The sequence below is a fragment of the Staurois parvus genome, unplaced genomic scaffold (assembly GCF_062004578.1).
Source record: "Staurois parvus isolate SC_StPar_1 unplaced genomic scaffold, SC_StPar_1.0 ptg001810l, whole genome shotgun sequence".
Classification (NCBI taxonomy): domain Eukaryota; kingdom Metazoa; phylum Chordata; class Amphibia; order Anura; family Ranidae; genus Staurois; species Staurois parvus.
The window spans coordinates 163,102-235,190 of NW_028319606.1; the positions used below are offsets into that span (position 1 = coordinate 163,102).

The following is a 72,089-nucleotide window of genomic DNA, read 5'->3' on the forward strand; positions in this document are numbered from 1 at the left end:
GATAGAACCTTGGGGGACCCCGACAGTAACAGGAGGAGGAAGTAGAGTTGTAAGTGACACTGAAGGTGCAGTGAGATAGGTAAGATTTGAACCAACGGAGACCAAGTAAATCGTTTTTTTGAGGAGAAGGGGGTGGTCAACTGTGTCAAAAGCAGCGGAGAGGTCCAAGAGTAAGAGTACAGAATAGTGACTATTGGTTTTAGCGGTTAGTAAGTCATTATAAAGTGCATTAGTTGCATTTAAAATATACGTTTGATCAGAGTTAAAAAAAAAAAAAAAAAAAAAGCAAGCTAGATTGCAGTGCTTGCCCCTTCTCTACCTATGCTGGCCATTTCAATAAAGCAACCTGCACTGCTATCCATTATTGGAGCAACTCAAACTAAAATTTTTTGTTTTGTTTTGTTTTTTTTTGTCTGTGAGGTCTCCTATTTTATCCAGGCCATAGCCATGCAGATAACTCTGTCACCTTAACCTAATCGCCAAGAAAAGTATGTGCAGTCTACTGCACTGAGGAATGTAAAGACCTACACTGGGTAGATGAAACGCCCTCTCAAAATATGGATAGTCGAATCATAGGAGGGCAAACTCTCTCAGTAGTCGTCTTACACTTTCAAGTGATTGTAAAGTCCAAAATGTGTTTTGGTTTTTTTTTTTTTTTTTTTTTTTAAATGTTCTTCAAAGAGAACACTATGACAATACTTGAACGAAAATGCGCTTCATGGTCGAGTTGCCATAAAGAAGCCTTTACTGCGCCAATGCCACAAAAAAGCCCGGTGACAACACTTTGGGTGGCTGTGCCAGTGAGGCATGTCAAAGCAGTGTGCTTACCGGACAGAGTGAAACAGTACACCATTAACCCTTTGATCACCCCTCATGTTAACCCCTTCCTGCCCAGAGCCATTAGTATGGTGTCAGTGTATAAAATGTGGTGCTGTGCTAATAAACTATACGTAAATCACAATGTGAATAAGTGGTGAGCAGTATAAATATGATAGTGAACAATACCCCCCTATAAATCAATACTATAATGCCTCAGTGACTATATCAACAACATAAGTGACATAGACCCTAAACTAAACCTCTACAATGCCTCTTCTATATGGGGTAAATAAACATAAAAAATATATAAATGCAATAATTTAATAAACATACATATAATGAATACTGTGATACTGAATATGCACCTATTACACAACACCAGTAAATAATAATGTAGTCATAAAATGTGTACATGCAGCGCTAATGATAGATAGGTATTATATAATAAACATAGATAATATAAAAACCAGATCAATAATATATAAAATTGCGCTCTGTGGCGCTGACATGAATGATGGTGTATATAGATAATATATAAAAAGTAGCATAAATAACAGGTCTGCAAAAAAATTGTTTTCAAGAGCCGTTTTGGTTATTCCACGTAATCTTTGTTTTTTGTTGCGCTGAATCCGAAAATGACCTCCATTTTGTCATAGGACATCACATTTCCTGATGTTTTAGGTAACTATGTTAAATAAGGCAATACCTCAAAATAAATGGAAATAGACTTATAAAATTAAAGTTTTATTACAATTTTTTTCATAAATCCTTTTTTGAACTGAAATGAGCTCACCTACACGCACTAAACTCGATTCTTCTTCCCTGTGAGGCTCCTCTTGGTGCATTTACGCTTGTGAGTAGCATCTGGAATGTCTCTCTGAAGCATCCAACAGTAGTCTGCCATCATTGTAATGCTCTATTTTCCCTGGTATCTCCTCTCCATCTCTTTAATGTCTTGGTGGAATCCTTCCACTTGTCCCTTACTCACAGCTCCCACATTTTCAGGAAAGTGGTCAAGGTGGGACTGGAGGAAAGGTACTTTCAAACTCATCAGGCAACCTAAAGCTTAAAATGCTTTCAGCATTCGTCCGACAATCTTTTTGTAGCGAGGATCTTTGTTATTGCCTAAACATTTCTGTACGACTTCTTTAAATGCAATCCACCCTTCTTTTTGAGGACCCGTCATGGTATTGACAAACTCTTGATCAACTATAAGCCTTCTAATGTCTGGTCCGACGAACACACCTTCCTTCAATTTTTTCAAAAGTGGTTTGGATAAGCAGTGAAACCTCTTCAGCATAACCTAACAAGTCCAGTCCAGTGGAATTCGCTATAAGGCAGAACTAATTCACTACCAGGGGCTAACTGACAACTCATGGGGCCCCTGTGTCCTTGCCCAAACTCAAAAAAGCCTATGAAAAAAGTACCAGGGGCATCTCATGGGGCCCCCTACTGACCCCAGGCAGTGCCCGAGTTTCCAAATGGTCAGTCAGCCCCTGTTCACTACCCACCCTACCTACTCCTTCACGAGTAAGTGCCAGGCCCTGCTAAGTATTGCAGAAGTAGAGGAGGATCTAAAGACTTCATCAGTCCTATACAAGCTAAGCATCTGAATGAATGCTTATTGCAAAAACACAGGAGAGCGCAAATATAGAAAAGTTACGGCAGAAAAAGACAAAGTGGTCCATCAAGTCTACCTGTTTTTGTTATTTGGGTTTTTTTTTGTTAATTTTTTTTGTCTGAGAATAGATCTATGCTTGTCCCAAGAATGTTGACGCTATTTACTTTTGACTGGCTCACTACCTCTGCTGGAAGTTTATTCCAAACATCAATTACTCTTTCAGTAAAATAGTACTTTTTGAGATTAGTTTTGAACTTTCCTCCAGTTTAAGGTCATGTCCCCATGTTCTTGACTTGGTTTTGTGCTGAAAATGCCCTCCTGAACCCTATTCACCCCCTTGATGTATTTAAAGGTTTCAATTATGTCTCCCTTTTCTCTTTCCTCCAAGACTGTACATGTTAAGTTCCTGAAGTCGCTCTTGATAAAATTTATCCCCCAGACCTTTCACCATTTTTGTTACCTGTCTCTGGACTCGTTCTATTTTATCAATATCTATTTATAAGTGAGGTCTCCAGAACTGGACACAGTGTTCTAAATGAGGTCTAACTAAAGATCTATATAGAGGAATCAGGACCTCCTTCCTTCTGCTGGTGACCCCTCTAGTGATATAAAGATCTATATAGAGGAATCAGGTCCTCCTTCCTCCTGCTGGTGACCCCTCTAGTGATATAAAGATCTATATAGAGGAATCAGGACCTCCTTCCTCCTGCTGGTGACCCCTCTAGTGATATAAAGATCTATATAGAGGAATCAGGACCTCCTTCCTTCTGCTGGTGACCCCTCTAGTGATATAAAGATCTATATAGAGGAATCAGGACCTCCTTTCTATTGCTGGTGTTCCCTCTAGTGATGACAAAAGATCTATATAGAGGAATCAGGACCTCTTTCCTCCTGCTGGTGACCCCTCTAGTGATAACTAAAGATCTATATAGGGGAATCAGGACCTCCTTCCTTCTGCTGGTGACCCTTCTAGTGATATAAAGATCTATATAGAGGAATCAGGACCTCTTCCTTCCTGCTGGTGACCCCTCTAGTGATAACTAAAGATCTATATAGGGGAATCAGGACCTCCTTCCTCCTGCTGGTGACCCCTCTTGTGATAACTAAAGATCTATATAGGGGAATCGGGACCTCCTCCTTCCAGCTGGTGACCCCTCTAGTGATAACTAAAGATCTATATAGAGGAATTAGGACCTCCTTCCACCTTCTGGTGACCCCTCTAGTGATGCATCCTAGAATTCTATTCACTTTCCCCACTGCCTGACCACACTCATTGCTCTTTTTGCAACCATCTGAAATAAGTACCCCCAAGTCCTTTTCCTCTGAAGTGCTGGCCAGCACTGTACCCCCACGTCTAGTAACATCTAGTAAATTACCACCATAAATGTTTATTGAATCAAAAACAATTGCATGCTCCGTAATCATGTTTGGACCCCCCCCCACACAGTCTTCTGAGACACTTCACAGGTCCCAGAAGACTTCCAGACCACTCAGGAGGTGCAGAGCGACTCACACATGCGCAGTGGGCACCCACTTGAACCCGCAAGTTGTCACAGCTAGGTGCCCACAGTTGAGATGCCGACTCCAGAGGTATAAGAGGGAGAGGAAGGGCGGTGCAGGTGAGTACCTTTGCTGGATCCTGGGACAGGTGAGTGTGTGTATATTAAACGTCAGCAGCTATAGTTTTAGTAGCTGCTGACTTTTAATAAACACAAAAATGACTGAAACAGCACAGTAAGTGGAGGGCAATAAGTTACCTGGACTGTCAAGTTTTTTTATTTTTTTACTACAGTTGGAATTTTGTCTCTGTATAATTGTATATGTTCTAATTAACAATTGGAAACTAATATTCTAGACAAAAATAGGTACAATTGAACCATTTGGAGAAAAACAAACTTTAGTTCAGGAAAGGTAACATACAGTGTATGTTACATACATCTGACCACCATACTCCTGAGATCTGCACTCTGTGTGTTACATAATTTTGACCCCTAAATTCTGCGCATTACATACTCCTGTCCCTGCATTCTGTGCTTTATACACTCCTGACCTCTGCACTTTATGTATTGTGTACTCTTGACCCCTTAACTTTGTGCATTACGTTCACTCGACCCCTGAACACTATTCATTCTCCTGACCCCTGCATTCTCTGTATTACATACTCCTGGCCCTACATTCTGTGCATTATACACTCCTGACCTCTGCACTTTATGTATTGCGTACTCTTGACCCATGAACTCTCTGCGTTACATACCCTTGACCTCTTAACTCTGTGTATTACGTTCGCTCGACCCCTGAACACTATTCATTCTCCTGACCCCTGCATTCTCTGTATTACATACTCCTGGCCCTACATTCTGTGCATTATACACTCATGACCCTGCACTCTGTGTGTTACATACTACTGACCCCTAAATCCTGTGCATTACATACTCCTGTCCCTACAGTCTGTGCATTATACACTCCTGACACTGCACTCTGTGAGATATTCACTCCTGACCTCTGCACTTTATGTATTGCCTACTCTTGACCCCTGACCTCTCTGCATTACATACCCTTGACCCCTTAACTGTGTGCATTACATTTGCTCGACCCCTGAACACTGTGTTCATTGTCCTGACCCCTGCATTCTCTGTATTACATACTCCTGGCCCCTGCATTCTGTATATTACACACTCCTGACTCCTGAAATCTGCGCATTCATGCACTCCCTTCGTTACTCCTGACCCCTGCACTTTGTCCTTTACACACTCCTGACCCCTGCACTTTGTCCTTTACATACTCCTGACCCCTGCACTTTGTCCTTTACAAACTCCTGACCCCCTGCACTTTGTCCTTTACAAACTCCTGACCCCCTGCACTTTGTCATTTACATACTCCTGACCCCTGCACTTTGTCCTTTACATACTCCTGCCCCCTGCACTCTGTGTTACAGACCCTTTGTACCTTGCATTGCAAACCTTTTTACACTTTGTACCTTGCATACTTTGAACCCCTGCACTATGTAGTACATTACATTCTCTTGTGTGCAGACAAGTTTATGTAATGGAAGAGTTTTTGTGCTGAGGTTTATATGCTTCTTTGAGACTCTCACTTGAAGCATAGTAATTAAAGCATTTATTGCAGTTACAATGTACTTGCCTCAGGTTTTTTAACCAGGCCCCTGTAAGCTCTCCTCCAAAGCGCAATTTGGCTACATCCACAATTTGCAACATTGCACTATGCTTGTGCCTTGTTTCTTTCCTCAGAGTGTCCAGAGGTGGCCCAGGTCTTTCACAATCCTATTGGATTATTCAGGATAGTAGGCGGACATTTTGGGATAGTGGGCGGAGCCATGCAAATCATTCCTTAACGCCTTAGTGGCCAGCTGTACATCTAGAACCACTGGTATAGAGTACAAACACAGCCTAATATTTAAAACCATTTATTGCAAGCTGCATACAGCTGTTGGAGGCTTGTTGGTCATCATCAGTGCAGTGCACAGAAACAGCTGTATGCAGTTTGGAATACATGGCTCTATAATACTAGGCTATCTACTGCACATCTGTAGTATACAGCAGCGGTTTTGGATGTGCATTTAGAAACTTAGAAACAGAAAAATGACGGCAGAAAAAGACCAAGTGGTCCATTGAGTCTGCTCGTTTTTTTTTTTGTTGTTTTTTCCTTTTTGCTTTTTTTGCGTGTTTTTTTTTTCAAAAGGGTGGGGGTGTTTTTTTGTTTTTTTATTTGGTTTTTTTTTGTTACTGCACATCTGTAGTATACAGCAGTGGTTTTGGATGTGCATTTAGAAACTTAGAAACATAGAAAAGTGACAGCAGAAAAAGACAGAGTGGTCCACTGAGTCTGTTCCTTTTTTTTGTTGTTTTTTTTTTGGGGGGGGGGGGGGGGGTTTTGTTAACTTTTTTATAGATCTATGCTTGTCCCAAGCATGTTTGAAGTTATTTACTCTTGACTGACTCACTACCTCGGTTGGAAGTTTAGTTGAAGCCAGGGGCGGACTGACCGTTCGAGCACTCAGGCACTGCCCGAGGGCCCAGGGTCAGTAGGGGGCCCCATGAAATGCCCCTGGTACCTTTTTATAGGCTTTTCTGGGTGTACTTTGAATTTGGGCAAGGACACAGGGGCCCCATGATCCCCTATTGCCCGGGGGCCCCATAAGTTGTCAGTCCACCCCTGTTTGAAGCATCAACTACTCTTTTACATTTGCATTTAACTATTGAGGTGTAAAGAAATGAATTTCATGGCTGCTCACTCTCCTGAATTGAGGAATAATCCTCTTATTTTTGGGATATGTGATTGAATGAGACATGTGAATAATTTGTGTGTTAAGTAACAGAATGAGAAAATCTGAAAGGGAATTTTCTCAGCCCTCCTCGTAATGTTGGTCTGGGGTATCTGACTGCAGGTTGTGTAACATTGGCAGCAATCTCTCCGATCACTCGCATCACTCGCATCACTGAGTCACTTTTGGAATTAAGCTTACACACTGTCTAGACTGCAGACGGGCATCACATTTGTACACAGAGTAGCCCCGCCCCCTGGCACTCAGCCACACCCTTTTATTGTAAAATGTTCCCTGATAAACACAGAGCGACATCAGTGAGACCAACAACATCCCTCCGACATGACCCCCCTCCGCACCCTGGTCCTGATGCTGCTGCTGGCCGTCACACTGGTGCTTGGTATGTAGAACATTCCATCACTTATATTTACAGATCTGTGTCCTGCTATTTACATTGAATAGAGGTGAACTGCAAACAGAAATGTCGTAGAAAATGATCAGTTATTGTCTGTCCTTGTATCTATCCTATTATCTATCATAGTTACATAGTTAGTCTGGCTGAAAATAGACAAAAGTCCATCCAAAAAAAAAAAAGTTATAATCCTACATCCACAGTGGATCCAGAGGAAGGAAAAAACCCAGCAAAGCACGATCCAATTTGCTCCTGCTGGGGAAACAATTCCTTCCTGATCCCCCGAGAGGCAATCGGATATTCCCTGGATCAACTTTACCTATAAATGTTATATCCAGTTATATTCTGTGTATCAAATATCCTTTTATCATGCAAAATATGAAATACCGTATTTTTCGCTCCATAAGACACACCTAGGTTTTAGAGGAGAAAAACAAGCAGAAAATATTCTGAACCAATGGACTGCAGACATAGTATAGGAGATGACCAGAGACTGCGGACACAGTACAGGAGATGACCAGAGACTGCGGACACAGTACACGGGATGACCAGAGACTGCGGACATAGTACAGGGGATGACCAGAGACTGCGGACACAGTACAGGGGATGACCAGAGACTGCGGACATAGTAAAGGAGATGACCAGAGACTGCAGGCACAGTACAGGAGATGACCAGAGACTGCGGACACAGTACAGAGGATGACCAGAGACTGCGGACACAGTACACGGGATGACCAGAGACTGCAGACACAGTACATGGGATGACCAGAGACTGCGGACACAGTACAGGAGATGACCAGAGACTGCGGACACGGTACAGGAGATGACCAGAGACTGCGGACTCGGTACAGGAGATGACCAGAGACTGCGGACTCGGTACAGGAGATGACCAGAGACTGCGGACTCGGTACAGGAGATGACCAGAGACTGCGGACTCGGTACAGGAGATGACCAGAGACTGCGGACACGGTACAGGAGATGACCAGAGACTGCGGACATACTACAGGAGATGATCAGAGACTGCGGACACAGAACAGGAGATTATTATTATTATTATACAGTATTTATAAAGCGCCAATAGTTCGCTCAGCGCTGTACATTACAAAGGGAGACAGAACATGTGACAGAACAATACCAATACAATGCAAAACATGAGGGGATCAAGGGCCCTGCTCTTTCGAGCTTACAATCTAGGAGGGAGGGGGTGGTGGCACAGGAGGAGATAGCTGTGGGGGATGGAGTGGTAGGAAGAGTGGAGGAGGTCGGCAAGTTAGCAGGGGGTGGGGTAGGCTTCCCTGAAGAGATGGGTTTTCAGGGTGCGCCTAAAGGAGAGGAGAGTAGGTGATAATCTGATGGGTTGGGGCAGGGAGTTCCAGAGGATGGGTGAAACCCTGGAGAAGTCCTGGAGGCGGGCATGGGAGGAGGAGACCAGGGAACTAGAGAGAAGGAGGTCTTGTGAGGAGCAGAGTGTGCGAGCTGGGCGGTACTTGGATATTAGGTCAGAGATGTAGTACGGGGCAGTATGGTGGACAGCTTTGTACGTCAGCGTTAGGATTTTGAATTTGATCCGTTGCGCAATCGGAAGCCAGTGGAGGGATTGGCAGAGGGGGGTGGCGGAGACAGAGCGGTTGGAAAGGTGAATGAGTCTGGCAGCCGTGTTCAGGATGGACTGAAGAGGGGATAGCCAGCGGCGAGGCAGGCCAGTGAGGAGGGAGTTGCAGTAGTCGAGTCGTGATATGATGAGGGAGTGGATGAGCTGTTTAGTGGTTTCTGGGGTAAGGAACGTGCGGATTTTGGCGATGTTGCGGAGGTGGAGTCTGCACGAGTTTGTTAAAGATTGGACTTGGGGCTGGAAGGATAGGTTGGAGTCCAGAATGACACCCAGTACTCTGGCCTGCGGGGCGGGTTTGATGGTAGCGTTGTTGGATGTGACGGAGAAATCAATGGGGGGTGGTGTCCGGGCTGGGGGGAAGACAAGAAACTCGGTTTTGGAGAGGTTCAATTTAAGGAAGTGGAGTGACATCCAGTCTGATATGTCGCTCAGTAGGTGTGTGATTCGGGCTGAGACCAAGGGGGTGAGGTGGGGGGTTGAGAGATAGATTTGTGTGTCGTCGGCATAGAGGTGGTAGTTGAAGCCGTGAGAGTGTATGAGTTGGCCAAGGGAGGAGGTATAGATGGAGAAGAGAAGGGGCCCGAGGACAGAGCCTTGAGGGACCCCAACAGAGAGGGGGAGTTAGGGGGAGGTGGTAGCATTATAGGTAACGCTGAAGGAGCGTTGTGACAGGTAGAATGAGAGCCAGGAGAGAGCAGAATCTCTGAGGCCGAGGGAGTGTAGTTTTTTGAGGAGGAGGGGGTGGTCGACTGTGTCGAAGGCCGCAGAGAGGTCAAGGAGTAGGAGCACTGAGTAGTGTCCATTAGCTTTGGCGGTTAGCAGGTCGTTGGAGAGTTTGAGTAAGGCAGTTTCGGTGGAGTGTAGGGGACGGAAGCCGGACTGTAGGGGATCGAGGAGGTTGTTGTCGTTGAGGTGAGAGCATAGGCGGGTGTAGACTAGGCGCTCGAGGAGTTTAGATGTAAATGGGAGCAGGGAGATGGGTCTGAGGTTGTTCGGGTCATTGGGGTCCAGGGAGGGCTTTTTAAGTATGGGGGTGATGTGTGCATGTTTCAGAGGGGAGGGGAAAGTGCCTGAGGAGAGGGAGAGATTGAAGATGTGGGTGAGGGAGCGTAGGATGGAGGAGGAGGAAGGTCGTAGGAGTTGTGAGGGGATAGGGTCGAGGGGGCAGGTGGTGAGGCGGGCATCAGAGAGGATCTTGGAGACTTCCTCGATGGTAGTAAGGTCAAAGGTGCGGAGTGTTGGGGGAGCTTCAGTATGAGGAATGTAGGGTGGGGTGGAAGAGGAGGTCAGAGCAGTGGTGGGGCCGTGGGAGAGGGGTGATGAGGGGGTAGCTGAGTGAGGGTGAAGGGGGTTGGAGAAAGTTTGAGCAGCGACGAAGTCCCTGTGGGTTATGTCGAGGGGGAGGGGGGATAAGGGGGTAGCTGTGTGAGAGGGGAAAGGTTGAGAGGGCGTGTGAGTTGCGGCAATGTCCTTGCGAATTGTGTCAATTTTGTTTTTGAAGTGATTGGCAATCTCAAGGGCAGTGAGTGAGGTGCTGGGTGGAGGTGGGGGTGGAGAGAGTAGAGAGTTGAAGGCAGAGAAGAGTCGGCGAGGATTGGAGGAGAGGGCCTTGATGAGGGTCAAGAAGTAGGCCTGTTTGGCAGCATGGAGGGAGGAGGTGTAGGTGCGGAAGGCAGATTTGTAGCGGGTGAAGGCTTGTTTGGATTTGGTTTTGCGCCATAGTCGCTCTAGGGCACGACTTTGTCGCTTGAGGGTTTTGGTGTGATCAGTCTGCCAGGGCTGGAGCGGTCGGGGTCTGATGTTGCGTGTGGTTAAAGGCGCTAGTGAGTCAAGGGCTGTTGAGAGCGCATTGTTGTAGGCGGTCAAAGCCAAGTCGGGGCAGGACAGGGGGAGGATGCGGTCGTGGAGTTGATCAGCTGCAGAGTGGAGGGAGGCAGGGTTAAGGTTGTGGAGGTTACGGCTGGTAGTAGTGTGACATTTGGAGGGGTAGGCGTTGGAGGACGAGGAGATAGAGAAGGTGATCAGGTTGTGGTCAGAGAGAGGGAAGGGGGTGTTAGTGAGGTTGTGGAGAGCGCATCGGTTGGAGAAGACAAGATCAAGGATATTTCCGTCGGAGTGGGTGGTGGATTGTATGCACTGTTCAAGTGCAAAGGTGGAGGAGACGGGCTGTGTCCGGGTTGTCGAGGTTGACAGGGATGTTGAAATCCCCAAGAATTATGGTGGGTAGCTCAGAGGAGAGGAAGAAGGGTAGCCAGGAGGAGAAGTCATCCAGGAAGCGAGGTATGGATCCAGGAGGCCGGTATATCACAGCAATCTTCAGGGGGGTTGGGGAGAATAGTCGGAGGCAGTGGGCCTCGAAGGAGGAGAAGGATAGGGAGGGGGGGTTTGGGAGGACTCGGAAGGTGCTCTGCGGTGACAGGAGCAGACCAACCCCACCACCTTTACGACCGTTAGGCCTGGGTGAGTGGGTCCAGGTGAGACCTCCGTAGGAGAGTGCAGCAGGGGAGGTAGAATCAGTGGGCTGGATCCAGGTTTCCGTGATCGCTAGGAGGTTGAGGGAGCGGGAAACAAAGAGGTCGATGACCAGAGACTGCGGACACAGTACAGGGGATGACCAGAGACTGCGGACCTACTACAGGAGATGACCAGAGACTGCGGACACAGTACAGGAGATGACCAGAGACTGTGGACACAGTACAGGGGATGACCAGCGACTGCAGACACAGTACAGGAGATGACCAGAGACTGCGGACTCGGTACAGGAGATGACCAGAGACTGCGGACACGGTACAGGAGATGACCAGAGACTGCGGACACGGTACAGGAGATGACCAGAGACTGCGGACACAGTACAGGGGATGACCAGAGACTGCGGACCTACTACAGGAGATGACCAGAGACAGCGGACACGGTACAGGAGATGACCAGAGACTGCGGACTCGGTACAGGAGATGACCAGAGACTGCGGACACAGTACAGGAGATGACCAGAGACTGCGGACACAGTACAGGAGATGACCAGAGACTGCGGACACAGTACAGGGGATGACCAGAGACTGCGGACACAGTACAGGGGATGACCAGAGACTGCGGACACAGTACAGGGGATGACCAGAGACTGCGGACACAGTACAGGGGATGACCAGAGACTGCGGACACAGTACAGGGGATGACCAGAGACTGCGGACACGGTACAGGAGATGACCAGAGACTGCGGACACGGTACAGGGGATGACCAGAGACTGCGGACAAAGTACAGGAGATGACCAGAGACTGCAGACAGTACAGGGGATGACCAAGAGACTGCGGACCTTTGGGGAGGGAGGGGGAGCGGGTACCTGAATTTGACAGGTACCCGCTCCCACTTCCGCGGAGTTGTCCTCCCTTTACTGTGGGCACCCGGCTGTGACAGCCAGGTTCCCACTGTGCATGCGCAAGAAAAGCTGCACTTTGTGAATGGCCCGGCGTCTTCTGGGACCTGTCATGTGTCCCAGAAGACGCCGGACCATTCAAAAAGCGCAGCGCTTCTCACGCATGCACAGTGGGCACCCGGCTGTCACAGAAGCCGGCGCGGGAAGACTGCAGCCCTGGACCGAGGAACAGGTAAGGTCCTGCAGCAGAGAAGAGCTGAGCAGCCGACCCGGTATTCTGACATGGTGGCGGCGGAAATACCGGACTGGCCGCTTTATATTCGCTCCATAAGACGCACTGATATTTTCCCCCCTTTTTTGGGAGGAAAAAAGTGCGTCTTATGGAGCGAAAAATACGGTATATTATCAAAGTTAAAGAATTCCCAGTAGAGAAATCTAGTACATGGATATTGGTAATAACATGATCACATAAATGCATAAGAACAATTCTTATTAGCAGCAAAGGAAAATTGCCATAAAACCTGCAAAACAGATTTGTTATAGTTTTGGGTATAATAAAAGAACTTAGGACAGCAGGATATTGAAGAAGATTCCAAGTACAATTATTATTTTCCCATGCAGAGGGGCTGCGCCTGCACTGCATGGGTTAAATGCTTGTTTTTGTCTAGGGGCTTGGAAAGCAAAGATATACTTTCCTAATCCACTTGGGTACTAGTGATGAATGGGCTCTTCCTGATATCATCACGCCCATAGACTGGCTCCAGACGTGAGGACAGCAGGAACAGTCCACCGCTGGACATGGGGGAGCGCTGTTTTCCCGAGGATTGGAGGAATGGGTAAGTACAGCTTTTCCCTGAACCCCTGGACAAGACGAGCACTAAACATTTAAATGCAAGAAGTGTAGCCATACAGAATTATGTTGGGTTCTCTGGCAGGGACGGACTGACCATTTGGAAACTCAGGCACTGCCCGAGGGCCCGGGGTCAGTAGGGGGCTCCATGAGATGCCCCTGGTACCTTTTTTATAGGCTTTTATGAGTTTGGGCAAGGACACAGGGACCCCATGATCCCCTATTGCCCGGGGGCCCCATGAGTTGTCAGTCCGCCCCTGTTCTCTGGTGAAACTGGCACTGGAAAATCAGTTTTGCCTGAATCATTCACTTTGCTTTGAAAATAAATGTTTTGACCAGAGTTCTGCCTTTACAGCAAGAAGAAAAGCAATGTACAACAAGTGCAATGTGCTCAAAAAGTGCTTTATACAGTGAAGGAAATAAGTATTTGATCCCCTGCCACTCCTCTTGGCAAATCCTTTCAAAGACATTAAGGTTTGGTGGCTGACGTTTAGCAACTCGAACTTTCAGCTCCCTCCACAGATTTTCAATCGGATTAAGGTCTGGAGACTGGCTAGGCCACTCGAGGACCTTAATGTGCTGCTTCTTCTTCAGCCACTCCTTTGTTGCCTTGGCCATGTGTTTTGGGTCATTTTCATGCTGGAACACCCATCCACGACCCATTTTCAATGCCCTGGCTGAGGAAAGAAGGTTCTCACCCAAGATTTGATGGTACATTGCCCCGTCCATCGTCCCTTTGATGCGGTGCAGTTGTCCTGTCCCCTTAGCAGAAAAACACCCCCAAAGCAGAATGTTTCCACCACCATGTTTGACAGTTGGGATGGTGTTCTTGGGGTCATAGGCAGCATTCCTCCTCCTCCAAACACGGCGAGTTGAGTTGATGCCAAAGAGCTGGATTTTGGTCTCATCTGACCACAACACTTTCAACCAGTCCTCCTCTGCATCACTCAGATGTTCAGTGGCAAACTTCAGATGGGCCTGGACATGTGCTTTCTTGAGCAGAGGGACCTTGCAGGCACTGCAGGATTTCAATCCTTGTTGGCGTAGTGTGTTACCAATTGTTTTCTTGGTGACTTTGGTCCCAGCTGCCTGGAGATCATTGACAAGATCCTCACGTGTAGTTCTGGGATGATTCCTCACTGTTCTCATGATTATTGACACTCCACGAGGTGAGATCTTGCATGGTGCACCAGACCTAGGGAGACTGACAGTTGTTTTGTGTTTCTTCCATTTGCGAATGATTGCACCAACTGTTGTCACCTTCTCACCAAGCTGCTTGGAGATAATTTGGTAGCCCAGTCCAGCCTTGTGTAGGTCTACAATCTTGTCCCTGACATCCTTGGACAGCTCTTTGGTCTTTGCCATGGTGGAACGTTTGGAATCTGATTGTTTGATTGCTCCTGTGGACAGGTGTCTTTTATACAGGTAACAAAACGAGATTAGCAGCACTCCCTTTAAGAGACTGCTTCTAATCTCAGCTTGTTACCTGTATGAAAGACACCTGGTAGCCAGAAATCCTGCTGAATGATAGGGGCTCAATGAACATGTAAATCAATGCATAATTTGTTAGACATGCATTTCTGCTGAATTTTTTGTTGCTATTCTGTCTCTCAGTGTTACAATACACCGAACATTCGATTTTTAGACCGATCATTTCTTTGTGAGTGGGCAAACATTCAAAATCAGCAGGGGATCAAATACTTATTTCCTTCACTGTTCCTTCACTGTAACAAAGTGAGTGATTCAGGCAAAACTGATTTTCCAGTACCAGTTTCACCAGAGAACCCACCATAATTCTGGATGGCTACACTTCTTGACTATTTTATTCATAAAGCAAAACACATGGGGGTTGATGTAAGCTACATTCACACTGAGATGAATTTTTTCAAGTTTTTTTTTAGCAGATTTGCAAATATTATAGGCGTTTTTTTAGGCGTTTTTCATTTATGTGTTGTTGCTGTGGCCAATAGAAACCTATGTAGATGTGGTCGATGGACATACAACAGGAAAACCAGAATCCAGCACATGGCTGCTTTACACAGATATTCTGTACCTTTCTTCTTGGTCTGGGGAGCAGTGTAGATGTTCCACTGGATCAGCAAGTTTCGTCCCCCTTCCTCCCAGGCTCTGGTGGTTGTTGCCCGGCTCTTATAATGGGGATCCTTTGGATCATAGATGCAGAGGTGGCCACGAATGAGAGCAATGAATGTCTCAGTTTCCAGAAGCAGACTCTACTCCATTTTGATCACAAGATGTGTGTTTAAAAGGGGTGGAGTGATGCTAGAAAAGGAAAACTGAAAACGCAGGAAAAAAACGCTTGAAAAATCGCTTGAAAACGCTAATTTCTTGCTGTTCAGGCATTTTTCATTCAAGTCTATGGGGACAAAAGTGCTCAAATCTGCCTGAAAAGTAGCGCATGTACTTTTTTGAGCGACAGGTGTTTTTCTACAGGCGACAAAACACTCAAATGTGAACAGGGACCTTATTAAAACTGGTGGAACTCTGCACAGAAACCAGGAAAATCGGCTTCCATTTTTTTTTTTTGGTCAAAGCTTAACTGAACAAGCTGAATTTTTAACCGGATTGGCTACCATGCACGGGTGCACCAGATTTTGCACTCTCCCATTTTAGTAAATCAACCCCATGGACGTTATGCAATAGTGGGGGACAGTAGAGGATAATGTGTTTCGCGCCCACCTGGCACTTGGTCGCAACCAGTTTCACCTGAGGTGGATTTTAACCAGAGGGAACTCAAATTCAACTTAGGTGAAATTTGTTAAAAATAATAATATATACTCTTTTTTTTTTTTTTTTAATTAAAGGGTGAATATTTTTAGGGGCGGTTTAGTGACTGTTTATTTATCCTTGTGTTTTTGACCAATTTTGTGTGCTTTTTTTTTATTTCACTTTTTTTCACTGTTTTCTTTTCTGTGAAAAAAATAAAATAAAATATTGATGCTCATAAGGAGACATTTTTTGGCACAACAACAATTCCAGCATATTTGAACAGGGCTTCTGTAACCCTCCAGAGCAATCTAAGACCCATTGCACCCTAAGGTTCTGTTCACATTGCCGTTCCGTTGGTTTTTCAGGCAGATCTGAACAGAAGTTTAATGTCAGTCTGTGGGCATGTGGATGTAAACTGACGTCAGGTGTATATTTACATCTAATTACTTCTAAGGCTGGCCATACATTATACAATTATCTGGAGATTTTTGGTTTAGATTTACCAAAAACCATATAATAGGAGGACAAACCTAAACAACACTTTCAGTTGTATCCAATTAGGCAGGCCCTTGCACTACACAGTTGAAGGTAAATCTAAAGGAAATTGGGCAGAAAATTGGAAGATAATTGTATAATGTATGGCCAGCCTTAGTCCAGCTAGGTCTGAAAGAAAAACAGAAAAAGTTTGCATCATTTTCCAGTTTTTGGACCTAAACATGATGGATCTGAGGTAAAAGGATGAAAATGGACACATGTCCATTTACATCTACCTACCCATAAACCTAACATGGGTCCATTAAGCTCAGGTTTCAGACTGAAAAAAAAACCTGAACTGACTCAGATGCCACAGAAGTGACGTCCATTTCATCCTGTTCCAATTCTTTCTTTTTTTTAATTTTTATAATAAATTAAAAAAAAACAAAAAAAAAAAAACATTCAGACAAATAGAAAAAAAACATTCAGACAAAAAGAAAAAAAAACATTCAGACAAATAGAAAAAAAACATTCAGAAAAATAGTAAAAAAACAAACAATACAAACAAATTGCCAAGCTGGGCAATATCAATGTCATTACATAGTCTGGTTGAAAAAGACACAAGTCCACATAGTTAAACTAATAAAAGTGAAAATAAATTATGCAATCCTATATACACAAATGATCCAAAAAAGGCAAAAAAACAACCCCTATAAAGCATGAACTAATTTGCTCCTGCAGGGGAAAACATTCCTTCCTGACCCCCCGAGAGGTAATTGGATATTTCCTGGATCAACCTTACCTATAAATATTAGTACCCAGTTATATTATTATTATTATTATAGACCTGTTAGTTTAACTTTTATAGTTTGGAAGATACTGGAGAGTTTGCCTTGTCCTGCGCTCCCGCGATGTCCCTCCTGCAGTGTCCCCGGCCATGTCCTCCGGCCGATGCCGGCATCTGTCTTCTGGGTTCCGTTCTCTGCGACGTCGGGACGTACGGGGGACGGAACTGGCGGGAAATTTAAAAATGTCAAAAAGTGACATTCACTAAATACACTAAAATCACATAGTATAACATTCCTGTATCAAACCATTTCACATACATTTTGTCCCGAGTGCTTTGTCCTGTGTCCTGCCTGCATTTTTACTGTTCTTTCTGCCTGGAAACTGAGAAACGTCCATGGCGTTCAAAAAGCGTCCCTTTATGTCAAAAGCGGTTTTAGACCGGCTAGAGAACAGCGATAGTAAATTAGAACCACTTGCAGAATTGAGTGATAATGATTCGTGGGGGAAATTCGTCATCAGACACTGAAAACAATTCTGTGACTTTACAAGTGACTTTACAAGAATATAATATAATATAAAAATCGTTAACTACGGCTTTGAACAAGGAATCTTAAATAAAAAGGAGAAAGCTTTTCTCATTCCAATTGCACCTAAACTGCCCATTTTGTATATACTTCCAAAGATTCACAAGAATCCTACCAAACCCCCGGGACGCCCAATAATAAGCGGTATAGGATCCCTTTGCTCAAAGGTGGGCGAATATATCGACCATTTCCTGCAACCATTGGTAATACAAACGCCTGCTTACCTTAAAGACACTAAACAGGTACTTAATCTAATTAAAGATTTTACAATATCAACAGATACATTCCTTGTGACGGCGGATGTCTCCTCACTATACACCAACATCAAACATGGTGATGGAATGGAAGCAGTTGACTATTACTTATCACATCATAGTAGTTTGCCGGCTATACAGAAAGAGTTTATTCTCAAATTACTTGATTTCGCAATGACCAATAATTATTTTTGGTTTAATAAGACCTACTATTTGCAGATCAAGGGTGTGGCCATGGGGGCCAAGTTTGCCCCCAGTCTCGCTAATCTTTTTATGGCGAGATGGGAGGAGGACATCATTTATGCCAGAGATTGGCCCGAATTGGCACTCTATGGGCGATACATCGATGATGTCCTCCTCCTATGGAATGGTAGTGAGGAATCACTTGTGAACTTCTTTGGAACATTGAATAACAACACACACAATATACAGTTGTGTCCAAAATTATTCAACCCCCAATGCTGTAAAGGGGTTTAGGGACTATAGTGTACATTTGGAATTGTATTCAGAATCAAATCCTACAAGGACGTTGTAACTACCCAAATGCAACTAAAATGACATCAATTGTTTATGTAATACAGTAGTAAATGGTTCTTATGTGGTTTCTTCATTGCCACAATTATTCAACCCCTTAAAGACTACCACTCTGAAGAACAGAGGTTCATACAGGTGCTTTCCATCAGGTATTGAAAACACCTGTGGATGTCACCGAGCAGCAATCAAGCATAATAAGCACCAATTAGGCAGCTTTAAAATGACTGTGATACTCAGCTCCTTCTAGACATTTACTGGTGTGGTTACAAACATGGTGAAGGCAAGAGAATGGTCCAGGAAGACAAGAGAAGAGGTGATTTCTCTTCACAGGAAGGGCAATGGCTATAAGAAGATTGCAAAGATGTTAAACATACCAAGAGACACCTTAGGAAGCATCATTCGCAAATTCAAGGCAAAGGGCACTGTTGAAACGCTACCTGGTCGTGGCAGAAAGAAGATGCTGACTTCGACTGCTGTGCGCTACCTGAAGCGTAGAGTGGAGAGAAGTCCCCGTGTGACTGCTGAGGAACTGAGAAAAGATTTGTCAGATGTGGGTACAGAAGTTTCAGCCCAGACAATAAGACGCACACTGCGTAATGAAGGCCTCCGTGCCAGAACTCCCAGGCGTACCCCCTTGCTGTCTCCAAAGAATAAGAAGAGTCGACTGCAGTATGCCAAAAGCCATGTGGACAAACCACAAAAGTTGTGGGATAGTGTTCTGTGGACTGATGAAACAAAATTAGAACTGTTTGGGCCCATGGATCAACGCTATGTTTGGAGGAGGAAGAACAAGGCCTATGATGAAAAGAACACCTTGCCTACTGTGAAGCATGGTGGAGGGTCAATCATGCTTTGGGGCTGTTTTGCTTCTGCAGGTACAGGGAAGCTTCAGCGTGTGCAAGGTACCATGAATTCTCTTCAGTACCAGGAGATATTGGATGGAAACGTGATGCAGTCCGTCACACACCTGAGGCTTGGGAGACGTTGGACCTTTCAACAGGACAATGATCCCAAGCATACCTCCAAGTCCACTAGAGCATGGTTGCAGAGGAAAGGCTGGAACATTTTGGAGTGGCCATCGCAGTCACCAGACTTAAATCCGATTGAGAACCTCTGGTGGGACTTAAAGAAAGCAGTTGCAGTGCGCAAGCCTAAGAATGTGACTGAACTGGAGGCCTTTGCCCATGAAGAATGGGCGAAGATACCCGTAGATCGCTGCAAGACACTTGTGTCAAGCTATGCTTCACGTTTAAAAGCTGTTATAACTGTAAAAGGATGCTGTACTAAGTACTAAGATTGAATGTCACTTGGGGGTTGAATAAAACTGATAATGCTGTGAGCACAGAAAAGACATTTGTGGTTATTTCATTATAACTGTTATGTTATATTTGTCTGACCTACAAGTGCCTCTTTAATGTAAATGTAAGCAAGATGACTGAATGATCAAAAGCAATGTCAAACTGGCCAAAACACTCAATTTCAGTGGGGGTTGAATAATTTTGGACACAACTGTAAGTTTAACATATGTGTACAGTAAATCGCAAATAAACTTCCTTGATCTTACACTCTTTAATGTAGAAGGAAAGATAATTACGGAGTCTTTTTTCAAGTCCACGGACCGTAATAGCTACATCCCCACGCACAGCTGTCATCACCCTTCTTGGTTAGCGAACATTCCACGGGGCCAATTTACTAGGATAAGGCGTAACTGTACTAACTTGGATGCGTATTATTCCCAGGCTATGGTCTTGAGGGAGAGATTTGTGGAGAAGGGCTACAGTAGCAGTAGTCTGATGGAAACAATACAGTCAGTTGCGGACTCTGATAGGGAAGTTATGTTACAGGATAATCACAGACTTATTCAAACTAAAGTCTGCCCGTTCGTCACTACTTATAATATACAGCATAAAGCCATTAGTGGATTGATTAAGAGAAATTGGGATATTTTACTTTCTGATTCAATTCTGAGTAACATCTTGCCTGAACGACCTGAAATTATGTTCAGGAAAGCTGTATCTATTAGGCATAATTTAGCACCTAATGTGGTAGATCCCCCAGCCTGTGTCTCCCTGTTTTCTGACATGAAGGGGTTTAGTCCATGTAACAGATGCGTGATCTGCAGATGCGACAATAGTAGGAAACGCAGGATCACTGAGTTTACATCACATACAACAGGCAGAACATATGTCATCAAGAATTTTATCTCCTGCTATAGCAGATATGTTGTTTATTTACTTCAATGCCCCTGTCTAAAACAGTACGTGGGACGCACCACAAGGCGGTTAAGGGACCGCTTGCGAGAACACGTGGCAAACATCAGAAAAGGGTATAAAGACCATTCCCTGTCGAACCATTACAGAATACATCATAATATGGATCCCACTTCTCTTAAGTTTACCGCTATTGACGTCGTCACTCCCCACTGGAGGGGTGTGAACAAAACACGTGCAGTGTCCCAGGCGGAAACAAGATGGGTATATGAGCTGGGTACTTTATACCCTCTGGGACTTAACATTGAAATCGACGTCAATAGTTTTATTGCCAATAGCTAATAATATCATAATATTACTGTAATTTGCCCTATTATCTTTCTTGGTCTAGGTTTATTCTCTCCCCCCCCCTATTTTTTAGTGATATTTGAAAGGGGATGACGCTTCTTTGCATTTTTGGCCATTCTTAATGACATTTTACTATTATTGATTAAAATTATCATTGCTATCTATAGCGGTTACCGCGAGTTAAAATTATCATAACCATTCATGTTGGTTTCTCAGTGTTAAATATGAGTGTCAGGGTGTCTTTTGATGTGTAGGGAGCGTATATTTAGACTTTTTACATTCGATTTATTTTTTGTTCTTTTTTACCTTAATATGCTGGTAACATTATGACAAGTTCTAACCATTGGACTTTAAAATGGAGATCCCTCTTGTTTATTTTATTTTTATTATATTCCACACATTTTTGTATTATATTTTATATGTGTGCATATTGGGCATTCACCTGTCTATTTATGAATATTGATTGTTGTCAATTTAGTGATACAATGCGAGTGACTTGTGTCATTTAAAATGACATAATTATTATAAAATATTTTGATGTTGCAGCCAGATCCACTGGCGCCTCTGCCCGTATTTTAAGTTTTGGCTTTTTTGACTATGCCTAAATATGACATTTCATTTGTACATTCATTCAGATCTCCAATATAATGGCACCTGTAAAGTGACTCCTTATGAGTGACAATAACCTTTAATATGTCGATGGTGCTGTATTACATGCACTATCATAGAGTACTTAAGGTCTGGATTCAATAGGATCAACTTCGGTGTGCTGTGGTGGCATAGTATTCCCTTAGTTGAGAGTGCTGTCTGAAATATGATTTCAGACCTATGGCAAAATGGCGCCCGCGGATCCGCGCATGCGCACTTGTGCCGACCACGGCAAAATGGCGGCGCCGATTTGCGCATGCGCGATTGCCGCACAACGGTACATAGGGAGAGAGGTCTGTCATGCTTCTGTTGGCCTCCCCTCTGATGATGTGCAGGAGCACGAAAGGCCTTAGGAGGAGCCAGCAGAGCGTGACATTCAGCCGCCTGGAGCCACGAGGAGGCCCGGCGGCCATCTTACTTTTGGGTCAGTCACACTCCCATTCATTGTTCACTGTCACAGTGTTTCTGCCCTGTTTTTTAAGTTCAAAAAAATTTTTGGAATAAACGTTTTTGCTTTTTACATACTACACTATGAGGTGTTTTTTGGCTCCTATCTGGAGCTAACATATTTCAGGTAATTCCATTTCTCATCTTCACCACCGGAGGGAGTCCCTTACTTATCATTCACCCAATCTTAAGGGGATTTCTGGATCTGGAAGTTGTCCATTACACTGAGATCATCTGTTCCTGGATGGCTATCTATTGTCCCCGTATGATGGATTTCCAGTGGTCATACTACACATGCGCTTTTATATAGCGCGTCCGGTGAGTGCGCAATTTTACTGTTGGATCCTGGTTCTTTTCACTTCATGCAAGATCCTGCGTTTTATTTGGACATTATTATTTATTTGATATATTCATCTGATATATTTATTTTTGCTTATTATATTTGTGTTTTAGTTCACTTGAGACACATATTTATTAGCGCCGCACTCCTTATATTCTTGTGTATTTTGAGGGTTTTGCTGTGATTACCTTGAGTGCATTGGCTGCTGTTGAGAGAGCGCTCACTTTTTTATTTTTTCTTCAATTCTGTGACTTTGCTCAGCGATGTGCGAACTTGGCGCTATATTTAAAATTTCAGTGTTTTTGGTTTGATTATATTATTGAATTAAATTTATTATTATTTTTTATGATTATTTAATTATAATATATGATTTCGTGTTTCAAATTTTAACATACCCGGGATGTTTACTAGACTCTTGTTCGGACAGATTTCAGTGAGTTATTCCTAAAAATTACAGGCCTACAATAAAAAAATGACATATTTCCATGCAAAAAAAATGTACCGCTTTGAGCACAGAAATATGGACATAATCAGACCGCTAGAGAGGTTAATAAAAGACCAAACAGATGAGTTCTTGCTGGAAAAAAATATTTTAATCAACAGACAGCATGGATTCATGAATACGATCTTTTAGCCAGTTTTCTATCCATTTACATACGGATTTTTCCAAGCCCATAGACTTTACCTTACACATTAGCCGTGTGTGGGGAACTGTGTCAAACGCTTTTGCAAAATCTAAGTATACCACGTCCACCACCACCCCTCTGTCCAAGTATACCACGTCCACCGCCACCCCTCTGTCCAAGTATACCACGTCCACCGCCACCCATCTGTCCAAGTATACCACGTCCACCGCCACCCCTCTGTCCAAGTATACCACGTCCACCGCCACCCCTCTGTCCAAGTATACCACGTCCACCGCCACCCCTCTGTCCAAGTATACCACGTCCACTGCCACCCCTCGGTCCAAGTATACCACGTCCACCGCCACCCCTCTGTCCAAGTATACCACGTCCACCGCCACCCCTCTGTCCAAGTATACCACGTCCACTGCCACCCCTCTGTCCAAGTATACCACGTCCACCGCCACCTCTCTGTCCAAGTATACCGCGTCCACCGCCACCCCTCTGTCCAAGTATACCACGTCCACCGCCACCCCTCTGTCCAAGTATACCACGTCCACTGCCACCCCTCTGTCCAAGTATACCACGTCCACCGCCACCTCTCTGTCCAAGTATACCACGTCCACCTTCACCCCTCTGTCCAAGTATACCACGTCCACCTTCAACCCTCTGTCCAAGTATACCACGTCCACCGCCACCCCTCTGTCCAAGTATACCACGTCCACCGCCACCCCTCTGTCCAAGTATACCACATCCACCGCCACCCCTCTGTCCAAGTATACCACGTCCACCGCCACCCCTCTGTCCAAGTATACCACATCCACCGCCACCCATCTGTCCAAGGTTTTGCTCACCTCCTCATAAAAAGAAATCCAATTTGTTTGACAACTTCTGTCTTTCATGAATCCATGCTGTCTGTTAATTAAAATATTATTTCCAGCAAGAACTCATCTATGTGCTCTTTTATTAAACTCTCCAGTATCTTCCCAACTATAGAAGTAAAACTAAAGTCTATAATTACTTGGTAAAGATTTTGATCCTCTAAAGAGTCCCTAGAAATGAGAAACAGTGGCTTTGAAATGACAGAGCTCAATTATTTAAGGACCCGTGGGTGTATGCCATCCGGTTCAGGTGCTTTATTCACCTTTATTCGGTCGAAATATTTTTGGATCATATCAACTGTGAACCAATGTGGATCATCTGGAGCTGTGTCAATACCATGCCCATTATGGACAAGAGCTCCCCCATGCTCCTTTGTATACTCAGAGCTGAAGAAGGTATTTAGTACATTTGCCTTCTATTTGTCCCCAGTCACCCACTCTAGATTATTTTGTAAAGGGCCTACATGTTCAGACCTGACCTTTTTACTATTAATATATTTGAAATTTTTTTTCTCATTTCTTTTGTAATCTGTTCATTTTGAATTTTTGCGTCCTTGATTTCCTTTTTATATATTCTGTTATATTCTTTGTAACATCTATACAATGATAGTGTTCCTTAATTTTTATATATTTTTTAAAGCTCTTTACTTATTATTTATAGCTTTTTTAACTTTGGACGTGAGCCTAACTTTTATTTTTAGCCCTTTATACTTATTGCCCATGGGAAAATATTTTGCAATATGTTCACATACAGTCTTTTTGAAGAACTCCCATTTCTGTTCTGTGTTCTTCCCTCCCAATCTTGGAGAGCAGCCCTCAGCCTTGGAAAATTTGCCCCCAAAAGTTGTGTTTTTATTTTTTCCTTATGTGTTGTTTACAGCTAACAACAAATGAAATCATATTATGGTCACTGCTACCCAGATGTTCTTTTATATGGACATTCGTAATAAGCCTTGCATGGTTTGACATTACCAGGTCCAGCAGAGCATCATTCCTAGTTGGGGCCTCTATGAACTGTACCATAAAATTGTACTGTAGTAGGTTTATAATTTTTTGACCTTTAACTGTTCCTGCAGTGCCAATACTCCAATATCAGGGTAGTTAAAATCCCCCATTATTATCACTGTCCCAGCCCTTATGTTTACGTTTGGTTCATTACCATTTGTTTTTCAGAGGTATTCAAGGATATTCTAAAATAATCAAATATATTCAGAAATATTCAAAAATAATATTTCAGAGCAAGTAATGTATAGAGACTTCTCTGTGACGGGCCATCCCACTCTACTAATAACTAAGAACATACCCAACCTTGAATATAAATTAGAATTAATGTTAGAACTGGAACGCAATGCATCTATCCATTTGCTCCACACCCTCTCATACTTCTAAGAGGCATTGCATTGAGCAGAAGTATATTTTTCAAATGTTACATGGTAATCCATTTCCTGGATCCAGTTCCCGAGAATAAGAGGGTTGGGTGAGACCCAACAAGAGGCTATTAGCTTACAAGCTATAAAAAGTGATCTTACAGCGGCAACTTCCTGGTCGTGATCCAAATTATTATCATTTACATACCCCAAAAGACATAGAACGTGATCTGGAATCAATGCAATATTATATACAAAATTTAATATATCTAACACTTCTAATACCGATATCATTTTGGGCACCTCCAGAACAGATGCATAAAGGAGCCAGGAGATTGAGCACATCTTACGCATTCAGGATTTTCTTTTCTGCCCAGCCTATGCAGCAGCTTCGGAGTACAAAAAGCCCTATACAGAATGAAAAGCTGGGTCACTCTGTGAGTAGAGGATATTCAAACCAATTCTGTAATATTTGATCCCATGTTTCCCCTAAGGACACATCAATCTCTGTCTCCCATCTTTGTCTACATGGAATAGTAAAATTAGAACAGTAAAAATAGTAAACTTCCAATTCACTATGGAATCTATTCACAATGACCAATGCCACCCATGTGAAAGGGCCCTAAACAACACCACAAACCACCTTAATTTTACCTTCCCCTTTGACTCTGACTTTGACTAATGCATTTCCTGGGAAAAAGGTGAACTTTTCACAAAATATCCATATTTTCAAAATTTCAGGATAATGAAAACTTTTTGTTTGACTCATCTGAATTACAAGCCGAGCAAAATACTGGAGACATCCAAATGACAAAGCAAGTAAAAGTGGAGGCCGTATGATTCAAGCAGCATGTAGCACAAATACAAATTTTCATTTATTATGACTATAGTTGGAAAGTGGCTGGATATGACTCGGGAGTCAGAGTTGCCAAATGTCTGGGGTTTCCAGAGATGGTCCTTGGGATTGATGTATGATGAGGTTTCAGAATGCTGGGTTCCTAGACTTAGTTTAGACTCCCAGTGGGTTTGGGGACTAAGTTGAGGTATTGATGTGCAGCATATTTAACCTGGTGGGAAGGTGATCAGTTACTACTTAATGTCAGCCATCAAATTTCATTAAGACTCATTTAATTCTCTGTCATATAGGCACTGAGACATTATATTAATTGCATTGTCACTTGTTAAAGTAGATGTAAACCCAAACACTAAAATCTCTTAGAAGCTTTACCATGTTTACATAATTCCGAACGTTACATAGTTACATAGTCTGGCTGAAAAAAGACAAAATTCTATCCAGTTCAACCATTAAAAAAAAAAAAAAAAAAAAAAAGTTAGAATCCTATACCCACAGTTGATCCAGAGGAAGGCAAAAAAAAACCCAGCAAAGCACGATCCAATTTGCTCCTGCAGGGGAAAAAATTCCTTCCGGATCCCCCGAGAGACAATCGGATATTCCTGGATCAACTTTACCTATAAATGTTATATCCAGTTATATTCTGTGTATCCAAGAAAGAATCCAGGATTTTTTAAAGCAATCCACTGAGCTGACCAGAACCAACTCTTGAGGGAGTCTATTCCACATTTTCTCAGCTCTCACTGTGAAGAAACCTTTCCGTGTTTGGAGATTACATTTCTTTTCCTCCAGATGTAAAGAGAGCCCCCTTGTCCTCTGTGATGACCTCAGGGTGAATAACTCTACACCGAGTTCACTATATGAACCACTGATGTATTTATACATGGAGATCATATCCCCCCTTATGTATTATACATGGTGATCATATCCCCCTTATGTATTATACATAGAGATCATATCCCCCCTTATGTATTATACATGGAGATCATATCCCCCCCTTATGTATTATACATGGAGATCATATCCCCCCTTATGTATTATACATGTTGATCATATCCCCCTTATGTATTATACATGGTGATCATATCCCCCCTTATGTATTATACATGGAGATCATATTCCCCCCTTATGTATTATACATGGAGATCATATCCCCCTTATGTATTATACATGGAGATCATATCCCCCTTATGTATTATACATGGTGATCATATCCCCCCTTATGTATTATACATGGTGATCATATCCCCCCTTATGTATTATACATGTTGATCATATCCCCCCTTATGTATTTTACATGGAGATCATATCCCCCTTATGTATTATACATGGTGATCATATCCCCCCCCCTTATGTATTACACATGGAGATCATATCCCCCCTTATGTATTATACATGGTGATCATATCCCCCCTTATTTATTATACATGGAGATCATATCCCCCCTTATGTATTATACATGGAGATCATATCCCCCTTATGTATTATACATGGTGATCATATCCCCCCCCTTATGTATTATACATGGAGATCATATCCCCCCTTATGTATTATACATGGTGATCATATCCCCCTTTATGTATTATACATGTTGATCATATCCCCCCTTATGTATTATACATGGAGATCATATCCCCCCTTATGTATTATACATGGAGATCATATCCCCCCTCATGTATTATACATGGAGATCATATCCCCCCTCATGTATTATACATGGTGATCATATCCCCCCTCATGTATTATACATGGTGATCATATCCCCCCTCATGCATTATACATGGAGATCATATCCCCCTGTCAGGGCTCCCAGGTATGACCAGAGGTGTGTGACTGATGCAGGGAAACGCAGACTTCAGATATGTGATAAACAATACAATTTATTAACACTAACCATACAAACATAAACGCAGTGCAATACTAAACATAATACAGTGCAAACAAACCAAACCAAACCACCCACAGATAACAGTACATACAAGCAAGCGTCGTCAGGCAGGCCGGGTCAATATCAATTGGGCAGGTAGGTACAGGGGGAGCAAGCAGAGAATGGTCGGGGTCACAGGCCAGGTTCAGCAGGTAGCAAGCAGCGTAGTACAGAGGGTCAGGCAGAGGGACAGAAACAGGATGCAGGACAGATACAGGGCCCAGGACAAACACAACACCAAGGCAGAGTCTGTGGGTCTGGCCATCCCTTAAATACCCCAGCATCATCAGTTCCAGGTGTTAGCTGGCTGAAAGGTTGAGTCTCTGATTGCTGGGAGCACCCGCTGGCCAGCCCTGGTACTGCAGATCAAAAGGCAGGTGAGTCCCACCATTGCTGGCCAGTCCATTCCTAACAGTACCCCCCCCCCCAAGGAGCGGCCTCAGGACGCTCCAAACAGTCCTAGCTGGGCAAAATGTTCCACCGCCCGGGTCTGGTAACTGGCGGGATATCAAAGACTGGCACACCGGGCAGGACTCCGGGCAGCGGCACACCGGGCTGGACTCCGGGCAGAGGCACACCGGGCAGAGGCACACCGGGCAGAGGCACACCGGGCAGAGGCACACCGGGCAGAGGCACACCGGGCAGAGGCACATCGGGCAGAGGCACATCGGGCAGGACTCCGGGCAGAGGCACATCGGGCAGAGGCACATCGGGCAGGACTCCGGGCAGAGGCACATCGGGCAGGACTCCGGGCAGAGGCACATCGGGCAGGACTCCGGGCAGAGGCACATCGGATTACCAGGCGAAGCAGCAGGCACCGGGCCCCCGGGCGGAGCAGCAGGCACCGGGCCCCCGGGCGGAGCAGCAGGCACCGGGCCCCCGGGCGGGGCGACATGCATCGGGCCCCCGGGCGGAGCAGCAGGCACCGGGCCCCCGGGCGGAGCAGCAGGCACCGGGCCCCCGGGCGGGGCGACCGGGCCCCCGGGCGGGGCAGCAGGCACCGGGCCCCCGGGCGGAGCAGCAGGCACCGGGCCCCCGGGCGGGGCGACAGGCACCGGGCCCCCGGGCGGGGCGGCAGGCATCGGGCCCCCGGGCGGGGCGGCAGGCATCGGGCCCCCGGGCGGGGCGGCAGGCATCGGGCCCCCGGGCGGGGCGCCATGCACCGGGCCTTCAGGCGGGGCGACAGGCATCGTGCCCCCAGGCGGGGCGACAGGCATCGTGCCCCCAGGCGGGGCGGCGGGCGCCGGACCCCCAGGCGGAGCGACAGGTCTCGGGCCCTCAGGCGGAGCGGCGGGCGCCGGACCCCCAGGCGGAGCGACAGGTCTCGGGCCCTCAGGCGGAGCGGCGGGCGCCGGACCCCCAGGCGGAGCGACAGGTCTCGGGCCCTCAGGCGGAGCGGCGGGCGCCGGACCCCCAGGCGGAGCGACAGGTCTCGGGCCCTCAGGCGGAGCGGCGGGCGCCGGACCCCCAGGCGGAGCGACAGGTCTCTGGCCCTCAGGCGGAGCGGCGGGCGCCGGACCCCCAGGCGGAGCTACAGGTCTCGGGCCCTCAGGCGGAGCGGCGGGCGCCGGACCCCCAGGAGGAGCGACAGGTCTCGGGCCCTCAAGCGGAGCGGCGGGCGCCGGACCCCCAGGCGGAGCGACAGGTCTCGGACCCTCAGGCGGAGTGGCGGGCGCCGGACCCCCAGGCGGAACGACAGGTCTCAGGCCCCCAGGCGGGGCGGCGGGCACCGAGTCACCAGGCACAACCGTGGGCTCCGAGTCAACTGGTATGACCGCGGGCACTGGGTCAGACATTGGATCGTCTGGCTGGACAGCGGGCACTGGGTCACCAGGCATCAGGTCATTTGGCTCGACAGCGGGCACCGCGTCATCTGGCAAGGCAGTGGGCTCCGAGTCAACAGGCACGACAGTGAGCACCGGGTCATCAGGTACCGGATTGTCTGGCTCGACAGCGGGCATCGGGTCACCAGGTATGACAGCGGGCACTGGGTCACCAGGCATCAGGTCATTTGGCTCGACAGCGGGCACCGGATCAGGTACCGAATCATCTGGATCAACAGCGGGCATCGAGTCAACTGGCCTAATAGGATCGTCAGGCTGGATCAGTTCATCATGCTGGGTAGAGGCATCAGGCTGAATGCCGGCGTCCGGCTGAGTAGAGGCTTCAGGCCGAGTAGAGGCTTCAGGCCGAGTAGAGGCTTCAGGCCGAGTAGAGGCATCAGGCCGAGTAGAGGCATCAGGCCGAGTAGAGGCTTCAGGCCGAGTAGAGGCATCAGGCCGAGTAGAGGCTTCAGGCCGAGTAGAGGCATCAGGCCGAGTAGAGGCTTCAGGCCGAGTAGAGGCATCAGGCCGAGTAGAGGCATCAGGCCGAGTAGAGGCTTCAGGCCGAGTAGAGGCATCAGGCCGAGTAGAGGCTTCAGGCCGAGTAGAGGCATCAGGCCGAGTAGAGGCATCAGGCCGAGTAGAGGCTTCAGGCCGAGTAGAGGCATCAGGCCGAGTAGAGGCATCAGGCCGAGTAGAGGCATCAGGCCGAGTAGAGGCTTCAGGCCGAGTAGAGGCTTCAGGCCGAGTAGAGGCATCAGGCCGAGTAGAGGCATCAGGCCGAGTAGAGGCTTCAGGCCGAGTAGAGGCATCAGGCTGAAGAGAGGCATCAGGCTGCATACAGGCATCAGGCTGAAGAGAGGCATCAGGCTGCATACAGGCATCAGGCTGAGTAGAGGCTTCAGGCTGAGTAGAGGCTTCAGGCTGAGTAGAGGCTTCAGGCTGAACCACGGAAGGCAGGCTCACCGGTTTGGATACTGGCAGGATGGTATTGGTTGGAAAGAATTTTCGCTTTTTTCTGGTTTTAACTACTGGAGCACTGCAAGTAAACGCAGGTCTGCAAACGAATGGAGCAGCTGGAGACAGAGAAGAACTGGAGGATGGAACAAGAGAGGGAGCAGTTGCTACAGAGGGCTCTTTTACAGGGTTAAAGGCAGGATAGGTGCAGCGAGTGGGAACAGGGTACTGACATGCGGTAGATAGCAGGGCAGGAGGAGCTGTTGGGAATGCAGGAATAGAGTTTTGAGGAAATAGATTAGAAGCAGGACTGGGTTTTTGTAAGCTGACTGAGGCTGGGTGCAACAAGTCTGTCCATGTCTGCAGTATGGGTTGAACAAAGCTGAGCTTACACAAAGCCTGTCTGGTCAATGACTGTACTGCGTTTATACAATCTCTTAGTACCTGTGGTGAACATGTGGAATAACGCTCCAGAAAGTAACCCACATCATCCTCTAATAACCACACCAGGGACTCTACCTGGTCTGCACTAAATGGTGGCAAAAATTCATCCCTGCATTCGGGGGTACCAGATGAAACCAACTCTGCACAAACCTCAATCAAAGGCTGCACCTCAGAGAACTCTGTGCCCTGATCTACTAGAACATGAGCGAGCCGTATACATTCTAGCAGTTCATCCCGGGTATACTCCTTCAGAGTTTGATAAGCATACTCCCTGTCATCAAACACTAGCAGATATAAATATTCAACCTCATCAAGATCCATCCTTCCCATCAACAAGCCAAGATGGCTTCCCTGTGCAGCCACTTCTGGTCAGGATTGGCCTTGGTGTAATGTCAGGGCTCCCAGGTATGACCAGAGGTGTGTGACTGATGCAGGGAAACGCAGACTTCAGATATGTGATAAACAATACAATTTATTAACACTAACCATACAAACATAAACGCAGTGCAATACTAAACATAATACAGTGCAAACAAACCAAACCAAACCACCCACAGATAACAGTACATACAAGCAAGCGTCGTCAGGCAGGCCGGGTCAATATCAATTGGGCAGGTAGGTACAGGGGGAGCAAGCAGAGAATGGTCGGGGTCACAGGCCAGGTTCAGCAGGTAGCAAGCAGCGTAGTACAGAGGGTCAGGCAGAGGGATGGTCAGGGTCACAAGCCAGAGATCAAAACAGGTAACAAGCAGCGTAGTACAGAGGGTCAGGCAGAGGGACAGAAACAGGATGCAGGACAGATACAGGGCCCAGGACAAACACAACACCAAGGCAGAGTCTGTGGGTCTGGCCATCCCTTAAATACCCCAGCATCATCAGTTCCAGGTGTTAGCTGGCTGAAAGGTTGAGTCTCTGATTGCTGGGAGCACCCGCTGGCCAGCCCTGGTACTGCAGATCAAAAGGCAGGTGAGTCCCACCATTGCTGGCCAGTCCATTCCTAACACCCCCCTTATGTATTATACATGGAGATCATATCCCCCCTTATGTATTATACATGGAGATCATATCCCCCTTATGTATTATACATGGAGATCATATCCCCCCTTATGTATTATACATGGGTATCATATCCCCCCTTATGTATTTATACATGGAGATCATATCCCCCCTTATGTATTATACATGGAGATCATATCCCCCTTATGTATTATACATGGAGATCATATCCCCCTTATGTATTATACATGGAGATCATATCCCCCCTTATGTATTATACATGGAGATCATATCCCCCCTTATGTATTATACATGGAGATCATATCCCCCCTTATGTATTATACATGGAGATCATATCCCCCCTTATGTATTATACATGGAGATCATACCCCCCCTTATGTATTATACATGGAGATCATATCCCCCTTATGTATTATACATGGAGATCATATCCCCCCTTATGTATTATACATGGAGATCATATCCCCCTTATGTATTATACATGGAGATCATATCCCCCCTTATGTATTATACATGGAGATCATATCCCCCTTATGTATTATACATGGAGATCATATCCACCCTTATGTATTATACATGGAGATCATATCCCCCTTTATGTATTATACACGGAGATCATATCCCCCCTTATGTATTATACATGGAGATCATATCCCCCCTTATGTATTATACATGGAGATCATATCCCCCCTTATGTATTATACATGGTGATCATATCCCCCCTTATGTATTATACATGGAGATCATATCCCCCCTTATGTATTATACATGGAGATCATACCCCCCCTTATGTATTATACATGGAGATCATATCCCCCTTATGTATTATACATGGAGATCATATCCACCCTTATGTATTATACATGGAGATCATATCCCCCTTTATGTATTATACATGGAGATCATATCCCCCCTTATGTATTATACATGGAGATCATATCCCCCCTTATGTATTATACATGGAGATCATATCCCCCCTTATGTATTATACATGGAGATCATATCCCCCCTTATGTATTATACATGGTGATCATATCCCCCCTTATGTATTATACATGGAGATCATATCCCCCCTTATGTATTATACATGTTGATCATATCCCCCCTTATGTATTATACATGGTGATCATATCCCCCCTTAATCTCCTCTTCTCAAGAGAGAATAAATTCAGTTCCTCTAATCTTTCCTCATAGCTGAGCTCCTCCATGCCTCTTATCAGTTTGGTTGCCCTTCTCTGTGCTTTCTCCAGTTCCCCAATGTTCTTTTTGTGAATTGGTGCCCAAAACTGAACTGCATATTCCAGATGAGGTCTTACTAATGATTTGTACCGGGGTAATATGATATCTCTCTCTCTGGAGTCTATACCTCTTTTAATACAAGAGAGGATTTTGCTCACTTTAGAACCCGCAGCTTGGCATTGCATGCCATTATTAAGCTTATGATCTACCAGAACCCCCAGATCCTTCTCCACCATGGATTCCCCCAGTTGCTTCTAATATATTTAACTCTGCAGCTTTCATTAAAATAATACCTGGTGTTTTTGCTTGTTTAATGACTTCCAACACTCAGGTATCCAATAAAGACTAGAAGTGGCTGTTTCAGCACACTTTATACAGGCATGGTCCATTGTAGCCATCATCACAATACCCTCTCCCTGATGTCATGCAGCCATCACTGGAGTCCATGTAGATAGTTGGTGACTGCAAGGAGGCTGCAATAGATCAGCAGCGTTGAGATGCAGCAAACGATGAAACCAAAGTGACAGAGATTGTATAGAAAAAATAATCTTGGCAACTCTTTATGATCCACAGTGCTTCTGCAAACTCAATGGTATTTGTTTAGCGTTTACATCTACTTCAATGTATAGCGGCATCGGGAATTCACATTTATATATGTTAATATCGTACTGGCACTTTGTGGTGTATTGAGGGGTATATTGGTTATATGGGAGTGCAGCATTTGGTATTATTTATATAATAGGTGGGGTATTTGTACAGTTGCAAGAAAAAGTATGTGAATCCCTTGGGATTACGTGGAGTTTTGCATGAATTGGGCATAAAATGTGCTCTGAACGTCATCTAATTCACAATAGAAGAACACAGTCTGCTGAACATAATACTACACAAACATTAGATGTTGCCATGGTTTAATTGCACATAACATGTAAACATTCCCAGTGCAGGGAGGAAAAAGTATGTGAGGCCCTAGCTTAATGACTTCTCCCAGAGCTAATTGGAGCCAGGAGTGAGCCAACCTTGACTCCAATACGCCTTCTGGAGTGGCCCAGTCAGAGTCCTGACCTCAACCCGATTGAAATGCTGTGGCATGACCTTAAGAGAGCGATTCACACCAGACATCCCAAGAATATTGCTACACTGAAACAGTTTTGTGAAGAGGAGTGGTCCAAAATGACTCCAGATCGTTGTGCAGGTCTGATCTGCAACTACAGGAAACGTTTGGTTGAGGTTATTGCTGCCAAAGGAGGGTCAACCAGTTATTAAGTTCAAAGGTTCACATACTTTTTCCTCCCTGCACTGTGAATGTTTACATGTTATGTGCAATTAAACCATGGCAACATCTAATGTTTGTGTAGTATTATGTTCAGCAGACTGTGTTCTTCTATTGTTGTGACTTAGATGATGTTCAGAGCACATTTTATGCCCAATTCATGCAAAACTCCACGTAATCCCAAGGGGTTCACATACTTTTTCTTGGAACTGTACATCTACTTCAATGTATAGCGGCATTGGGAATTCACATTTATATATGTTAATATCGTACTGGCACTTTGTGGTGTATTGAGGGGTATATTGGTTATATGTGAGTGCAGCATTTGGTATTGTTTATGTAATAGGTGGGATATTTGTATGCCAAGCAGCTGAGACACCTATACCAGAGGGGCAGTGTGGCCAAGTCAAGGGCCCAAAAGGACTACTAATCTGGCCAATGGGCTTTTGCAACAAGCCACTGGAGATTGGAGTACACACACCATGGTCAAATCTGAAGATTATTTGTTGCAAACACAGAGCACCAAGCCCAAAACACCAGTCACAACTATTCCTGAGGACCATTGCAGATCAATGCAGCATAGGTAGGTCTTCCAGTAAGGCTATTGGCAATGTCAATGAGGTGGAAGCACTCAGCTCACCTTGAAGAGCTCATAATCAGTTAATAAGGACTTGTAGACAAGAATGACTACACGGTGCACTTGGCACAGGTTCCATGCTCTTTTTGACTTTCTCATAGTGGTTGGCCAGTAGGTACCTGGTACACAAATAGATATGAGATTGTCACTTGAACCTGTTGAAATTGGCTGGAGCAGGTGACTATTGAAGAATTTTTCTACTTGATGGCGATTGTTTGTCAGCCTTTTTCTTTTCTGTACTTTGTTCATAAAACTCAAACTAATAAAACAAAGATTACACATAATTTTTCTATTTGATATCATGTTATCTTACTTCGTTTTGACCTGGGCACTCTGTATCTTTATTCCCACAGCGGGCAGCAGCAAGGACATTGAGTTGTCTCTCTGGATGTGTGGCAATCACCAGGGCTATTGCCGTCGCTACTGTTTTTCTCATGAGAACTTTGTGGGAGCTTTTGGCTGTCCTCGGAAATTCAGGTATCCTAATGCTTCCTTGGCTTTTAGAACAGTATTTGATATACGAAATAAAACAAAATACTCAGTGAGCGCTTGGTGGTAGTAGCAGCTAAAAGCACGAAAAAGGCAACCAAAATAAAACCTCATAAAATATTGTAAAAGAAAGTGCAGTGCTAAAGATAGAAACAGACAAGTGATTTCAATCCATAGGGTAAGCTGAATGAATAATCCCAGTAAAAACAATGTATAAATTGGTGACAGTCTGTGATAAGTCATGGATACAGGAGATATTGGTGACTGTAGGTTCCAGGTGGCGAGGTGATAGAATGGTTAAAATACGCACTCACCAGATGCGTATCTTATTATACGCATATAATCAATATCCAGAGGTCCCCCTCATGGGATGGGACTCTTTAGACCAATACCAAGAGGGGGAGAGTCCGTTATAAGCCCTCATGGGATGGGATGGATGAACTGCCCCGCTTTTTAATGGACTCTCCCCCTCTTGGTCTCTGACCCGGTGTGTTCGGTCCTCCGCCTCCTATCCCCCCCCCTCCGTCTTATTGTATGGAGGACCCGAGCGGCGGCTTCATGTTCTGGCCCAGGCTGTGACCCGCTCCTCGCCATTCACCTCTCCCCTCTGTATGTCGCAGAGGACCGACATAGACAGAACAATAAAGCAGACACAGCTTCCAGCACATGCCTTATCCTGAGGAGGGAAGCCTTCACCTGGTTATTTAATCCTGATGAGGCCCTACAAGTCCAGCAGATTATAGCTTGATGACACCTGTTCCGGAGACAGAACGACAGCTGCAGAGTCTAATACACACATGCGCATTGCCTATGCGCGGTCGGTGAGTGCGCATTTCTGCCATTGCTTCTGGATTTTGTATAGCTGTATCATTATATCAATCGAAATATTTGATGAACATTTGATATCGAATTTTCATGATCAAATTTTTTTTGGACCGGACTTTCTACTTATCGATTTTTAGCGTTGCACTTTATATATTTATTGTCACCATTTTATACATTGTTTTTACTGGGATTATTCATTCAGTTTACCCTATGGATTGAAATCATTTGTCTGTTTCTATCTTTAGCGCTGCACTTTCTTTTACAGTATTTGATATACACTCCAGTCAAACATGGACAGATATTAATCAGAACCCCATAGTTATCTCCATTATCTTTAAAAATTAGGTACTTGATACTATTGTGCACATATGGGAGCTAGGAGACAGTATGTGCTAATTGCATGGGGTCAGGCCGTTGACCGAGGAGGAACTCTCAGATCTCTGAAAGAGAAGTAAACCGGCACCATTAAAATTCAAGATTGGATATTCCATATGTCGCAATGGCCTATTTGGAACTGTCTGTCTTTGAACTCATATAGAAGATACACCTTACCGGCTAAGTGGCCCCAAATTCTACTTATTATGCTCCTGTCTGTTCTATTCACTAAGCTCCCAGGGTTCCCATTATGTTCATTTTTTGGGGTCTGAGAAGAGGCTGCAGAGCCACCAGAAGCACAAATAAAAACAGCTGAAGTCTGCTGCATTGTATTTCTTTTTAAATCAGAATTAAGGCAATCTAAATGAATTTTCTGCTTTTAGCTCATTTCCTCAGTTTTTCTAGGCATTTCACTGACATGCTTTCTGTGTTAGATGGACATTATGGGGACAATTTCACCCCCTGACGTCTTATATTTCTTGGTGACTCTGGCACTTTTGGTCAAAGTTCAAGTTTCCCTCATCACCACCATGCAGTCTCTTTTCTGCTGCTACATTCCTTACTATATAAAATAAACATAAGATCCAAAAAAGAGAAATGGTCAAAAAAATGATTGGTTATATTTAGGGTATACATGGTGGTGGATAAACGTTGGCTCTTTCATTTAATTTTTATATCCCAGGGAATTCAGCAAAAATGTGCCAGGAGATTAGAGCTGTCCCTGAATCAGAGTCCCTGGTGCAAAGAGCAATGGCTTACCTTAAATCTTCATTAAACCTCCCTGAAACACTAATAATAACCCCCAACACTAACCTTACTTCACGTCTTCACCCTAACACTAACTATTTATGTAACCTTCATACTGGTTTACCCTGTACCATCTTGTAACCTTCATACTAATGCCCCTTGTGACCTTCACAGCAAACCTCCATAACAGTGACCCTTCCTGTATCCCTCATATTAACCTTTTCTGTAACCTTTACACTAACCCCCTGTAAGCATCACACTAACTTTCCCAATACCCCCAACACTAACCCACCCTGTAACCCTAACACAAATGCTGTCATTCTAACACTTACCCTTCCTACAAACCTAACACAGACCCTTCCTGTAACCCTAACACTAACACCCATGAAACCCTCAAACTAACCCTTCTTACAAACCTAACACAGACCCTTCCTGTAACCCTAACACTAACACCCCTGAAACCCTCAAACTAACCCGTCCTACAAACCTAACACTGACCCTTCCTGTAACCCTCATATGAACCCTCTCTGTGACCGTAACACTAACACCCCTGAAACCCTCAAACTAACCCTTCCTGTAACCCTAACACTAAATCAAATTGTAACTCTAACACTAACCCCTCCTATAACCTTAACACTAATACCTTTGAAACCTTCAAACTAACCCTTCCTGTAACCTCAACAGTAATGCTTTCTGTAATCCTAACACTAACCCTCCATGTAGCCGTAACACTAACACCCCTGAAAACCTCAAACTAACCCTTCCTGTAACCTCAACACTAATCCTTTCTATAACCCTAACACTAACCCAACCTGTAACCCTAACACTAACCCTTCCTATAACCAAAACACTAACCCTCCCTGTAGCCGTAACACTAACACCCCTAAAACCCTCATATTAACCCTTCCTGTAACCTCAACAGTAAGCTTTTCTGTAACCCTAACACTAACCACCCTGCAACTGTAACAAAATGCTTTCTGTGATCCTAACACTAACCCTTCCTACCAACCTAGCACTGACCCTTCCTGTAACCCTCATATGAACCCTCCCTGTGACCGTAACACTAACACCCCTGAAAACCTCAAACTAACCCTTCCAGTAACCCTAACACTAAATCAATCTGTAACTAACCCGTCCTATAACCTTAACACTAACACCCCTGAAAACCTCAAACTAACCCTTCCTGTAACGTCAACACTAATCATTTCTATAACCCTAACACTAAACCTGTAACCCTATCACTAACCCTTCCTATAACCGTAACACCAACCTTCCCCGTAGCCATGACACTAGCACCCCTGAAACCCTTACACCAACCCTCCCTGTAACCTCAACAGTAAGCTTTTCTGTAACCCTAACACTAACCACCCTGCAACTGTAACAAAATGCTTTCTGTGATCCTAACACTAACCCTTCCTACCAACCTAGCACTGACCCTTCCTGTAACCCTCATATGAACCCTCCCTGTGACCGTAACACTAACACCCCTGAAAACCTCAAACTAACCCTTCCAGTAACCCTAACACTAAATCAATCTGTAACTAACCCATCCTATAACCTTAACACTAACACCCCTGAAAACCTCAAACTAACCCTTCCAGTAACCCTAACACTAAATCAATCTGTAACTAACCCATCCTATAACCTTAACACTAACACCCCTGAAAACCTCAAACTAACCCTTCCTGTAACGTCAACACTAATCATTTCTATAACCCTAACACTAAACCTGTAACCCTATCACTAACCCTTCCTATAACCGTAACACCAACCTTCCCCGTAGCCATGACACTAGCACCCCTGAAACCCTTACACCAACCCTCCCTGTAACCTCAACACTAAGCTTTTCTGTAACCCTAACACTAACCCACCCTGCAACGTTAACAAAATGTTTTCTGTAATCCTAACACTAATCCTTCCAAAAACCTAGCACTGACCCTTCCTGTAACCCTCATATGAACCCTCTCCGTGACCATAACACTAACACCCCTGAAACCCTCACACCAACCCTCCCTGTAACCTCAACACTAAGCTTTTCTGTAACCCTAACACTAACCCACCCTGCAACGTTAACAAAATGTTTTCTGTAATCCTAACACTAATCCTTCCAAAAACCTAGCACTGACCCTTCCTGTAACCCTCATATGAACCCTCTCCGTGACCATAACACTAACACCCCTGAAACCCTCACACCAACCCTCCCTGTAACCTCAACACTAAGCTTTTCTGTAACCCTAACACTAACCCACCCTGCAATGTTAACAAAATGCTTTCTGTAATCCTAACACTAATCCTTCCAAAAACCTTGCACTGACCCTTCCTGTAACCCTCATATAAACCATCAAATGAACCATTCCAGTAACCTCAACACTAATCCTTTCTGTGACCCTAACACTAACTCTTTCTATAACCTTAACACTAACATCCTTGAAACCCTCAAACTAACCCTTCCGGTAACCTCAACACTAAGCCTTCTGTGACCCTAACACTAACTCTTTCTATAACCTTAACACTAACATCCTTGAAACCCTCAAACTAACCCTTCCGGTAACCTCAACACTAAGCCTTCTGTGACCCTAACACTAACTCTTTCTATAACCTTAACACTAACATCCTTGAAACCCTCAAACTAACCCTTCCGGTAACCTCAACACTAAGCCTTCTGTGACCCTAACACTAACTCTTTCTATAACCTTAACACTAACATCCTTGAAACCCTCAAACTAACCCTTCCGGTAACCTCAACACTAAGCCTTCTGTGACCCTAACACTAACTCTTTCTATAACCTCAACACTAACTCTCCCTGTAATCCTCACACTAACCCTCCTTAATGTAGTATGCTAGATTCTATTGTTTTGGGAAAAGAAGATGATGCAAATTAGAATATGCGCTGTGGTGGTAATATATTTATCTTGTTGTTCTAGATGCTGTGTTCCTGGAAAATAACTGGGTATTGTCCAGCATAAAACAATTATGATCACTGATCCAGTATGAGGTGTTTATTATTACTGCACCAGCAAAAAAGTGAAACACGGGAAGACATGATCAAGAAGTCCCATCCATTGACCACATTACGGCTTCGCTATCTTCTCCACTATCCAATGCAATGTCCACTTTACAATCCCTCCATAATGTGAATACATCTTGCACTGTTTCCATGCTGTAAACTGTAGTAAACGTTATTTATTCTAAACCTTCTTATGTCATTTTTCTATCAATTTTATTTTGTTGATTTTAATCTTGATTTCAGAGATATCGTCTTATTCATATCACACGCTGTATCCAGGAGCGGACTGACCAAAAAGCCCTTTGGAAGTGGCAAAACACATTGACGCGACTTACAGTTCCTGGCTATATGAGTGATGTCACGTCCGGAGAGTGGAGTGCACACGAACCAATGGTGTTCCGGGAACATAAAGCGACACCACACCTCTGTACAATTTTTTTTGTTCTGCTTGCTTGCATCCTCCTCCCCTCTGCTGCCACATTTGGCACTTTTTTAGGGGTAGCAGAGATATGGTTTTGACAGGTACCTGCTCCCACTTCCGGTCAGATGCTCTGCGGTGATCTGTACCTAAAGTTCAGCGCCCCCTCCTTTCCCCACAGCCTTCTGGGCAGGGGCGGACTGACCAAAAATCCCTTTGGAAGTGGCAAAACGCATTGACGCGACTTACAGTTCCTGGCTAAAGGAGTGACGTCCCGTCCGGAGAGTGGAGTGCACACGAACCAATGGTGTTCCGGGAACATAAAGCGACACCACACCTCTGTACAATTTTAAATGCAATTCAGGTTTTGAAAAATGTGAGTGTGATTTTAATCAATTTTAAATAAATAAAATAATATTCTATGAGAGTTCTCTCCCCACCTCTGGTTTTTTTGTTCTGCTTGTTTGCATCCTCCTCCCCTCTGCTGCCACATTTGGCACTTTTTTAGGGGTATCAGAGATATGGTTTTGACAGGTACCTGCTCCCACTTCCGGTCAGATGCTCTGTGGTGATCTGTACCTAAAGTTCCTTTCCCCGCAGCCTTCTGGGCAGGGGCGGACTGACCATTTGGAAACTCAGGCACTGCCCGGGGGCACCATGAGATACCTCTGGTACCTTTTTCATAGGCTTTTTTGAGTTTGGGCAAGGGCACAGGGGCCCATGATCCCCTATTGCCCGGGGGCCCCATGAGTTGTCAGTCCGCCCCTAGCTGTATCAGACACAGGGGTTCAATAAAAATGTCTATATCAGATTTCCACACCGTATTCAATAAAGTTCCTAAGGCCGGCATAGATGATTCGTTGGGGTTTGTTTGTTTTTTTTCAATCAGCCAGCGGGACAGAATTCTCTGTCCACACAAGCGAGGTGGATGGAGGAATCCTACCCACTGTGCCATTGTAATCTGATTGTGGAACACACTGATCAATAACTACAGCCACTGATGGAGAACACATTTCCAATAAGCCTGTCCAACAGAAGTCAATTGTTAGATCAATTTCTGTCGAGCAGGAGCAGCCACACATGGATTGAAACTTGTCCGGTGCAGGGGCGGACTGACAACTCATGGGGCCCCCCGGGCAATAGGGGATCATGGAGCCCTTGTGTCCTTGCCCACACTCAAAAAAGCCTATGAAAAAGGTACCAGGGGCATCTCATGGGGCCCCCTACTGAACCCCAAATGGTCAGTCCACCCCTGGTCCGGTGCCTTCTGTTGGGTTTTTATTCATCTACAGCGGGGGTAGGCAACCTCAAAGAGGTGATGATCTACCTAAACAATGTGGGAGAAGACAAAGATCACCAGGAACAGTGTCGGCCAGTGTCACCTCCTCACAACTGATTTAAACTTCTAATTGCCGTACTATCGTGTCAGTCGCATGCATTGCACAGCAATCATGGGTTTAACCACTTGCCTACCGGGCTGTTATACCCCCTTCCTGCCCAGGCCTATTTTCAGCTTTCAGCGCTGTCCCACTTTGATTGACAATTGCGCGGTCATGCAAGATTGTACCCATATAAAATGTTTATCATTTTTTTCTCACAAATAGAGCTTTCTTTTGGTGGTATTTAATCGCCGCTGGGCACTTTACTTTTTGCGCTATAAACAAAAAGTGTGCAAATAATTTGAAAAAAAAATAAAAGTTTCTTTGTTTCTATTATAAAATTTTTCAAACAGTTAATTTTTCTCCTTCACTGATGTGCGTTGATGAGGCAGCACTGATGGGCACTGATAGGCAGCACTGATGGGTACTGATAGGCAGCACTGATGGGTACTGATAGGCAGCACTGATGGGTACTGATAGGCAGCACTGATGGGCAGTGATAGGCAGCACTAATGAGGTGTCACGGATAGGCGGCACTGATAGGCAGCACTAATGAGGTGTCACGGATAGGCGGCACTGATGATGGGTACTGATAGACAGCACTGATAGGTGGCACTGACTGGCATCACTGCTGGCCACTGACTGGTGGCACTACTAGGCATTGACTGGCGCAACTGCTGGGCACTGACTGGCACAACTGCTAGGCACTGACTGGCAGCATTGCTGGGCTGCATTGATGGGCACTGGTGGGTGGCACTGGTGGGCACAGATGGGTAGGCACAGGTGGGTGGCACTGATGGGCACAGGTAGGTGACACTTCTGGTCACGGGTAGGTGGCACTGCTGGGTGGCATTGCTGGGCACAGGTGGGTGCACTGCTGGGCACAGGTAGGTGGCACTGCTGGGCACAGGTGGGCGCACTGCTGGGCACAGGTGGGCGGAGCTAGTGGGCGGCACTGCTGGGCGGAACTGGTGGGTGGCGCTGCTGAGCACAGGTGGGTGCACTGCTGGGCGCAGGTGGGTGGAGCTAGTGGGCGGCACAGGTGGGCGGAACTGGTGGGTGGCGCTGCTGAGCACAGGTGGGTGCACTGCTGGGCACAGGTGGGCGGAGCTAGTGGGCAGAACTGGTGGGTGGCGCTGCTGGGCACCGATCATCAGGGCACTGATCATCAGTGCCCTGATGATCAGTGCCGATCCCTACTCTGACAACTGCCGGTTCTCGGCAGTACTTTCCTCACAATCTGACAGCGTGAGGAAAGTGCAGCCGAGAACCAGCAATTGCATTTTCTGGTGATCAGTGTGTCATTGGACACGGCTGATCACGTGGTAAAAGGCTGCTGTGATTGGCCTTTTACCACATCATGTTATCAGCTGTGTCCGTAGGACACAGAGATCACGGAGATTGCTGGGTGCGCGCCCCCGCGAGCACGTTCTGGGATGACGTCATATGACACCCTCCCAGAACAGGCCGGCCGCAGTGTAGCCGTCATTCGGCTATCTGTGGTTGGCAAGTAGTTAAATCAAGTGTTGAGGAGGCCCCCACATATCACCTCCTCACTGCCTGTCAAACACACTCAGATCACTTTCCAGAGGAGCAGCAGTGGCTGCTGAACTTGTGAATGAGTCCTTGCATCCGGCAGTGGCTCGTTCACATGTATAGTTGGGGAGGAGGGGGTGGTAAAACCCTGCGGTTGAGTCACAGTTTTATCAGCCCCAGTCCCTACCCTCTTTAGCTGCTGAGGCAGCAGCCAAAAGGTGAAGAAATTACACCCTCTGTTACTTTTGGTGGGTGTTACTGCCTGTTAATCGAGACCCATTCAAGTAAATAGGGCCACTCTGCAGATACCCCGCAATTGTATACATCTGCGGGATCCAAGGGGTGAGGGGGGGAAGGTGGTGAGAAAGCAAAACACTGCTGCCTGTTTAACCCCTTGTTTGCTGTACTGCACAAGGTTGCCGGGCACTTGCAGAGCAGTCTCATTCATTTACTTGAATGGGTCATGCTTGGCAGGTGGTACACCCACCAACCATGACATGGGACAGGAGCCGGAACTACAGAGGAGACATCAACTTATGCGGCTCTTGCTCCCTACTACAGCTCCAACTTTACGAGTAGTCCCTCTACATTGCACTCTGATTGATGCTCTGGGATGGCGGGTCAGCAAGCCCACACCAAGATCTACTAGTCACCTGACCACAATATACTGGTAGATCACGATCTACGAGTTGCTGACCCCCCAATCTATAGCCAGCTTTAGTGATGGAACTCATACCAATCAATCACTCTGCTTGATACCAGAATGAGATTAATTCAATTGGTTGCTTTGAGTCGCTGCATATAAAGTGGATCTAGACCCCCCCCCCCCAAAAAAAAAAAACAATATACAACAATTCGCCAGGCCTGGTTGTGATGTTTTAATTCATTTTTTAAGCTTTTTTCCATTATTTGTACCTGTTGATCCTGCCAGTAAACATTCCTCGCCCTAGGATAACAATGCTCACTGACTGTACTTTATCTTTGGAAGAGCAGCATTGTCACCTTAGCACAGGACTACAGAACAACCCCCATCTTCTCCATAAGATGGGTGGGGGGATTCTGTAGTCCTCAGAGATAGCTGGGAACAATGATAACTAATAACCTCCTGTGCTCTCTGCTTTCTGGATTTCTGGAAAGATCAACAGGTATTTTTGCACATATTGAACTGTTGTAAATTTAACAGTACATCAGGGGTTACATACACATTAAAGCAGAGCTCCAGACCCCCCTAAAAAAATTAAAAGTCAGCAGCTACAAATACAAATGTTCTCAGCTGAGGCGAATCTTCAATTGGCTTTGGGTGCAGGCGCCGGCATTTTAAGTATGGGAAATCGGCTGTGAAGCCTTGCGGCGCTCTGCACTCAGACTTCTGGGACCTGTGAAGTATCCCAGACTGACTGACAACTCATGGGACCCCCGGGCAATAGGGGATCATGGGGCCCCTGTGTCCTTGCCCAAACTCAAAAAAGTCTATGAAAAAGGTACAAGGGGCATCTCATGGGGCCCCCTACTGACCCCGGGCCCTTGGGCAGTCCCCGAGTTTCCAAATGGTCAGTCCGCCCCTGCCCAGAAAGCTGCGGGGGAAAAGAGGGGGCGCTGAACTTCAGGAACAGATCACCGCAGAGCATCTGACCGGAAGTGGGAGCAGGTAACTGTCAAAACCATATCTCTGCTCCCCCCAAAAAAGTGCCAAATGTGGCAGCAGAGGGGAGGGGGATGCAAACAAGCAGAACAAAAAAACAGAGGTGGGGAGAGAACTCTCATAGAATATTATTTTATTTATTTAAAATTGATTAAGCTCCCTGGCGGTATTCCCGAGTGTAGCTCGGGGTAAAATTTCTATCCCAAGAGCGGTAACCCCGAGCTACACTCGGGCTTACCATGCGGCGCTGCTCGGGGGGTCCCTGCAGCACTTACCTTGTCCTTAGCTCCCACGATGTGTCCCCTGCAGTGTCCCCGGCCATCTCCTCCGGCCGATGCCGGCATCCGGCTTCTGTGTTCTGGTCCCTGTGACGTCGGGAGAGCGGGAAATTTGAAATTTTTAAAAAATGTCATTTTTGCTGTCATTGCTGTTTCAATGCATTTCACATATATTTTGTCCCGAGTGCTTTGTCCTGTGCCCTGCCTGCATTTTGAATGTTCTTTCTGCCTGGAAACTTAGAAAAGTCCATGGCGTCCAAAAAGCGTCCCTTTACATCAAAAGCGGTTTTAGACCGGCTAGAGAACAGCGATAGTAAATCAGAACCACTTGCAGAATTGAGTGATAATGATTCGTGGGGGAAATTCGTCATCAGACACTGAAAACGATTTTGCGACTTTGCTCAGCGATGTGCGAACTTGGCGCTATATTTCAAATTTCAGTGTTTTTGGTTTGATTATATTATTGAATTAAATTTATTATTATTTTTTATGATTATTTATTAAATTATAATTTATGATTTCGTGTTTCAAATTTTATCATACCCGGAAGGTTTACTAGACTCTTGTTCGGACAGATTTCAGTGAGTTATTCCTAAAAATTACAGCCTACAATAAAAAACTACATATTTCCATGCAAAAAAATGGTACCGCTTTGAGCACAGAAAATCGGAAAGAATCATACCGCCAAGGAGGTTAAAATCACACTCACATTGTTTAAAACCTGAATTGCAGATAAAATTGTACAGAGGTGTGGTGTCGCTTTATGTTCCCGGAACACCATTGGTTCGTGTGCACTCCACTCTCCGGACGTGACGTCACTCATATAGCCAGGAACTGTAAGTCGCGTCAATGCGTTTTGCCCCTTTCAAAGGGCTTTTTCAATTGAGAAAAGCACATTGACACGATTTCCGGTTCCTGTCTTTACGATTGACACCACTTCCGGTGAGTTGAGAATGCAAACCAGCGGTGTTCCGGGAACATAAAGTGACACCACACCTCTGTAGAATTTATCTGCACTTCAGGTTTTAAGCAATGTGAGTAAAAATAAAAAACAGTGTTTTGTAAGTGATAAGTTTTTTAATAAAGCAACTATTTTAAGAGGTACTGCACCATGAGCTTCTATTCTTTATATTTTCCGAGTGGCTATTCCAATACCCGATGACAAGGATGGTGTTTGAATGAAGTGGATCTACCAGGGGCGGACTGACAATTCATGGGGCCCCGGGCAATAGGGGATCACGGGGCCCCTGTGTTCTTGCCCAAACTCAAAAAAGTCTATGAAAAAGGTACCAGGGGCATCTCATGGGGCCCCCTACTGACCCCGGGCCCTCGGGAAGTGCCCGAGTTTCCAAATGGTCAGTCCGCCCCTGGGATCTACAGAGTCAGAGTCTATTGCTCCAGGGGTAGTGGAGATCGTTTTTCCAAGACAAGCTTCTGTCTCAACTGTCTACAGATCGTTGCTCCCAGAGCAGAAAAGTGTTTATGCTGGTTTATAATATGATCAGCATATTGCTCTGGTGAGTTTATTCATTTTATTTGGTGGTGGACACACTTGGTGGATTTTATTTGAATTTTTTCATTATTACTATTATATATTTTTGGGACTTTATATGTTTGATATGATTTTGTTTTTTTTTATTTTTGTTTTTTGGGAGTTTTACATGATTTATTTATTGTCACGGTTATTTATTTTAATATATTTTTTTACTAGCGCAGTCTATGTATTTTTGTACTTAAAAATAAAAAACCCCAGTATATATACCACCATTTGTAAACGCTATAAATTTCATGTAAACCAATTAATTTACATGTATTGGGTTTTTTTTTTAGCAAAGACATGTAGCAGCAGGGGCGGACTGACCATTTGGAAACTCGGGCACTGCCCAAGGGCAGTGGGTGTTTTGTTAAAATAAAAAGAAACTTTTCAACTAAATTTAAAGTGTATTTGCCAAATTGGGATGTCGCCCACTTTACATTGTTTAAATGTTCGCATTCGCATAGCAAATCTTTAAAAAACTATTTAAAGATTTTGCTGATTACCATTTTAGATGCTCTTTTCTGCACTGAAAACCCTGCTTCCTTTTCTTTTTTGTTTGAGAGTACTGGGGAGTTGTGCTTGCCAAAGCTAACCATGTCTGTACTGCGCTGGCAGATCTTAATAGCAGTTGTAAACTAGATTTGAACAATGTCTACGCTAAGAGAGTTAAAGATTTAGACGTTTCTCCATTGTATGTCAATGAGAGGAAACTCAGTCTGTCCTAATCCTCTCTGTTGGGATAGACTCACTTTTGTCAGAAATGCTTACAATCAGTCATGATACCTTCTCCACCTTAACTACTTCAGGACCGCCCGCCCGCCCGCCCAACCGCAATGTACAGGTACGACGTACCCAGGGGTGGACTGACAACTCATTGGGCCCCGGGCAATAGGGGATCATGGGGCCCCTGTGTCTTTGCCCAAGCTCAAAAAAGCCTATGAAAAAGGTACCAGGGGCATCTCATGGGGCCCCCTACTGACCCTGGACCCTTGGGCAGTGCCCGAGTTTCCAAATGGTCAGTCCGACCCTGGACGTAGCTGGCCTCTTCTGGGTGCAGAGATTTTTTAGTAACAAGCAGCACATACTACACACCTTAATACTTGATTACCCCGAGATGTTAAGCCCTTCCCAGTAAGAGTCTGGAACTGAACTGGCAAGTGGACCATCTCCGAGATGTCAATTTCGTTTTATTTTTGAAGGTTTTTCTAGGTCAACACAATTATAGGGTCGATTTTTTCATAATAGAGAATGATTGCAAGCGCCACCATGTTTCTTTATATAAGGAACTACTGTCCTGGTGTCTATGTGGACTCTCACGCAGATGTGTGTTGGGTTTAGGAAAGATCCAAAATATTGGATACCAACTCCCTAAAGTGGAGTTCCACCCAAAAGTGGAAGCTCTGTTTTTCTGCCTTCTCCCCCTCCGCTGCCATATTTGGCACCTATTGGGGGGATCAAGTACCTGGTTTTGACAGGTACCCACTCCCACTTCTGGCTCAGTGTGCTGCGGCAAACTGAGCTGGAAGATCAGCACCCTCCGCAGCCCTCTGGGGCATTTCCAAGGTCCCAGAGGACTGTAGCCCATTCACAAAGTGCAGTGCGCTTCAGGCATGCGCAGTAGGGAGCTGGTGGTGAAGCTGCAAGGCTTCACTGTTGGTTTCCCGTAGTCAAGATGGCGGCGCCAGCACCCGACAGCCGAATGAAGAATCGGCTCGGGGTCAGGACACCGATGGATGCGTGGACAGGTAAGCGCCCTACTATTAAAAGTCAGCAGCCACAGGATTTTTAGCTACCAACCTTTAATTTTTTTTTTTTGGAAGGTGGCGGGGGCTGGAACCCAGCTTTAAAGTGGTTGTAAACCCTTACATATACCCAGTGAACTGAATGGCCTCAGGTGATACACAACGAGGAAACAAATCCTCCCACATAAGTTGTACCAGTTTATCTATAGCTGTCTGTCCTACATTCATTCAAAGTGCAGAATTTACACAGGATCTCTCAGCTCTGAAAAGCAGGGGGTGGGGAGCTGACAGTAGATTAGTGAGGAGAGCTCTGAGAGCTGATTGGAGGAAAGGGACACACCCAATTCACACATCTCACAAGAACAGAGCTGAGGCTGTGTCCTTCCATCAGCATTTTTCTCTTGGTGTCAGGAAAACTCATCAGAAGTTACATGCTGATAGCAGAGGAACAAAGCAGCAGACAGAAATTACACTTGGTGCTCTGGATTGAGACAAGTGCACACTATAGAGGGATATGCTTTGTCCATATTTCATGTCCGAGGTTTACAACTACTTTAAGCCAAGTCCCCTTGGCAGTGACCCCCCTAGCCTTTGTGACTTTATCCATTATTAGGGTTACCCATGATATTAGCAGTAGGTTCTTACAGATTGACCACCACCAAAAACTGGATTTCATAATGCTTGTGGTCTTTATCTTTTGCTGGAGAGAGTACTTTACCATAACAAGTTGACCTGAAATGGTCTTACATGCCACTGTGGCTATCTGCAGTATATGGAGAGAATGGAGAAGACCGCTAGCTGTCATGATAATAAGAAAAAAAGTATTTCTCTACTTTACACCTCCTTCTAAACAAGCATTTAACCCTTGCTATCCAGGGGTAGGGAGCCAAAAACGACCTATATTTACTAAACTTCATCCAACTTCTAAATCAGGGGTCCTCAGATTTTCTAATCAAAGGGCCAATTTATTGTCCTTTGGAACTTAGAGTGGTCAGACTGTGGCCAATGGGAATAGAAAATGCTCTGGTGTAAGTGGTCAGCAACAGTAAACAATAATTCAGTGGTCAGAGGGAGTATACCCTGTCCCAGGGCTGGAAAGCAGTGGCAAAAATGCCTGTAGATAGTAAGAGGAGGAATAATGCCCCATCATTGTGTCAGTGGAAGCAATAGTGCCCCACTGTTGCTGTCAGCAGGAGTAGTAGTGACCCATCATTAGTGTCAGTGGAAGGAATAGTGGCCCATCATTAGTGTCAGAGGAAGGAATAGTGCCCCATCATTGCTGTCAGTGGCAAGAACAGTGCCACTTCGTTGGTGTCAATGGATGAAATAATGCCCTTTCGTTGATGTCAGTGTAAGGGATAGTGCTTCATCATTGGTGTCAGTGGAAGGAATGGTGCCCTATGGTTGTGTCATTGGAAGGGGTGGTGCCTCATTGTTAATGTTGGTGGAAGCAATGGTTGTTCATCATTAGTGTCAGTAGAAGGAATAGTGCCTCACCATTGATTTCAGTGGGAGGAACAGTGCCTCATTGTTGGTGTTAATGGAAGGGATCGTGTCAGTGAAATATTTGTGCCACATCATTAGTATCTTTAGGCAAAATAGTGTGCTATTATGGCTGTCAGTAGGAGGAATATTGCCCCATCATTGGTGTCAGTGGAAGGAAGAGTGTATTTTGCTAATTTCTATGGAAGGACTAGTGCCACATCATTGGAATCAGTGTGAAGGATAGTGCCCTATCGTTGGTGTCAGTAAAGGGATTTGAGCCCCATCGTTTGTGTCAGAGGAAGGAATTTTGCCCTATTCTTAGTGTCAGTGAATGGAATAGTGCCCCATTGTTGAAGTCATTGGAAGGCAACCATAATTTATATCACTGGAATGAATAGGACATCATCATTGGTGTAAGTGAATGAAATATTGTCCCTTCATTGGTGTCAGTGGGAGGAACAGTGCCCCATCTTTAGGTGCTAGTGGAAAGAATAGTGCCTCATCGTTGGTGTCACTGGAAGGAACTGTGCCCCATCGCTGGTGTCAGTAGGATTGATAGTGGACCTGAGATACTGTATTTGTATACTTGCAAGATTAAATGTGTGAGACTTGCTTTTTTTTTTTTTTGGAGGGAGAAAAGGGGATTCAGGAGTGTTGTCATTTTGTGTCTATTAATGTCCATGGTGCCCAGAAAGTGATGGGAGTTGGTTAGTGGCTCTAACTAGGATTTAGCACAGTTTACATTGTATACTATTAGTAGGAGGAATATTGCCCCATCGTTTGTGTTAGAAGGAGGTATAGTGCCCCTTCTTTGAGTCAGTGTGAACAACAGTTCCCCGCAGGGGCGGACTGACCATTTGGAAACTACGGCACTGCCCGAGGGCCCGGGGTCAGTAGGGGGCCCCATGAGATGCCCCTGGTACCTTTTTCATAGGCTTTTTTGAGTTTGGGCAAGGGCACAGGGGCCCCATGATCCCCTCTTGCCCGGGGGCCCCATGAGTTATCAGTCCGCCCCTGGTTCCCCGTCATTGGTGTTGGTAAGAGGATTTGTGCCCCATCGTTGGTTTCAGCGGAAGGAATTGTGCCCTATCCTTGGTGTCCAGGGAAGGATTAGTATGTCAGTGGAAGGAATAGTGTTTCATCACTGGTGTCAGTGGAAGGAATAATGCCACACGGGTGTGTCCTTCGCCTATATACTTTGTGCTTCTTACTCATCTCAGAAACTTTAGAGGTATGGACTATCCAGAGGCAAACATTTATGCTTTTTTTTTTCTTTTTTAAATGGAGTGTCTCTTTGCTGCCATCTCATGTTTATGAGGCCATTTGCAGACACTTGGCATTAAATCAGCAACAACATGTGACCCGCCCGCCTGTATTGAAGTGTGTAATTAGGTTTTTGTGTTGGAAGCCTCTGTATGAATTGATAAATCCCCTTTTAATCTGTTTACTTGGCCAGAGATTCATTTAGCAGGGAACGAGAATCCCAGCACAATACCTATTTAGTTTTACCACCCTAGAATTCCAAGCCGGACGTCCACCACTGGAGCACCAAACTGCCTGAGATGTTGACCCTCTCTCCATCACAGTTTTATTACCCAGCTGCATTAAAAATCGGTTTGCTGACACAGTGGTGAATTTGTTCCCAAATCAAAACAACACACTGTCTTTTTGCACAAAGAGAAGAGACAGACTTTTGGGTCAGACTCTGAGACCTCTGTTCAGTTCTTTTCTTTGAACCCAGATGCTTCAATGTGGCTGAAATGCAGAGGCTTTTTCAACATTTTCAAATGCACTGTGTTTCTATTATTCAAGTATTCTCTTGAAACAACTACAGGCAATCCCTGGCAGAATTTTCTATAGTGTATTTGACATGCCTTATGTCCTCCTTTCTGCTTTTGTTGATATTGAAGGTGACACAGCCAAGCACAAAAGACGTGCATTTTAGAAATGGTGGTCATAGAAAGACTGGCACTCGTCTTCTGAGATAACTTTCCTGCAATTTAGAGAAATCCCTCAAATTAGAGCTATGGACCAAATAGAAATGACAAATATGATTCAGTCCCCCATACGTTTTATTATCTATTTGTGACAGTAGATCCACTTTGCATGGGATGCTGGATTCTGGCAAAACTCCATAAAAAATATAGGCTCCTCAACTTGACTCTCCTCGTTGTTGCTTTTTTCATTGCATTTAAATCACCATTGACTTGACTGAAGTATGTTGTATGCAAACATGTAAATCAACTGGTTTGGGTTCTTCATCTCCCTACATCAAGATGGATCCTTTGGAAACTGGCCATGTTTCATGGTTTGTTTAATATGGTTTCAACATAGGAATATGTATCATTAAACATATAAAACCAATATATATGAGTAAATAAAGTGCTGTCTCAACATTGCATTAGATAGTGAGAGTCCTATATAGGGCGTTACATAAATCCACAAATGTGAATGCATGAGAGTCCAATAGTGACACATTGGTCCAAAAAGGTCTTCTCCACCACTTGTGAGTAATATATGAATTTCCCACTCACCAGAAGGTGTTGACCCCCATATTGTATGGTCAAATTACACTTAGATGGTCAAATAACATTTGGAATCCCAACTGTAAGTTCTCATATGGTGGGTCTCCAGGCTCCCCATCTCTCAATAGTGGCTCTCAGAAGAACTCAGAATGAAAAAATGGATATTCATAAAATATGCTCTAAATGTAATATTGATTAGGAACCATGGTTCATAAAATAGATAAAACACACTCAAATTGTATGGTGCCTGTACCCCGGTACCAGTCTGTACATGCTGTCTCCACATTGGCTGTACAGACTGGTGCCGGGGTACAGGCACCATACAATGTGAGTCTATGGGGAGCCTGGAGACCCACCATATGAGAGCTTACAGTTGGGATTCCAAATCATCTAAGCAATATTTGAGGGTCAACACCTTCTGGTGAGTGGGAAATTCATATATTACTCACAAGTGGTGGAGAAGACCTTTTTGGACCAATGTGACACCCTTGTATAGGACTCTCATCCATTCACATTTTTGGATTCACGTGACACTCTATATAGGACTCCCACTATCTAATGCGGTGTTGGGACAGCTCTTTATATACACATATATATTGGTTTGATATGTTTTATGATACATATGCTTATGTTGAAACCATATTGAGCAAGGGCCTGTTTATTTTATTTATGGTTTTGGTATTTAGAGTGTGCCTTCACTTAATAGGGGCAGCTGCCACCACTGCCTTTGGCCAGAATTTAAAACCTTATCATAGCATATTAACTAATATAAAGATTCACAGGTGCCACAATATTCTTAGCCTCCAAGTGCAGAACCTTATATTTATCAACATTAAACCTCATTTGCCACATAGTTGCCCAATTACACAGAGCATTGGGCTCGGCTTGTAAGTTGGAGACATCCTGTAAGGATGTTATTCCACTGCACAGCTTGGTGTCATCTGCAAAGACTGAGATGGGATTTGTAATCTCAGACCCAATATTGTTTATAAATATATTAATAAGTAAGGGTCCCAACACTGAACCTTGGGGTACACCACTGACAACCCTAGACCATTCAGAGTATGAATCATTAACCACTACTCTCTGAATACCATCTTTTTAGCTTTTGCAAAATCCAAGTATACCACATCCACCGCCACCCCTCTGTCCAAGGTTTTGCTCGCCTTCTCATAAAAAGAAACCAGATTTGTTTTACAACTTCTGTCTTTCATGAATCCATTCTGTCTGTTGCTTAAAATATTTTTTTTCCAGCAAGAACTCATCTGTTGTCTTTTATTAAACTCTCCAGCATCTTCCCAACTATAGATGTTATACTAAGAGGTCTATAATTAGTTGGTAAAGACTTTTTTCTAAATATTGGCAGCACATTGGCGTTACGCCAATCCAGTGGTACTAGCCACCATTGCCCAACGCATTAAATTCAAACTGCTCACTCTGACCTAAGGCCATTCACAACACTGCCCCTAACTACCTCACCGACCTGATTCCCAGATACCACCCTACCCGTACCCTTCGCTCTTCACAGGACCTCCTTCTATCTTGCTCCCTGGTCTCCTCCTCCCACGCACGACTGCAAGACTTCTCCAGGTCCTCCCCCATCCTCTGGAACTCACTACCCCAATCCATCAGACTGTCACCTTCCCTCCTCACCTTCAGGCGCTCCCTGAAAACCCACCTCTTCAGGGAAGCCTACCCCACCCTCACCTAACAGCCGCTGCCCTTCCCTCCTCCTACCACTCCATCCCCCACAGCCATTTCCTCCTGTACCTCTACCCCCTCCCTCCTAGATTGTAAGCTCGAAAGAGTAGGGCCCTCTTACCCCTTGTGTGCCGTTTGTTGTTACTGTACTGTTTCATGTATTGTCCCCTCCTCTATTGTACAGCGCTGAGCAAACCCTTTGGCGCTATATAAACTCGATAAAATAAATAAAATAAAAATAAATAAATAAACTGCATGGTTTGAGATTACCAGGTCCAGCAGAGCATCATTCCTAGTTGGGGCCTCTATGAACGGTACCATAAAATAATCCTGTAGTAGGTTTAAAAATGTTTGCCCTTTAACTGTTCCTACAGGACCATTACTCCAGTCAATTTCCGGGTACTTAAAATCCCCCATTATTATCACTGTCCCAGTCCCTTCGATCTGTGCAAGAAGCTGAGTTTCTGCCTCCTCATTAACACTCGGAGGCCTATAACAAACTCCAATGATTACCTTTGTAGTATGCACACCCATGTGCAGTTCCACCCATAATGCTTCAGCCTCATCACACTCCCCATGGACTAGGTCCTCTTTCACACTCGCTCTGAGATCACTTCTCACATAGAGACAGACACCACCATCTTTCCTATTTACCCTATCTCTCCGACAGAGAACATAGCCAGGAATAATAATGGCCCAGTCATGTGAAGAATGAAGCCAAGATTCAGCAATATCAATTAAATTATAGTTCTGTTCATGAACCAAAACTTCCAACTCACCTATTTGACTTGGCAGACTTCTGGCATTGGTGAGCAAACACTAATTCATTGACACCTTGTGCACACGTATTTTGCAATTTTTTTATTTTCATACAAATGGTACCAATTCCACTGGTTGTTTGTAACATGAGAACCTTCTTATCTGCCATAGCCATCCCCCCCATCTTTCCCCATTCCGCCCACCAATAAGTACTGACCCCTGTCTGATCTGTCTACCCTGTTATAATCTAATTCTCTCCCCTCCTCCCTCGATCCTAGTTTAAATACTCCTCCAGCCTTCCCATAAACCTCTCCCCCAGCACAACAGACCCCCTTCCATTTAGGTGAAAACCATCTCTAGCATATAGGCTGCACCCCAATGAAAAGCCAGCCCAGTGCTCTAGAAACCAAAATCCTTCCCCCTTACACCAGGTCTTTAGCCATGCATTGAGTTCTCTAATCTCACCTGTCTTTCCTGAGTTGCGCATGGCACAGGTAATATTTCAGAGAATATCACCTTGGAGGTCCATCCCTTCAACTTGCAGCCTAGTTCTTTAAATTGATGCTTAAGGAGCCTCCACCTTCCATGTATTCTGTCATTGGTTCCATCATGATCCAAGACAGCTGGGTCATGCCCAGCCCCTCCCAGTAATTTATCAACCCAGTCCATCCCATGCTGAACCCCGGCACCAGGGAGACCACAAACCATTCGGGTTGAGGCAATCCTGGCACCAAATTATTCTATCAGTGCTTCTGTTTATAGAATCCCCTACTACCACCAGCTGTCAAGGCCTTCCTGCACTACCCCTCTCAGATGGTCTGCCCTCCCACCTGTTAGATGGGGATTCCATGAAAGTTCATGTTGCTATCCCTTAGTCTGTAGGGTTCAATATTGAGTTAGCCCACCCTTTCTAGCTATAGCAGCTTCAACTCTTCTGGTAAAGCTGTCCACAAGGTTTAGGAGGGTGTCTATGGGAATGTTTGACCATTCTTCCAGAAGCACATTTGTGAGGTCAGGCACCGATGTTGGACGAGAAGGCGTGAATCACAGTCTCCGCTCTAATTCATTTTGAAAGTGTTTTATCGGATTGAGGTCAGGACTCTTTGTAGGCCAGTCAAGTTCCTCCTCCCCAAACTCGCTCAGTCATGTTGGAACAGAAAGGGGCTATCCCCAAATTGTTCCCACAAAGTTGGGAGTATGAAATTGTCCAAAATGTCTTGGTATGCTGACAACTTAAGAGTTCCCTTCACTGGAACTTAAGGGCCAAGTCCAACCTCTGAAAAACAACTCCACACCATAATCCCCCTCCACCAAACTTTACACTTGGCACAATGCAGTCAGGCAAGTACCATTCTCCTGGCAACTGCCAAACCCAGACACTTTCATTGGCTTGCCAGACTGAGAAGCGTGATTAGTCACTCCTGAGAACACATCTCCACTGCTTTAGAGTCCAGTGGCAGCTTGCTTTACACCACTGTATCTGATGCTTTGCATTGCACTTGGTGATGTAAGGCTTGGATGCAGCTGCTCGGCAATGGAAACCCATTCCATGAAGCTCTCTGCATACTGTTGTTGTGCTAATCTGAAGGCCACAAGAAGTTTGGAGGTCTTTAGCTATTGCCTCTGCAGACAGTTGGTGACTTCTGCGCACTGTGCGCTTCAGCATGTGCTGACCCCACTCTGTCATTTTACGTGGGCTACCAGTTCGTGGCTGAATTGCTGTTGTTCCCAGTTGCTTCCATTTTATTATAATACCACCACTAACAATTGACCATGGATTATCTAGTAGCAAGGAAATTTCATGGAAGTACATATTGCACAGGTGACAACCTATCACGGGACCACGCTTGAATTCACTGAGATCCTGAGAGCGACCCATTCTTTCACAAATGTTTGTAGAAGCAGTTGCTTGCCTAAGTGCTTGGTTTGATATACCTGGGGCCATGGTGTGGTGCTTTGGGCAATGTTTTGCTGCGAAACCTTGGGTCATGCTATAACGGAACTGGACCCAGACTGCACTTGGGTATTTCCGTTAGACTCCCGCTTCCCTGTCTGAACAAAAATCCACAGACACCACCGCTGACCATACAGGAAATCGACAGCACCACCCATGACCAACCCCCACACATTACATCCCATAATAGTTTGCAAGAACACTGGGATGCAGCCGCATGGCAGAGAACAATGAAACAACCACCTGGCAGTGAAAAATGGACAACCCCCCACCCCACCTATACATGTCTACACAATATCCGGACAGAGCACCCTGCACCCCTAACAGGCACAGAGTGCCTTTACACATAAGAGGGATTTGGGGAGAGGATACAGGGGCCCCCCCCACCCCCAAAGTCACTCCCGTCACACATGCCATTCATGGAGATGCTGACACATACCACCTACCTAAACATTGTTGCTGACATGGTACACCCCTTCCTGAAATTGTTATTCCCTGATGGCAGTGGCCTCTTTCAGCAAGTGAATGTGCCCTGCCACACTGCAAAAATGGTTCAAGAATGGTATGAGGAACACAATGAGTTTGAGGTGCTGACTCGGCCTCCAAATTCCACAGATCTCAATCTAAGTTTGCATTTGTGGGATGGGTTGGAAAAACAGGGCTAATCCATGGAGGCCTGACTTTACAACTTACAGAACTTAAAGGATCTGCTACAGACTGTTTTGTGCCAGATACCATAGCATTACCTTCAGAGATGAAGTGGGGTCCATGTTTCGAGGGTTTATAGTTGTTTTGTCAGGAAAAGGGGACCTACTCAATATTAGGTAGGTGGTTATAATGCTGTGGCTGATCTATGTATATACACAGTAACTCACAGAAGTGAGTACACACCTCACATTTTTGTAAATATTTTATTCTATCTTTTCATGTGACAACACTGAAGAAATGACACTTTGCTACAATGTGACGTAGTCAGTGTACAGCTTGTATAACATGTAAATTTGCTGTCCCCTCAAAATAACTCAACACACAACCATTAATGTCTAACCCACTGGCAACAAAAGTAAGTACACCCCTAAGTGACAAGGTCCAAATTGGGCCCAATTAGCCATTTTCCCTCCCCGGTGTCATGTGACTCGTTACTGTTACAAGGTCTCAGGTGTGAATGGGGAGCAGGTGTGTTAAATTTGGTGTTATCGCTCTCATTCTCTCATACTGGTCACTGGAAGTTCAACATGGCACTTCATGGCAAAGAACTCTCTGAGAATCTGGAAAAAAAAAAAAAAAGGAATTGTTGCTCTACATAAAGATGGCCTAGGCTATAAGATTATTACCAAGACCCTGAAACTGAGCTGCAGCACGGTGGCCAAGACCATACAGCGCTTTAACAGGACAGGTTCCACTCAGAACAGGCCTCACCATGGTCAACCAAAGACATAGGGTGCACATGTTCAGTGTCATATCCAGAGGTTGTCTTTGGGAAATAGACATATGAGTTCTGCCAGCATTGCTGCAGAAGGGGTGGGGGTGGGGGGGGGATAAGCCTGTCAGTGCTCAGACCATATGCCGCACACTGCATCAAATTAGTCTGCATCGTTGTCGTCCCAGAAGAAAACCTCTTCTAATGATGATGCACAAGAAAGCCTGCAAACAGTTTGCTAAAGACAAGCAGACTAAGGACATGGATTACTGGAACCATGTCCTGTGGTCTGATGACACCAAGATCAACTGATTTGGTTCAGATGGTCTCAAGGGTGTGTGGTGGCAACCAGGTGGGGAGTACAAAGACAAGTGTGTGTTGCCTACAGTCAAGCATGGTGGTGGGAGTGTCATGGTCTGGGGCTGCATAAGTGTTGCCGGCACTGGGGAGCTACAGTTCATTGAGGGAACCATGAAATGCCAACAAGTACTGTGACATACTGAAGCACAGCATGATCCCCTCCCTTTGGAGACTGGGCCGCAGGGCAGTATTTCAACATGATAACAACCCCAAACAAACCTCCAAGACATCCACTGCCTTGTTAAAGAAGCTGAGGGTAAAGGTAATGGACTGCCCAAGCATGTCTCCAGACCTAAACCCTATTGAGCATCTGTGGGGCATCCTCAAACGGAAGGTGGAGGAGCACAAGGTCTCTACCATCCACCAGCTCCGTGATGTCATCATGGAGAAGTGGAAGAGAACTCCAGTGGCAACCTGTGACCTCCATGCCCAAGAGGGTTAAGGCAGTGCTGGAAAAAAAAATGTCGGCCACACAAAATATTGACACTTTGGGCCCAATTTGGACATTTTCACTTAGGGGTGTACTCACTTTTGTTGCCAGCGGGTTAGACATTAATGGCGGTGTGTTGAATTATTTTGAGGGGACAGCAAATTTACATGTTATACAAGCTGTACACTGACTACATCACATTGTAGCAAAGTGTCATTTCTGCAGTGTTGTCACATGAAAAGATAGAATAAAATATTTACAAAAATGTGATGGGGTATATATATATATATGTGTGTGATTTATTTTTTTTAAATCACAACACGCTCCCCCACCCCCTAATAAGGAAAGGAAGAAAAGATAACCAGAACCCTATCCATTCCATTTAACATCTATGAGTGCATTTGCTGGGCTGTTGAACCCAATCAGAGCACCAATGGGTACCCAGCCATTTCTGTAGGCAGGATAATACCATTTCACACATGGTTCCTGTATGTGTCACACTAGAAGACGACAATATTGACACAGAACTCAAGCATTCACAGACAAAATCTTTGCAATCATTAATATGAGCATTGGTAGTTTTGTATCAACCCTCAACGCTTTTTAAAAAGCTGCTTTAGAAACACAAAACTCAGAATCTTCCTTTATATCTGCCCTATCCCTGCAATGGTTCAGGCCGGACATAGGAATGGAGGTGTCCTCAGCTGACCTGGCCTTGGATGACCTGGGACAGTGGCATGAATGAATGGGTCAGCTGTCACCTACTGCACAACCCTGCATATGGGATGAATATTTTCTTTTAAGTAGATACATGATTTGTATGCCCTATGTTCTATACTGTAGATTTAAAAAATGCTGTATTGTGAGAGTGGGATTACAGGCAAAATGTCAGGCAGGTTTAATATTATAGTCATAAACAGACTGGCTGGGCCTTTAATCATTTATTGAACACTGGAAAACATATGGACTGTCCGTGTGAACACAGATCACAATCTATACCTGTGTATAGACATCTGCATTTCATTACGATTTCATCTTGTGGAGATTCAGATGTATAAGAATCTCTGAATAGACATAGTAACAAATGTCAATGAATCAAAAAAAAAATTTTTTTAATGAATGCACTCATTTCATTCAGATGACATCACATGATGCAATAGTGACTCAGGCCCATGGGGAAACGAATTTGTTCGATAATTCAGATAACAAATGGATCCGAATTCCATTCATTAATTTGGATGCACATAATACCAATCAGCTCATGCCATTGCTCTTGGTGGGTTAGACTAGTGTCCAAAAATATCAAATCCATCCAATTTGATAAGATATTGCATAGATATGCTGCAAACGGTTTCAAATTCACCCAGACCAACGACTATCTCGAATGAATCCCAAAGATGAATCGGCTGAACATAATGAATGTGACGAAATTAAATTCTTCAATGAACGAATGTATCCAAAACAAAAGTTTTCTGGAGTGCACAGGTCTACCGTTGTATGGAGGAATGTTTTGGAGGCAGGTCATGCTGTACAGCGCAGGAGCAGACTTTGAAAACAGACAGGTGACCCCAGAACTATAATAGTCTGTGTAGGTTCACTATGGATAGCTACTGTGTGTGGGTCCAGCCATGAACACAACAGGCAATCTTAACACAGCTCTCAATCCCAGCTACAGGAATCACTAGACTCTTAGTGCTGGGATTCACAGGGGTTGATTTACTAAAACTGAAGAGTGCAAAACTGGTGCAGATGTGTATGATAGCCACTCACCATCCAACTTCAGATTGTTCACTTAAAGAAGTATAGCTTCCGTTTTTTTTTTCACAAATTCTACTTAAAGCCAGCGGGTGATAGATGCTGCATCCCCATAGGTGAAGTGTGAGAACTCACTGATCAATGGTCCTGTGATCGCTGATTAGTGAGCTCACACAGCTACTCTAAGTACAGAGCGGTGACTGTAAGTCACTGCTGTCTGTTCTGCGCCCCCCCCCTCACTGGAATGCTGGGCTGAGCCAGGTGCTACTCCAGACTCTGGGGTGATTCCCAACTTTAAACTCATGATCTTTCCCCAGCCTGGAGCAGCCGAGTCATTCCAGCCCGCTATCAGCTAAGAACAGGTCACAGGAGTGCAGAACAAACTGCACTCCTGTGATTCAGAGAAGAACAACCAATAGAGCTTTGTCTGTACTTCTATAAGTTTTGACAAAAAACAAAAAAAAGACAAAAAAGCCAAAACAAAGATGAAAAGCCAAAAAACACAAAAAAAAGACAAAAAAGCCAAAACAAAGACGAAAAGCCAAAAACACAAAAAAGACGAAAAGATAAAAAAACAAAGACAAAAAGCCAGAAAAACAAAAAAGACGAAAAGCCAAAAAAACAAAAAAAAGACAAAACAAAAAAGACAAAGGACAAAAAAGACAAAAAAGAAAGACCAGGACAAGAAAAAAAAAAAAGCCAAAAAAAGAACAAAAAAAGGGACAAAAAAACCCCCAAAAAACCTGAAAGCCAATTGGTTTCTATGCAGAGCTGCAGCGGATTTTTCACTCTCCAGTTTTAGTAATCAAACCTCACCGTGTGGCAAATGCAGCCTAAAAAAAACAGGGAAAATGTCTTGACCCCTTCCAGCCTCCATCACCAAAAACATGTACTTTTCCACAATCCAATCATATGTGTTCAGAAAGATCTTTGACGTTATAGATTGCCATTGTTTTATTTTTGTTGTCAGAGCCAGCCAATTCAAAACTAGTATTAATTCTTATCCCTTCACCCCAGAAATCTGTACAGAGTGTGAGGTCAAGCACAGACCGCTTCTGCATAGTCTTTTGACATGGGCAGGCGCTTTGTTTTATCAGTTCAGTAATTTATTTTTTATTTATTTTTAAAGAGATTAAATTCACATCAGTTTTTTTTACATCCACTACCAATGCAAAAACGAACCATTTGTCCGTTTACATCCATTTTTTTGTTAGAAGAAACAGAACAGAACAGAAATAGGGCTTTGATCGGTTTAAAAAAAAACAACAAAAACCAGATGTTGACGATGCGGATGATCATCCGTTAACATCCATTTTTCCACAGAGATGCATTAATGTTCCTTTTTTCGTCTGTCAACAGATGGATGAAAAACAGAAGGCCCGTGTGAAAGGAGCCCTAGGATTACTGCTGTAAATTGTCTTTACTTAAATGCTTGCCCAGGGTGCTGCAAATCTAGAAGTATGCTGTGAAGTATTTCTTATTGCAACCCTGGGACTGGTTACTGGATTACAGTAAATGTAGCCTGTCCCACAGAGAGATGCTCATCTTAAAGCAAAGTTCCACTCAAAAGCGGAAGCTCCACTTATTTGCGCTCCCCCCTCTCCACCGCCATATTTGGCACCTTTTGGGGGGAGCGGGTCCCACTTCCAGCGCAGCTCGCCGCTGGGACATGAGCCAGAAGCTTGGCCCCCTCCTCTCTCCCGCAGTGTGATCCAGAAGTCTCCTGGGACCTGTGAAAGTTCTCAATAAGGAGGCGCAACGCGACTCACGCATGCGCAGTAGGCACTAGGCTGTGAAGCCGCAAGCTGTCACAGCCTGGTGCCCATAGTCGAGATGCCAGTGCCGTGGAGGTGAGAAGGGGAGAAGAGACGGTGAGAACATCGCTGGATCCCGGGACAGGTAAGTGTGTGTTTAATAACAGTCAGCAGATATAGTTTTTGTAGCTGCTGACTTAATAAACACAAAAACAGATGGAACTCCACTTTAAGCTCTTCAGTACAGAGGCAGGTACAGTGTTAATTGCAAAAAAAAAAAAAGTTTGCTAAAATATTTTCATAAAGCAGATGTACACTCAGGGGTGGACTGACCATTTGGAAACTCGGGCACTGCCCAAGGGCCCAGGTCAGTAGGGGGCCCCATGAGAGACCCTTCCACCATCCTGGACAGTTACCCCCTTGAACAAAAAACATCCTCACTTACCTCCACTGATACTACAATGCAACTGCTCATCAAACCAGCCCAATGCATGAGACACTCACCAGAAACTGGACCATTTAAGTTAAAAGGGGGGGCTTCCAGTACTCTAATATATTTAGGATTATCCTGCTCCTCTCCTCCAGTTCCACCTTAATTTCCACATGAAAAGACACTGCCCTCTCCAATTGGGATAGTCAAATTTCCTGTGCTCCTCCTCTTCACCTGTATTACCCAACCATAGAATCAAGATAGGGAGAACCCATAAATAGTGTAATACGGTTTTCATTACAAGATTTTAAAAAGCTGTTGGTTGGCTATATTTGTACTTGGGAAAATATTGAATATGTAAATGTACATCAGCCAATTCTCTCTCTCTTCCTGGTGTTTGTCTGAAACGCAGACATACGTTCTGGATAACAAGTGATGTTACAGCAACAAGCCCCCTTCAACGCATTTCGTAAAGGGTGTCATCGCCACTATCCAGAACACACGCTTGCTTTTCAAACAGGAAAGAAAGTTGGCTGATGGCTCACTATACTCTGGAAAATGCCGCAAATCTAAGTGCACAACTGGCTTTTAATATTACAATAAAATTGGATTACACTATTCGTGGCGTCTGTCCGTCTTCGTGGCGTCTCCCCGTCTTCGTGGCGTCTCCCCGTCTTGATTTTATGGTTGGGCAATATCGCTGAGGAGGAGCACGGAGGAAATTTGAGCATTTGTGAGTATTAAGTGGAGATTATCCAGCCTACCAATTCAAAAGGTCCATGATTTTGATGTGGAATCAGCCGATTCTGAGGCACAGGAGAGAAAAAGGAAGTGCACCACTGTGACTCACAGAAGTGTGGCCAAAAAAAAAAAAAAAAAAAAAAAAAAAAAAAAAGAGCTTTGGTCAGACGTCTCTCAACCACTTGCCTACCAGGCACTTGTACCCCCTTTGTGTCCAGGCCAATTTTCAGCTTTTAGCGCTGTCAAACATTGAGTGACAACTGCACGGTCATGCAACACTGTGTGTGAAAATTTATAAAAATTTCATGAGCAGAGATTTTTGGTGGTATGTACTCGCTGCTGGGTGTTTTATTTTTTGTGCTATTAAAAAAAAAAAAAAATTCTGTTTCTATTATAAAATTTTGCAAACAGGTAATTTTTCTCCTTCACGGATGGGCGCTGATGAGGCAGCACTGATGGGCGCTGATGAGGCAGCACTGACGTGTGTTGATGAGGCAGCAATGATCGGGGGCACTGATAAGCAGCAATGACGGGCACTGATATGCAACAACGATGGGCACTGATGAGTGGCACCGACTGGCGGCACAGCTGGCCACTGACTGGCGGCACATGTGGGTGGCACTGATCAGTGCCCTGATGATTGGTGCCAATCCCTCCTCTGACAATTACCAATTATCAGCAGTACTTTCCTTACACTGACAGCGTGAGGAACGTGCAGCCGATAACCGGCAACTGCATTTATCGGTGATCTGCTGTGTCATTCGATACGGCTCATCACGTGGTAAAAGTCTGCGGTGATTGGCTTTTTACCACATCATGTGATCAGCTGTGTCCATAGGACACAGCAATCACCGGGGTCATACGACGCCCTCCCAGAACTGGCTGGCCATGGTGAAGCTGTCATTCGGCTATCTGCAGTTGGCAAATGGTTAAAAGAACACTCAAAATACATACTCTAGAGATCACATAACCAGTGCTTTTCTAATTTCATTCAGATGGTCGCTGATTGGCCAGCCCTTCAGAAGCGATCATGTGACCAATGTTCTGGCCTGTGGCCACATGAATGGCACTGGATAGAGCCCATGGATTTTAAGAGCAGGATGTTTTCAGTGGTGGGGGGAGGATTCTAACTCCATATAGTTCTGCGTTAATGGATACAAGTATTGGAGAAAGCTGAATTTACAAAACAAGGAGCTTACACATTGTCCAGAAATGGGTCATTATCTACAATTAAAAAAAAATAAATATATAAAAAAAAAATCATCCAGTCACATTTCTAAAACTGGTTAATTGAAAATGATCCTCACATCCTGTAAATGTGATGTACTGTTCTAGTTTATGGCAAATAAGATCATCAATGACTTAATCACAATAGTTAACAAAAAGGTCAAACAGCCATTTTGTTTAAAGGCCATTCAAGGTCATGTGAGGTGACTGGGACTTCATTAGAGTCCACACACTGAATGCAGACAAATTGTCATCATGAGTACATTCAAGTATTACTTAGTGTTGCAACCTAGGTAGCACATGACCTCTGTTGCCTTAAAGGTGAGCTCTACGCACAAAAAATATATATGGGGTGTAGATAAGGAGGGGGGGGGGGTCCAAAACCACCCAGAGCATCCATTAAACAGTGTTATCATTGCAGTAGCTAGGCTAGAAAGCCAAGCCAGCAGATGTGCTCTCAGTGAAGAGGTGATAGAGTGTGGCCTGGGTTTTTGATAGAGTTGGCCTAGTTCCTATATCTGGGCAGCTGGCGATCTGAATGGAGCTTGGTGCTCTGCAGTGTGCAGCCAGAATCAAATGGGGGTACAGAGGGACATTGCAGCTGAATCTGGTAGGTAACAATGGTCCTTTGGCTGGAGGAGGACCAGCACTGCAGGGCGAGCTGGAGGCTACCAAAGTAACCTTTTCCAGAAGTCTACATGGTCTCTTGGCTGGCTATAAAACGTTTGTTTCTCGTAGGGTGCTGTGCTTGTGCTTTGCTGTTGGTGAGATTGCAGTTTGTTTTTGTTGGATGGGACAGTATTTTATGTGTGATCTGATTTAGACTGATATTGCTCTATACCTAGTGCATTAGATCAGTCTTTCCCAACCTTTATGCAGTCAAGGCACCCTCGAAAAATTATGGACAGTCATGAGGCACCCTCCATAATTTTCAAGGGTGCCTCAAGACTGTCCATAGTTTTCAAGGGTGCCTCAAGACTGTCCATAATTTTCAAGGGTGCCTCAAGACTGTCCATAATTTTCAAGGGTGCCTCAAGACTGTCTAAAATTATGGACAGTCTTGAGGCACCCTCTAAAATTACAGGCAGTCTTGAGGCACCCTCTAAAATTACGGAGAGTCTTGAGGCACTCTATTCTAAAATGTAAAAAAAACATTCTAACAGTTTTATATAATGCAGCAACATCCATACATGTAGGACACCCAACGCTAGAGGTGATTTATTCTTCCAAATCAAATACCCTTTTGCACACGGGTACTGACTAATATTACAATTTTTCTCCCTCACTGAGCTAATGTGACCCCAGCACTGATGGAGAGGGACAGGGGAGGGTCATACAGGGATGCTGTGCAGGCAGCCGACATCCTTCTTATCAACTGATGATGTCATTGGTTGTCAGAATGCCAGCGGCTAGAAGATTGTATTCGCACACAATGAAAACCTGTGGCTTTGTGTAACTAAAAGTCAGGCTTCTTCCACCTGCTGACTTGTATACAAGTTTTGGGCAACTTTTAGACATTTTGCCAAGGCACCCCTGAAGAAACATCAAGGCACCCTGGTTGAGAAAGGCTGCATTAGATGACTGGCATGGATCTAACAGGGTACTATCATCAGTGACCTGATGATACATGTCACCTATCAGTGCCCATCAGTGAAGGAGAATAAATTACTTATTTGCAAGATTTTCTAAAAATGGAAAATTTTAAATTGTTTTAGGTTTTTTCATTTAGCAAAAAATACAAAACCCAGTGGTGATTAAATACCACCAAAAGAAAGCTCTCAAAAATATGATACAAAATGTCATATGGGTACAGTGTTGCATGACTGAGCAATTGTCAAAGTGCACCAGCGCTGAAAGCTGAAAATTGGCCTAAACAGGAAGGGGGTAAAAGTGCTCGATATTGAGGGGGTCACGCTATATTGTACAACAGTTGCTAGATTATCAGTAGTCGCCACGCTAATAATGTTCTTCTTGAAGGTAGGCTGTGTGCAGAAAAGCAGAAGTAATTGAGTTTTTTTTACTAATGATTGTGCTGAGGTTTTTGCTGGTCTGTTAGACTTACCTGTGGTAGTTGAAGGGAAATGTATGTCTTTTAGGTCTGTCATTTTGTTTTCCTCCCCACTCCATTCTATATTTTGTACTAACATGTTAATTGTTTTGTATTATACCCAGAATGAGTTAATGAAAATATGCTGTCAGTTGTGTTACAGAACTGTACTCACAATATTCTTCTATTTCTTATCTTAGCCTTGGTGGAGGAGATAGTATCCAATTATTTCTTTTTACTAACAGCACCTGTTTCTGTTATGATAGAATTAAAAGTCAAATACTTCTGTCCCATGGGAAAACTGTTGGATACTTGTAACGGATTTCAAAGCCTGAGAACAATCATGTTCATAGCCTTGACAAGTATCTAGCGAGATTCTATTGTATGTAGTAGATAAATGTTTTAAAACAATGTAGAAACTTTCCTTATTCCTGGGAAAGTGAAACTCCACTTCTCATCATTTTTCAGAATTGACGTCAATGCTTGTATTTGTATTCAGCCAATCAATTACTGACAACTCAGCTTTTTGATACTCTGTGCCCCCCACCTTTCTTTTTTTCTGTTATATTAATTTTCTTCCTGCTAATAAACTTGAGAGATTGATTTCACCTATCACTGTGTGTATATGTGTCTGTTGCTTCTGAGGTGAAGTCAAGTCCTCCGGACGCGTCCGTATCTTCAACAGACTGATCAAGACAGATAGCCAGGGGCTATCAACAACCTTTCACTAGTCAAAGCTTTTTTTTGTGGGTGCAAGCCTGTGGAATATGTTACCACACAGTGAAGAGGCTCATATTTTTAAGCCCCTCCCACTTTTAGTACTTTTTATCCACATCCATGATTTGTCAGTGCGATTCAAGCTGGAAGTCAAGCAGCACTGTATTGGTGAGCACTAAAGTAGAGTGGCTGCTTTTTTGTTTTCAAGTGCTGTAGCTTTTTGGATTATTGCCCACCTGGTATTAAACTTTCATTTGAAAGGAAACGCTAAGAATCCCTGTTGGAATGCATTGCAGTCACTCAATGCATAATAGGAGCCAAGCTTTTTTTTCGATCCTTAGGTCAGACTTGCCATAACCACAAGACAAAGATCAAGTGCTGAGCAAACGGTCGGTGCTATATAAATCCTGTAGTATAATAATAATAATCATCAAACAGGGTGAACGAAACATTCATGTGCATTTAAACCAACATTTATTGGCCAACTTATTACTAAAAGAAAACACAGTAAATGCTTACTTTTCTGCCAAACAAAAATAAGACAATGTAATTAATAATCCACGACCTATGAAATTGCATATATTTTATAAAGATATCTGCCTTTAGAATTTGATTGGCTCCTGCTCCATATAAATCAATAGCTTATGTGGCTAGGAGAGCAAATCAAAAGATAACCATAAAAAAAAAAAAAAAAAAAAAAAACACACGTACAAATCTTTGCACCCTTTGCCAAGAGAAACTGTACTGCAAATCTTGGCTGCAATTTAAAGGAAGCTTGCGCCGATAGAAATATGGAGACTGGCCTCTCCACCTGAAAATGCTAGCTGCCTGGTTGTCAATGGATTTAATATTATGAAGAACAGATTTTAAACTACAGTATGCAGATTAGGAGTTTCTAAACTGGAAAACATAATTTGTTTCTACAGGCATCATACAAGAAATTTTAATAATATATTAAAAAAAAAAAAAATGCAATCACACAAAGCATACACACGGAAAGCAAGTCTGTACTATTAAATTGTCCTGCAATTGCCAGCAGCAAATATAGTCTGTGGTGGGTGGAAATCGCAGCAGTAAGGACTACCTGAACAGCAGCATGCAAGGAGTGCAAACCAACGTCAAACCACCTACAGACTCAATTATGAGAATAGGAGAAAAAAAAACAAAAAAACAAAACCAGCGCTCAAATCTTCATGCAGACTAAAGAAATTTCTGAATGCCAAAAACGTTGAGGTGCAGCCCTTCATAGGTTGGGAAATCTAGGTAATGGTGAACAAAAACAAACAAGGGCGCACTCCGATCGTGCATTAACGTGGTACACCACGTATTTATTGAAAAATAGTAGAAATCTACTCACAAACCAAAAAGGTTAAAAACAGAACAGGTAATACGTAAAGGCAGTCCAATGGATTCAAACACCTATATGGGATAGGCTAACGCGTTTCGGGAGACGAACCCCCTTCCTCAGATCTCAGAGGAAGGGGGTTTGTCTCCCGAAACGCGTTAGCCTATCCCATATAGGTGTTTGAATCCATCGGACTGCCCTTACAGATTACCTGTTCTATTTTTAAACTTTTTGGTTTGTGAGTAGAATCTAACGCGTTTTGGGAGACAAACCCCCTTCCTCGGATCTCAGAACAGGTTATCCGTAAGGGCAGAGGCTAACGCGTTTCGGGAGACGAACCCCCTTCCTCTGTTTTTAACCTTTTTGGTTTGAGAGTATATTTCTACTATTTTTCAATAAATACGTGGTGTACCACGTTAATGCACGATGGGAGTGCGCCCTTGTTTGTTTTTGTTCACCATGAGAATAGGAGAAGCTGGTAAGTCTGTGGTGAGTGGTTTACATGGCCTGGCTATTGCCATTTCCACAAACCAAGGAACATATTACCAGCTGCTGGCCATGGCTGGACAAACAACAAACTTGGTTACTATGCCTGTTTTAGTTTACATTAATATTTTTTTCTCTAATAAGTGATGCTAAACCTTCTTACAGCATTCCATGTTGCCACCTTCCTAATGTTTTCCAAATGTGAGATTTCCCTGGATAATTTTTAAATACCCCTGGAGTGCTGAGGCCAGAGACTGTCAGGCAACTAGCATCATTTAAGCAGTGCTCCTATTGTCCTCCTTCTGCAAATGCTACCTGCCTAGCTATCTCTGTCCTCAGCACTTTCATAGTAAGAGGAAAAGTCCCACCACCTGATCGGTAAATTGGCTCCAGGTTTGTGACTTAGCCTTTGCCTGGCTGCTAAAGCTGATCCAATGAGCATTTTAAAAAAATCGAGTTCAGTGGCAGACTCCATATTTTCTTAGTGCAGGTTTCCTTTAAGACAGGGAAGAAAAATTCTTCCATAACCAGACCAAAAGTTTAGTCTTCCTATTGGCTGCCCCCGTGTCTAAGTAGCAGCTTTAAGAGTAAACTACCAAAGAGAAAAAACAAAAAAACGTGAGAAACACAAATATAACTTCCTGTCTAAATTCTTCGCAAATAACGCATTCTAACTTCAGCAGAAAAATGGCTCCAAACTCCAATATCCTGAAAGACGTCAAAGACAAATGGTGGTCTTGTGTTCATCCAGCGGTTACAGGTAGTAGAGTAGGTTAGACAGGGAATTGTGGGGCTCCAAGTGGACGCTCTGGCCCACCAGGAAAGCCAGTTTGTGTGCGTACTGGCAAGGAGCTGGAACTCTGATCACTCCCTGGAATTAAGAAAAAGAAGAGGGACATGTTTTAAATGATAGTTTTTAAATATTGATTTTTGTGTTAAAAGGTCATCCAAAAGTGATAACTACTTCATAGATGGAGTCTATTGGTCACAATCACCTGCTGGCTTTTTATCTCTTTTGTGGACTCAGATGGTAAATCTCCTTGCAACAATTTCTGCTTCGGAACCATCCACATTGGGGTGTCCTAGCCCACCTTGGGAGACTGAGGTGTTACAGCCTTTTTTAAAGGTCCTCCCCAACTGCTACTAATTAACCAGCTTTATAGAATAAAGCCTAACTCCAGGCCAGGGGCGGACTGACTATTTGGAAACTCTGGCACTGCCCAAGGTCAGTAGGGGGCCCCATGAGATGCCCCTGGTACCTTTTTCATAGACTGAGTTTGGGCAAGGACACAGGGGCCCCATGATCCCCTATTGCCCAGGGGCCCCATGAGTTGTCAGTCCGCCCCTGCTCCAGGCTAAACTTATTTGAACTGGCCCCCAGACTGTAAAAAAAAAAAAAATTAAAACGTAGGCTGCAATACTCACCTTCAGTCCAGAGCTGCCTCTTAAAGTCTTGCCAAAAGATTTCATCAGTCTCTTATGGTGAATAATGCCTAGCATTATTGGACCATGCCCCATTCATATAGGAACATATAGGCATCTAGGTGCATTTGTGGAACTCTAAATGTCCCTGGAATCACATAAAATGCTTTTTTTGGCATAGACATTTAGCATCATC

The 72,089-nt window shown here is 44.5% G+C and overlaps 1 protein-coding gene and 1 long non-coding RNA gene across 2 annotated transcripts in view; one reads left to right on the forward strand and one right to left on the reverse strand.

Annotated features, from left to right (window-relative positions):
• The first annotated feature begins 6,966 nt into the window (after nt 1-6,966).
• Nucleotides 6,967-40,989, forward strand: LOC149434182 (uncharacterized). The gene is made up of 3 exons (XR_016308800.1): nt 6,967-7,122; nt 35,713-35,836; nt 40,721-40,989. It is a non-coding gene; the product is annotated as an uncharacterized LOC149434182 (long non-coding RNA).
• A 29,555-nt stretch (nt 40,990-70,544) lies between these two features.
• LOC149434183 (piwi-like protein 1) overlaps nt 70,545-72,089 on the reverse strand; it is a 36,291-nt gene continuing 34,746 nt past the window's right edge. The window contains exon 9 of the mRNA XM_089663994.1: nt 70,545-71,342. Coding sequence (XP_089520120.1) covers nt 71,226-71,342 — 117 coding nt within the window. The 3' untranslated portion in view covers nt 70,545-71,225. The remainder of the gene's footprint in view (nt 71,343-72,089) is intronic.